General features: G+C 33.8%; 4 protein-coding genes and 1 long non-coding RNA gene across 14 annotated transcripts; 1 reads left to right on the top strand and 4 right to left on the bottom strand.

The window, feature by feature from the left end:
• Nucleotides 1-2,437: 2,437 nt before the first annotated feature.
• Nucleotides 2,438-4,556, bottom strand: LOC114714960 (uncharacterized). Its single transcript, XR_003737499.1, has 4 exons — nt 4,349-4,556; nt 3,715-3,922; nt 3,490-3,593; nt 2,438-2,743 (listed from the first exon to the last, which is right to left on the bottom strand). It is a non-coding gene; the product is annotated as an uncharacterized LOC114714960 (long non-coding RNA).
• Nucleotides 4,557-13,381: 8,825 nt separating this feature from the next.
• On the top strand, nt 13,382-17,658 carry LOC114714939 (uncharacterized). 4 transcript variants are annotated; one of them, XM_028899731.1, is made up of 4 exons: nt 13,382-13,633; nt 15,374-15,723; nt 16,297-16,545; nt 17,180-17,658. In XM_028899731.1, the coding sequence occupies exons 2-4, from the start codon at nt 15,490-15,492 to the stop codon at nt 17,438-17,440; spliced, it is 744 nt and encodes a 247-aa protein (XP_028755564.1). In that variant the 5' UTR covers nt 13,382-13,633; nt 15,374-15,489; the 3' UTR covers nt 17,441-17,658. The 4 variants fall into 4 exon arrangements, with proteins under 4 accessions (XP_028755564.1, XP_028755562.1, XP_028755560.1 ...); XM_028899729.1 differs by having other exon boundaries at nt 13,382-13,693; nt 15,390-15,723; XM_028899727.1 differs by having other exon boundaries at nt 13,385-13,633; nt 15,390-15,723.
• A 2,340-nt stretch (nt 17,659-19,998) lies between these two features.
• Nucleotides 19,999-42,302, bottom strand: LOC114714951 (uncharacterized). 2 transcript variants are annotated; one of them, XM_028899746.1, is made up of 5 exons: nt 42,291-42,302; nt 25,102-25,241; nt 22,603-22,930; nt 21,308-21,511; nt 19,999-20,435 (listed from the first exon to the last, which is right to left on the bottom strand). In XM_028899746.1, exons 3-5 carry the CDS (start codon nt 22,843-22,845, stop codon nt 20,223-20,225), a joined length of 660 nt encoding a protein of 219 aa, XP_028755579.1. In that variant the 5' UTR covers nt 22,846-22,930; nt 25,102-25,241; nt 42,291-42,302; the 3' UTR covers nt 19,999-20,222. The 2 variants fall into 2 exon arrangements, with proteins under 2 accessions (XP_028755579.1, XP_028755578.1); XM_028899745.1 differs by having other exon boundaries at nt 25,131-25,241.
• Nucleotides 30,254-42,859, bottom strand: LOC114714952 (40S ribosomal protein S20-2). Of its 2 annotated transcripts, XM_028899749.1 has the most exons (5): nt 42,853-42,859; nt 42,169-42,171; nt 32,547-32,645; nt 31,940-32,053; nt 30,254-30,609 (listed from the first exon to the last, which is right to left on the bottom strand). In XM_028899749.1, exons 3-5 carry the CDS (start codon nt 32,641-32,643, stop codon nt 30,467-30,469), a joined length of 354 nt encoding a protein of 117 aa, XP_028755582.1. In that variant the 5' UTR covers nt 32,644-32,645; nt 42,169-42,171; nt 42,853-42,859; the 3' UTR covers nt 30,254-30,466. The 2 variants fall into 2 exon arrangements, with proteins under 2 accessions (XP_028755582.1, XP_028755581.1); XM_028899748.1 differs by lacking the exons at nt 42,169-42,171; nt 42,853-42,859 and adding an exon at nt 32,883-32,977 and having other exon boundaries at nt 32,547-32,684.
• Nucleotides 36,482-51,219, bottom strand: LOC114714949 (dynamin-2B). 5 transcript variants are annotated; one of them, XR_003737496.1, is made up of 23 exons: nt 50,779-51,219; nt 49,575-49,625; nt 49,353-49,473; nt 48,881-48,973; nt 48,396-48,457; nt 48,095-48,212; nt 47,666-48,008; nt 45,870-46,017; nt 45,381-45,482; nt 45,173-45,292; nt 43,605-43,688; nt 43,295-43,422; nt 42,403-42,487; nt 42,124-42,268; nt 41,401-41,477; nt 40,620-40,676; nt 39,433-39,577; nt 39,175-39,329; nt 38,968-39,081; nt 38,814-38,881; nt 38,314-38,486; nt 37,198-37,838; nt 36,482-36,709 (listed from the first exon to the last, which is right to left on the bottom strand). XR_003737496.1 is itself a non-coding variant. In XM_028899743.1 (23 exons), exons 1-22 carry the CDS (start codon nt 50,923-50,925, stop codon nt 37,600-37,602), a joined length of 2,775 nt encoding a protein of 924 aa, XP_028755576.1. In that variant the 5' UTR covers nt 50,926-51,219; the 3' UTR covers nt 36,484-36,709; nt 37,555-37,599. The 5 variants fall into 5 exon arrangements, 4 of the variants coding, with proteins under 4 accessions (XP_028755576.1, XP_028755577.1, XP_028755575.1 ...); XM_028899743.1 differs by having other exon boundaries at nt 36,484-36,709; nt 37,555-37,838; XM_028899744.1 differs by lacking the exon at nt 36,482-36,709 and adding an exon at nt 36,965-37,041 and having other exon boundaries at nt 37,555-37,838.
• Between the last annotated feature and the right edge of the window lie 20,870 nt (nt 51,220-72,089).

Raw genomic sequence — 72,089 nt, 5'->3', positions numbered from 1 at the left:
AACTGTACAGATGCAAATTTAAGACTTTCAATTTTCACAATAGTAAGATATGAACATGAAAAATTCACAATTTTTTATAAGTAACTTTGCAAGCCAACATACACATTTTAATAACAAAAGATAGCTAAATAACAATTATACATATAAAAACTTACAACCCTCAATTTTCATAAGAACAAGCTATGAATAAAAAAAATTTAAAAAAATGCTCATAGATAAATTTGCAATTTAAAGTATGCATTTTAACCAAAAAAAAAAAATAGCTCAATAACAATCGGACATATGGAAATTTATAACAATCAATTTTCATAATATATCCCTTGTGAAGTAACACATTCCTTCCACGCTCATATCCACACACTCAAGCACGTGAATTTTTCATGTTTATAACTTAGCTTGTTATTATGAAAATTGAATTACAAATTTTTATATGCAAAACTGTTATTTAGTTACTTTTTGAGGTTAAAATATGTATTTTTGACTTGCAAATTTACCTATGAGCTGCGAGATCTTGTTATAATAAAAATCGAGAATTATAAATTTGTATATCTATAGTGGTTATTTAGCTATTCTTTGTTATGAAACTGTGTATTTTGACTATGAGTACTTGTGAATTTTTCATGTTCACATGTTGTAACGATAAAAATTTAGAGTTATAAATGTCCATATGCACCATTGTTGTGTAACTACTTTTTGTTGTTAAAATGTATATTTCAACTTGCAAACTTACTTATAATCACTTATGAAATTTTTATGTTTATATCTTGTTACTGTAAAAAATGATAGTTGTAAATTTCCACATGTACAGTTGTTATTTAACTATTTTTGTTGTTAAAATGTATATTGTTACTTGTACAACTAAATTATGAGTTTCTCAAAATTTTTAGGTTTAACATGATCATTTTACTTTCACAGTAATTTCATATTAGGCCAAAGAGACTGAAATGAAATTTCAGATTGTTTTGAGATTGGAACTGGTTGGGAATTAAATTCTCACCATGGGACTTAAATGAAATTCTCCCTTGTTTCTTGGAACCTGTTAGTTCTATTATTTGCATATCTACTAATGCCATCTCCAAAGAATTTCTGTTGAATGGTTTTATTTCTTTTTCCAGGTATTCTTTTGCCTTTTCTGGTGACAATTTATTGCCCACCAGCACTACACTGGCCTACTTGTTGGGTAGGGGTTTGAAACTTTTGCCTTTTCTGTGTGTCCGGATGAACCAAGGGCTCTAGTAGAGAAAGAGAAGGTGAGATCTAATCCCCACCTAAGGTAGTTTTTACTTTTTATTTTGGGCTTGGCCCTCATTTGCACCCCAAAAAACTGTGATTAGTAGAGGGCTGACTAATTTTTTTCAGAAAACACTATAATAAGATCCCAAAAAAATACTCCTCCAGTCCTTAATATAAAACACATTTAACTAATTTGATTAAATTAAAGAAGTTAGATAGTTAGTTAATTATAAAAAAAGTGACATTTTTTCTAAAACACCATAATTATATTTCTTAATACCCCATCTTCCTCTTCTACTTGATTATAATTAAGGGAGTATCCATAGGGGTAATTTAGAGAAAATTGATAAATATAACAAATGGGTCTTATATTTAGGACTAAAACCTACTAAAAAATTAGGTCCTATATTAAGGGCCAAAGGAGTAATTATTATCAATAAGTCTCAACAAGTGAACATTTATCATTTATTATATTAGAACTTGCTTTGTTGTCACTAAGTCTTTTTAACAATTATGTTCTTTCTTTAAGATTTTATAACAATTCTCCCACTTTTTTACGCATATATTCAGGTATGATACATGTTTTTGCTTGATAGAATCCTTCCTATTGCCAAATGTCTGGGCTTTCGCATGCATTTGGTGGGGAAGTGGCAGTTCTATCAATGCGGATTTTCAATTATAGCTTAAGTTTGTTATTAAAACAGTAAGGCAAAAAAGTGGGCTTGTTATTAAGGCCTGACCCATGGGCCAGAGCAGGCCAATGAACAGATGGACATGGTCTCTCAGTAACATACACCAAATGAAAAATTTCATGCGGGTGTATCATGAAGACATGAACTGCTATTGTACACTAAATAAATCCGCTTGCTCCAATGGAGTGGAATGGGCTAGACAAAAAGTGCTACGTAAGTTGGATCTATCTTCCAGTGCTCCGATCATGCAAAGCCAGCACAAGTTACCCCAAAATCAAAAGTAGCTTGAATTTATAATTCAAAGTTGACAAAGATTCCAACTCCAGGTAAGTTAGACGAATATTAAGACATTAGAGAGATGGAACGAACACTCGGATTAAAACTGTTTTCCAAGCATAACACACACAGTCCTTAGGTCAAATATTTTCGATTTTTCACCCCTAAGTTTTCCATGAACAGACTTGCTAATTTTGTGCCATCCAGAGTTACATGGAACAAAACAACGATAGAAACAAGGGTGTCATTCCCATGATCCAAACCATCTCATGTTTATATGTGATTGTCTAATGCTCCTCATGATATTATTTTGAAGACAATGTAAAACTCATTTCACTTATCAATTACAAACATGGCAAAGTTGCAGCTCTAGAAGACAATCAAAATCTCTTCATTTTCAAAGTGTCAAACCTGCTAAGCTCTTTGTTTAGAAATCTAAATTCTGAATTCCCAGAATGAGGGAGGTTCCAAAATTAATAAGAGAAGTCCTCCTTGCCATATCACCGGTTGTCAGATGGGGCTGATATAGTTAACAAATTTTCCTGTGATCGGGGAAAAATAAGGTTGTCACGATTCACAAGCTTAACTTCGACTGAGAGCAAAAAGATTATAGCTCAACAGGAAAAGCAACAGTTTACAGTTCGGCTTAACATGTTTTAAATAATTCTTATGAAAATAACCAGTCCATTGTCTTAATTTTTATGAAGATAACTAGTCCATGGCCTGAGCTGGTTGACACTCAAATCTTCTAGAGATATCTCAGCAGATAACTTTCTAGACATTCACCAGTTATCAGCTTATTCCCATAGTTCTACTTCTGTCGTCCAGACAGCGCTACTTCTGCTGGGAAAGAAAATTTGATAGAATCACATAACAGAGGAGTCCCTTATGCTACTTCTGATCCTAAATATAGGATATAGTGTGTAGTGCAAATTACATTAAAAATCAGATCCTATATTTAGAACTGGAGGTAGTACATTCAAAATGAGGATTTCTAAGCTGAATCCTTAATCTCAATTTGTATCCTCTCGATGTTCTCAGTAAGTGAACTAAACACACCCTATACCTAGCTCCCACCTGAAATTATTTAAAGCTGTTGGCTAAGACATGTTATAAAAAGGTATGCAATATCATCAAATAGTTGGCCTTAGCGATGGAGTCTAGTATAGAGCCAATTGTTGCTTTAACATTCGACTGTTTGCATGGACAAAATGCCCATCATGTATGATCTACATGGTTCCATTGCAAAGTACAAACAACTATCGAGAGGGAAGAAAGAGAAACAAACCTTCGCTGGAAGTGTAGGCATCGCAGGGAAGCTTGGAAACAAGGTATGCGGAAGCAATCGCATTGTGTACAGGTTTGATAGAGCTCAATTCTCTTCGCAACAACCTAAGCAAGGATTCAAAATGGACGTCATAAATCATAACTATCATCAACATTATATAAATTTAAACGGTCATGAATTTGAGGCGGTAAACATAAATTGCGAGCATCAGAAGCACTAGAGCACCTTAAAGGAGAAGGCTGACCAACAGGAGCGCGAGGAAGAGTGAAATTTGAGTTTCTGAGAGAACGAGCAAACGAGGGTATTCTTGGAGCCGAATTAGCTGAAGCTCTGCATAAAATGCATACAATCGTTCGTCTTCCGATCATTGAAGCCATTGATGATGCCTCTTTTGCTCACTCCCTTCGAATCGTACCCTAAACCTCCGTAAAATCTACACCCCCAAATTAGATTCCGCACCATCGCATTACCAATATATACTGAATGTTTAAACTAGCTTGCATTTCAAACAAGCACTCGAGTATTGGCGAGGGCTTATTCTATCTGTACCAATGTCAATGCATATGCGGGAGAAACCACTCGAGTGACCTAATCATTGGCTTGCGTTTGCAAGACCAGGACCATGGTTTTAGAACATAAACAGATGGATTCCTGACCCACACATTCATATCGATACAATTAGACTAAGTTCTATAGAGAACAATCTTGTATTTCTATCGAAAGCAGTGGACAACAGTTTTTTTGGCCGGAGAAGGCATTTCATATAAAGAAACTAGAACATACGAAAGCAATGGGCGGCCTCGAACGCGAATCAGGGAAGGGGTCTCGAATAAGGAACGTAGGTCGATTTGGAACTTACCTCAAAGAAGTCGTCGGGCCTGAGCCGCGACGATGGACAGCTGCACGACGGCGGAGTTGAGTGACAGAAAGCACTGAGCAACGACGGCCGGACTGCGAGATGGAGCTGGAGTCCCATCGGGGGCTGGAATAGCATTCCAATTCAAGCTAACCGTCCAGTTGATCTATGGCACAAGACTGATCGAAACGCGGTCGTTTTTTTTTGGCTCTCCATGGTGTTGCATGCCATGCCTGCCCTGCCCGGTGCGGCTACTTGAGCCTAGACCAAAAAAACCCAGCCCAACCCAGAAAAACAACAGCCGCCTGAAAAAGGAAGGGGTACTTTTAGGGAGGGCTGATCACGGACATGCCGCTGCCGTGAGTATAATATGCCTTTTTTGATGACCGGAGAGTATAATATGCCTTGCCTTGTTTGACCTACTAAGATTTTCTTATATTTTAAGTTTTTTAACAATTATTTTTTTAGTATTTTTTGCTTTTTTTTTTCGATTGCCCTCGCTTATCTCACATTCTCACTCTCACTTCACGCTGTGTTTTGGCTTGAGAAAAGGGAAGAGAGGAGAGGTAGCTACAAAAGGAAGGGGAGGAAGGAGAAGGGAGGAAGAGATTTTAAGGATCCCCAATTTGGATTATACCTTATTTTGTTCTAATAAAAAATTGACTATTTTAACCTATAAAATTTAAATAAATTTTCTTATTTTTTTTATTTTATCAAGATATAACTACATATATAATATAATTCACTAATTTTGACTTATAAAATACAGTCACACACTTATAAGATATCAGATAAAAAGTCATGAGCGATAGATTTCAATCAGAGAAAGACTTTGAAGGTGAAAGAAAATATCGACAACCTCTTGAAATTAGAAGAGAAATAAAGTTCAACAATACTCACTAATTTGTAGACAACTATCTCGACCACCTCTTGCTAATATTCAAAAGAATTCTCTTATGTAGAAATGTTTACGACTGATTAGGGGTTAACAAATCAAAAAAGTATATGAAAATTAAAGTATTTTAGTTAGGCTAATTTTAAAACTTAAAATTTTATCTCTCATTTTTCCTCAAAAAACCTCACTTTTGGAGGAAAAGCTAGAAGGAAGCAACCCCTTCCCTCTTTAAAAAATATCTTAACCAAATAAGAGGAGGGAAACAACTCCCTTCACTTTCTAAAAAATTGCACCACCCAAACAATGGGAGGGGAGTCACTTCCCTCCCATCCTCTCTGAAAATCCCGTACAAAACATAGCGTCAGTCGCTCACCCTCAACTCACCGTCGCCGAATCCTCAACCCTCAGCTGCTCGCTCCAGTCTCCACTCCAACCAGCAACAGCGAAGCAGTGACCGCCAACCAGCAATAGCCAGGCAACAACCATCAATTAGCAATTTAGCAGTTCGCAGCGACCATCCTCAGTCTTCATCTTCTTCCATCAATTCAAGCTTTCAGTTCGGCAGTTCATAGCACCGTCAACTCTGAAGCATCGGGTAGTAACCAACGACAAGTTGACAACCACTCTTGTTTTGGCTCTTTTCCATCTCGTTTCAGAAGCATCGGTCGTCGACTAGCGACATGCATCCCCCATCTCCCTCCCTCCATCCCCCGCTACTATCGATTCAGACTTCAGTTGCTCACTCCGTCGCGCGTCTTGTCTCTCCCCTCTCAGGTGTGTGTTTCTTGCTATTTTTCTGTTTTCATTTTCATTTCAGTTGCCCCATTTTTTTGGTCCTCAATTCCTTGTTAGATTTCTTTGATTTGGCTTCAAGTGTTGATAGTTAATTATACTGATGGAAATAATAAATTAGTTTTGAGTATTGAGTTTAAACTTGAATGATAGTGAATAAAAATCTTTGGGGTGATGATAAAATTCTTCTGTTGTGTCAGAGAGGAACTTTTCTTGTGCATAAGTTGAATAAGGCTTAACAGCTTATATACTATTGGCCTCGAATGTAATTGGTACTTTATTTTTCTATTTTGAATCAAAGTCACTAATTGATTTTTCATATATATATATATATATATATATATATATGTATGCATGCATGCATGCATGCAAGCTTTAGACGCCTAACTTTAAATGAGGGATGGATTTCTTATGAATTGTACTGTGTTAGCTGCTGGTTTACTCAAGTTGCTGTGTTTTCTAACTTTTGACTTATGAATCAATGAAATCGATACTAGTTGTTGATTTGGTGTGTTTTTTTTTCTTTAATTATGAAATATAATTTTCAGGTATAGATGAAATTTTTTCCCCATATGATATGAGCATGGCATCACGCCTGTCCTACCCAGCCTGCCTATACCTAGTCCAAAATAGTTAGGATTTCTACAGATAGGGCCAATTAGTTTTACAACTCACTCATATTTCGGGCTGGGGTCTTCCATGTGCGCCCCTACCTCTCCAGATCAATCTCAAGCCATGCCATGCTCTTCGGTCATAGTTTACACAATCCAAATTCACCCGTTTAAGAGATTTTAACACTTTAAGACAAAATAGAATTTAATAGGACTTTAACATTAAGTAAATACTACTACCTATCATATTTAACATAAAAATTAAATAATTAATTTGTGAATATTAAAAAAGGGTTAAAATATATGTTTGATTCTTTAAATTACTTCAAATTTTAATTTAGTTATTTAAATTTATAAAATGCTTTTTTTTGTCCTCCAACAATAATACTGGTAATAAAATGCAGTAAAATACGCTTAAACTTCAATTTTCTTCCTTTTCCTTCTTTCTCTTGACCATCCTTTCCTTCCGATTTATGTTTTTCAATCAAAAGTACTGTATTTTACTTGCATTCAGCATTGATAAAATTTCATAGGATTTCCTTCGATTCATACATCACCTAACCAGAGAGGTCCATTAAAATTTAACCAAATAATAACACAATCTTCACTACTCTAGACTCTCATCGTAGCCCCTCAAAATATTTACTTGCTTATCAATACATCAACGGAGAATGGATCTTTTCTATGTTGATGCATGGGTCTTTTCTATCGCTTGCTCTAAAATGTCTTATCCGCGTGCGCGCGCGCACAACACACACACACACAGAAGCCCCCTTGTGAAAAGGCTAATTGCTCAATAGCAATGCGATTTAAATATGTTATTTCTGCGGATGATGATAATTTTTAGGGGAAAAAACTGCCGTAGAATGACTTGAACCAAAAAGGAAAATGTCAACAAAAAAAAATTATAAAGAAATAATACCCACAAGGTGCTTTCTTTTTCTGAAATACCTTACCTCTATCACTGCCGCCATCTCTAGCGTTGGAATCCCTTGCTTGCTCACTGGTCTACGCCATCCTCGCTTTCGCTCTTCAGCTATACCTTCATCTGCGTTTTCGTTCTTTGTTTTTCTTGATTGTTTACTTTAGGGGCAATTTTGTCTTTCTACCCTCCCCTTATTTGTTTTGAAGGACCTCAGACTTTTCCCAAATTTTCGGAACCACCATAGGCTAATTAATTTTTCAATTAAGGATTTTTCTCAATTTTCCCAAATAAATATATGAATGAAAATATTCTTAATCAATTACAGTTACTTTGAGAATTTAAGTTTCAATTAAGGTGCAAATCTACTAATAAAGGATTTTACTATGCACACTTGATATCATGATTTTGGATATAAAAGTACATGTAAAGTTTTCAAAACGGTGTAAAAATAACCGTCAAGTTAACCATGTGAAAATACATAATAAAGCGGCACATAGACCAATAGGAGCGAGGCTGTATAAGCTATAAAAACATATTAAGCTTCCATAACCTTCTTTCATATACCACACTTGAACTATCACTTAAAAAATAGTAGAAACCATAGGGTGAAAAGCCTTAGTAACTAATTTTTTAACTCATTATACATTCTAACATTTGTTCATGGGTTATCAAGTGGGACAATTATTAATTCTTAAAAAATATAGATATATCAATAGAAGTATAAAACATGTATATTAAAATAATCTCAATAATCTAAAACCTCACTATAAAGCTAACACATAGGCCATTGAGTCTATCCCTCGTTATGAGAGATCAATCACACCTATACCTATAGGTCTATCCCTCATTCTGAGGGACAAATAAGGAGCCACAAGAGTCTATCTCTCATTATAGGGGATGAAGGAAGCTAATCAATATACACCAGTAGTAGCCTTATCACATGGTAAAACAGGATTTAACTCCAAATCTAAACAACATTCGATCAATCACAATATCACCGTAAATATGCCAATATCTTCTTAATATACTCCATAAAGTATAAATCATACATTATATATTTTTTTGTCCCAAACTTCTTGGCCACAATTCTAAAAACTTAAAAAACAATTTTCATAGCTCGAAAGGTGTAATACATTTCTTCAAGTTCTAAATAGCATATTATTACTCTAAAATAGCAAAATACTCATAAACAAAATAGCAAAATACTCACTGTAACATCCTTATTTTTATCTATTTAATTAAATTTATAAATAAATATATTTTAGTATTAAGTTAATAAAAAAAAGGGTTAGATAGGCAAATTATTATTATTATTATTTTAATAATGTTTTTGTGGGTAATTGTGTGTGTGGATGATATTCTAGGAAATTATATCATGGTATAGAAGTCCCACATCGACTAATCCTTAGAGTGAAGGTGTTTGAGGAGCCTATATATAGGAGCTAGTGAGTGGAGCTTGGAGTGAGTAAATAATTTTCGCACATATCTGAGGTAGTCTCAGAAAAGTGCTAGTTTTGATTTTATTAACCGTTGGATCAGACTGAAATTTGGTCAGCTCATTTGGGACATTCAAATCGTTATTTTCAACGGTTGCATCATCATTTTGATCTCCTAGTTACAAGTTATTAAGTACGTTTTTAACTTATATCTTTTAGATTTAGCAGATAGAGTCCTGAATAGTAAATTAGCATTTTAAAGTTTATTCACCGTAAGATTGAGCTATAATTTGGAAGATAGTATCATAATAGATAGGAAATTAAATTCAACGGTTAGATTATAGGTTTCACTTCTGTAGTGAGAATAACTTGGTTCGTACTAAGTCTATTAGTCTAAGTCTTTCGAAGATGGAATATAAGTTATAAATTTATAATTTGTCTATTTACATTATGAATTTGATGATTCTAATAATATAATCTAATAATTAAAGGACATTTAAGCAAGAAAAATTTAGGAATCGAGTCTAAATCATATATATATGTGTTCTCATTCCCAACCTTAGAAAAATGTCTTTTAGGTTAGAGTTCTGAGTAAAATTAAAGCTTTTAGAGATAATATTGTGAGTAGCCTACTCTAATACTACAGAGATAATATTTTAATTTTTTTGTAGATACAAACTCTATTTTGGTATTTTCGAGGTTGGACTCTGGTTGTAGTTAACTGATAGCTAGGAGACCAGGTAACTAAATTTCTATCTGTTGCATGCTCTAGTATGAAGTTGGTGAGAGGCTTTATAACTAATTCTATAAAAGTATATTATGTTTTGTATGAACTGTCTTGTGGGATGCTATTTTAAAAAGGATTGACATAGTTTGTATTGCAAGAAATTGGTGATCATGATTATGATGTGTTATTATGAAATTCTGTTGATTATACATATAAATGTGTTATTTTGAACCCTGTGCATCTATTTTGGGTGGGGAAAAGAGGTAATTGGAGTTATTGAGATTCATATACTTGCCACGTGTTATTAGCCTCCATACGGAGCTCTATGGTTGGCTGCTATTATTGTCCTACTAGTTCTTCGAGGGACTGTGACACCCCACTAGTTCTTCGAGGGGGGACCTATGGTCCACCGAGTGCTTTGTGGTCTTTGGCCAGTCCACATCATTCGTGTGGTGAGCTCGTCAGAGTTGCCAGTCAAATGGAAAGAACTTAGCCCATGGGTCCCGGCAGAAATAAGGAGGATATAAGGATGGATTTGGGTTAAAAAATTGCATATGACATGGGATATTCATTGATGTTTATATCTTTTAAATAAATGACAAGTATGTTATCTCTTTTGAAATGTATCAATTGCATGAGATTAGTAGAAATATTTGTCTTATATGATTATTGTGAGTTTAAATGTTAAATAAATATTTATCAACTATTATTAACTCTGTGTATCCCACCTGACACCTCGCTAGCCCATGCTAGGGTGTGTGATAGGTAGGGATTTAGTTACTGAGACGTTGTCTCATTCCTGTTGCTTTACCATTTTCAGGAAACAATATGTTAGCGGGACCTTCGGGGAAGACTCTTGAGGCTCAATAGCTGTAGCTGACAGTGTAAAGCTTCTGGACCTTATTTTATGCAATCTTTTCGTATCTTGCCACGCATCAGGATTGCATTCATTTGAGACTTATTTACCTTCTCATATTTTTATGTCATTTAATTTAATGAACGCATTATACCTTTTATCTTTGGTTTATTTTGTCTGAACCTTAGACTAGAGTACTGATAGTGGGCCCGAGGCCCTTAGATTGTATGTGATTGAATTATTGTGGATCCACGATGTGACAATGGCAATTTTTGCAAGTTTAGTTGTTGCTAGTATTGACTAAGATAGTCAAGTCTAAACTGCTATTATAAATTATCATTCAAAGGTGTATTGTTTTATAACCATGTTTGCCATGATTACAAATATAGGTTATTTTTTTTCTAACCATGATAGCCTTAATTAAGATCAAATGTTTTTCTATCATGGTTAGCCCCTTAATGATGTGATTGCTCTTAAATAACCATGATAGGGTATGTTTACTAGTTTTAGTCCTTTCTATCGTGGTTAGTTCTGGTTAGTAAGCGGTGAAGATTACACTCACAAATAACATATTAGTACATATAACAAGTAGAAAGTGGTTACCTCTAGCTAAAGCAATAAAAAAAAAAGACTACCACAAGGTTAACCTTGGGCTCAACCAATAATTAATTTACATAATTACTATAACTACATATTAATATAATCTAATTAATTAATTAGGCTTATATATTTTAGTTAAATTTCTAATTTTATTTTATTTTATTTTTTTAATTGTATAAAATTCCTAATTTATAAGTTAAGCTTCAAACTTCAAAAATTTTCTAACAATATATTCTGTAAACTGATTAAAATCTCAATAATATGTTAAACAATCCAAATAAATTATTTAACTTAATTTTAATTGGTATACATATGATATATATCATAAATAAAAAAATTTTCAACTAAAAAAATTTAAATATGAAAATTTTTCTCAATTTTCTAACATTTTCTTTGTATTTTCAGGGGTATTTATAGAGAAAATGAGCTGCTCCTCCTCCCTCCTGATTTGGCCAAATTGGAACAGCTCAATGGGGTTATGTAGCCACCATCAAGTGTGGAAATTGATCAGATTTGAACATGTGGACTTGCACTAGATTTTCCTAACCATTTTCTCTTGATTTTCACTTTTATTTAGTAAAAATGATGGAATTTGGAAAGTGCACGAATTTGGGCTCTTCTTGGGTCCATCGTGGGCCTCACAAATGTTTTGGATTAGCCCACAAACCAAATCACTATTTCAAACTAATTAAAAACTTTATCAGTTACTATTCACTAGTAATATTTCATAATTTTTTCAGACCTCCAAAAATTTATTTCTCTCTATGATAATTCACTTTTTAATATGGGAGTATGATCTGGAAATTTTCAGGATTTTTTACCACCTCTAGGTATTTATTTTGAATTTTTTCCGATTAGGCCTTTATCAATGTCACTGCGGGAAAATAAATTCCCTATAATTAATTCCTGAAATTTCAAGGCCTAAAACCAATTTTATAAATTCTAATAAATATTTAGATGATTTATCCATCAATATCGCACATTTATTGAGGCCTTTAACTAATTAAAATAATTATTTTTCTCTAATTTTTCAATAATTTCCTGAAAAACCTCCATTTACAGGAAATTCCGTAATAATTCATTTTCACCGAAATTCTACCTTTTGGGCTTTAACCGAGTTTCCAAAACCTCTACTCTATAATTTTCCCACTTTTGGGGATTTTCTAGAATTTTTTTCAAATTTTTCTGTTTGGTTTTTCCAAGATCGATCATTACGAAAATGCCAACCTGGACCTTATAGGGGTTTCACATCAAAAGTTGTTTTATCTCCCCGTCTAGTTCCTACATTAACCCTCATCCCAATTTTTAATCCCTTATAACCGAGTGAAGATTTTTGGGATGTGACAAGAACTATATATTTGAAATATGTTTTAGCAATTTAAAAGAAATCAAAATAAATAATTTTAATGAATGTGATGAAAACTTAAAATTATAAAATATTATAATTTAAATTTAAATTAATAATTTTTATAACATATTAGAAGTTTTAAAATATAAGTATTAGAACTATTTGTTGATTTGATAAAATATTTTTTTTGAAAAATATAAATGTTTAGATGATTATTATGTTAAAAAAGGGCATTTTGGTCAAAAAAATTTAAAAGTCAAACTTAACGGTCAACTAACGATTTTAGATGGATGGAAATAGAATCTTAAATATAAGAGAGAGGTTTGCATAACATACATTTTGATTTTAAGGGAAGTTTATACATGTTTTCAAAATAAAAAAGGGATCTCTATAATTGAGATAAAATAAAAAAAGTGGTCGGTGTATTTTACTCTAAAAAATATATTAAAAAGTTAAGCATTATAATATTGATTCGGAACAGAGTTTCTCATTAATTTTAATTAGGAAATCTACTATCAAATCATTACAAGAATATTATCAAATTCAAATAATTGAAATTTTGCAAATATTTTTGAAAAAGATTAATTATTTATAAATTTATACGCCTTTAAATGGGTATTTGGATAGAAACCAAACCATGGTTTCAAAAGTGTTTTTACGGATTACGAAGTAAATATGTGGAAGAGATTATCTCGTTTTACGAAAAAGTGATTTTGAAACTTTGGTTTTGGTTTTGGTTTTGCGAAACACCCCCTAAATAACATCCTATGTCTCTTGGCGGCTTTCGGCTTTCGGCTTTCGGCTTTCGGCTTTCGGCTTCCTTTGTTTTTTTTTTTTGGAAAATAAATGGACGGCTTCTCTTCTCTGGATACTGGCAATACAGGGTGCCATCTGCAGATGATGTGCGTTCTTGGTCCAAAGTCCAAGTCCTTTTCCTCTCGCGGGCTCTCATTTTGACGTTTCGGACCATTGGGTTCATCTTCAACGAACACTGTAGACACCGAAATTCATTTGTTCCTCCTCCGTCATCACATATTCCATTTCCAGCTTCCTTCAGAGTCTCACTGGCGCACCCAATCTCTTCATCCTTATCGCAAGGTACCCAGCCGTTTTGGTCTTGGATTTCTTCTGTTTTTGCACAGCCACAGAGTCGCATAGGTTTTTAATGGTGTTTTTTTTTTTTTAGCTCTCTCTCCCGGTCTCTTCCCTTTCACTAATAGTTGGATTTGGGTTTCAACTTCTTATCAAGAAATCTCTGCTGAAGTTGGAATCCGATTCCTGATGAATGAAAAGGAAAACAAAGATAAGAAAGTACCAATACTCCCCATGACCTGCTCTTCCTTACAGTCTACCTTTGCTTTAATTGTTTGTGTTGGAAATGTGAGGATGTCAGTCACTAAGAGTTTGGGTAGTTAATTTCCGCATGTAACTTACAATTGCTTATGGCTAATATTCTCCCTGTATATAATACTGTTTGACCTTAGACCACATTTAAGTACCATAAGAGTTTGTTACAATGCCAATAAATATTAGATTGCCGAACCATTGTGTATATTATTTAAAAATGAGCAAAAATAGAGCAAGATGCTGTTTTTCAAATTTCCTACTTGTGGTATTATCTATTTTCTCAAATAGAACCATATTGCTATGCTGATTCAGTGAACCCAACTGTATTATTACCATAATCAAAAACTGTGTGGCAGCTACTCATGAAGATATCCCCAAGAATCCTGCATTTAAGAATCAACATCACCGAAGTTAAGGCTTGACGATTCTAAGCATCTTAGTAAGGAGCAAAGAATCCATAAGGAATTCAGTGAGACTTTAATCGAACAGAAGGTCAAAACGAAGCTGAAAGCTATATGCTCAAGAAGTCACAATAGTAGCATAGAGGCCCTTGGGGAGGGGCTGTATCCAAAGCTTTAAATCTACTAATGCAGGGTGCTGCCTCTTCATCTTCCGCTTTCAGGACATACTGTTTCATGGAAATGTCCTATTAGTCATGGCATAAACTATGTAGCATCCCAAAGACGGGTTTGAAAGTTGCGATACCTGGTTTGGTGAGAGGTCAAATACTTTTGCCACCAATGGTGAATGAAATGTTCAGCATGGAAGATAAGCTTCCACATTCAACTATTGTTTCTCCACTTGGATTGGGAAGCTGATCACAGAGCTCCACGTGAGATTGAGGGTTTGAGCTTTTGCTGAAAGGAAGTTTATTTCCTGGGAGACATGAAATTAAGGATGTTTTACTTAACCTCATTGACGTAGTCTAGGATCTGGTCTTCTGGCCCATTTAGTTTCAGCCTATTTTTTATCCATGCCCCTGCCATCTCACAGAAGTACATCCGGTATTGTGTGATTTATGCTTGTTCATTAGGTGTGCATATACTAGGACCTCTGAAGATTTTCAAGGCGAGGGTACATGTGGGATTTTATTAGGATATTATTTGAAGTAATTCAATTCTGATTCATTTGCATCCAGCACCCTTTTTGTTTCCTTTTGTTGTTGCTGAAAGTGCTTTTTTCTGTTGATTATTTTCTAATGTTTCTTTTCTTACTCCATCTGTTATAGGAGATACTGACTAGTTGAAAGCGACCATATTTTGGTTTGAAATTTTGAAGGAAAGTGATTTTTGAGAGATATGACTGTGTTGATGAGAATATGTGTAAAAGTGGATAATATTTTAGAGGAATTCTGTTTTCTTGTTTTTCATGTTGGAGTGTTGAACTACTACTTGGGGGGAAAAAAAAATTCTCCAATATCATTTTTCATTTGCATGTTTACTTTTTATGATCTTTCATATCTTAATTTAACATCATATATTGGTTACAAAGTTTTCACTGTTTCCAGGTAATTATACTTCAGCTGACAGAATTCGAACTTGAAGGCTGGTTACAAGCGCCAATGTGTAATGTGTGAGCTTTGGTGTGCTTGATCAATATACAGAAAGATGAGTAGCATCCACGTTACTGCATGCCAGCCTAGGATCTATATCACAAATATATCTCGTTGTTGCCGTCCTTCCAAAGATGCATTTCCAATTAATACTGGCCCTCTCTCTAGGATTTCACTCAGCCCAGGAAAACCTTCATCTGGCTTGCAATGTGTGCCATTCTCAAAATCAAGGCAACCTCTTCATGTCTGCTTTGCAGGTGAAAAAGGAATGATGGGAAATAATAGTGAGGTAATGCATATCCTCTGAGCTAAACATTTAGGTATTAGATGTTATTATTACTATGTTGCTCGTAGCTAAGTTGTTTAACGAAAGTTCTTCAGACTTCGGTCCATTTTCTGTTAGTTGGAGCTTAGCCTTTTGAGCTGTCTGATTTAGAAACATTACTTTTGGGCTTAGCTTTCATTCTGAAACCTCTACTTCCTATGTGTTTTCCTGTTGTTAATTTAACTAAATCATTTGTCTGCATTCAGCTTGCCTTTTCTGATTTTAAATGTCCTCCAACATAAACTTGGTCTTGATCTTCGTACCCTATTTGACATGTATTATAAATCTGTGGTTTTGCGTCCTTTTTTATGACTGTTTATGCGTAAAGCAAGAAAAGTTTAATTTATTTTGAAATATGAGTTTATTGCCTTTGCTGTAAGTATTCTTTACACGAAGAATTAAATTCTCTCTTATTTTTCTGTTGTCATGAGCCTCTACAAATCACGTCTGGGGGATCGTAGCGAAAAGAATTCAGGGTAGCTTAGGTTCTTGTGGTTTGACTATGTTCACATTTTCCACTTATAATGATGCCATCAGGATTCACCATGGAAAGCTCTTGAGAAAGCAATGGAAAAATTTAAGGGACAGTCTGTAGAGGACGTCTTGCGACAGCAGATTCAAAAGGGAGAATATCTTGATGATGGGGGCAGTGGGGCAAAGCCACCAGGGGGAGGGGGAGGGGGTGGCGACGGAGGAGGTGCTGGTGGATCAGAGGAGGAAAGCTTTGGTGAGATGTTGGACGAGACTCTCCAAGCGGTTTTAGCAACTTTGGGCTTTATATTTATGGTACTATCTCTCCCTTTGAATGGGTTTACATCATTATATGCATACATGAGAGCATCATGGTTTCATTTTACAATTTTTATTTTTATTTTTATTTTATTTTTAACAAAAATGAGAGCGTCATGGTTGGATGAGAATGACTTTATTATTTTATTGTGGACAAAAACTATCATATGAAAAAGGGGTTCAAGCTGAATTAACTAAGGAAACAATAAATCGCTTATAACATTGGATCCTCTCAACTACTTTGTTGTTCAAGTGAGAAAATTTAGAGGTGAATCTCATGTGGTCACACTCTATCTTTGTCCTTCTCACTTGAGCAATCAAGGGAATTCAAATCCTTTGTAACCTTAAATGATTGATTTTTACGTTTGCAAATCCTTACACATAGAACTGATCCCCTGAAGCACTTATCTCCCCATTGCTCAAGTTCAATATAAAAGTTAAAATATTTATGTTATATTCATATTTTTATTTTATTGTTGACAAACTTGTCTCACTCCAATACACCTCACTTGAGCAATTGGGGGAGATAAGCGCGGCAAGGATCCAAATTACACATGAGGCCCAGTGCTGTTAGGCCATATCATATTGCCATGTCCTATTTACTAACTTCAAAATTAATTCATTTTCGCAGTATATCTATATCCTAACTGGTGAAGAACTGGCAAAGCTAGCTAGGGACTACATCAGATATCTGTTTACAGGGAAACAAAGTGTTCGATTAAAGCGTGCAATGTCTCAATGGGGGCAATACTATCTCGCCATAACAGAGAAGCAAGCAGTTGACAAGTATTGTTTGGAGAAGGCCATTCTCAATACTCCCACTTGGTGGAATGATCCTGATGATTATCGTGAAGTGGTTTTAAATTACTTGGAGTCAAATTCGGATGAGTAGATTTTATTATTCTTTTTTTCTTTTGTTTTTCTGTTTTTTTCTTTTTAGCTTTGGATTGGTACCATCTCGTATTTCCCTTGAATTTTTGGTTTTGAGATCGATGAAGCTTAATTTATATGAATACCATGGTGTAATTGACTAGTTGTTGAGGCCATTTGAAGCGTATGTTATCATGCCTGACTTGTTTTCATTATGTATGAAAAAATGAATCAGCCGTTAAACTGGTGGAGAGACCGTAAGTAATTCAAGGGTGAGTAATATAATCATAGTGGAGTCGGATTCAATCCAATTATGATTAAAATTGTATAATTTAATCAAAATATGTAATAGTATTCATATATAATTCTAAAGATAAATATTTAAATTGGAAAAAAATACCAATCTACAAGTAAACAATATTTATTTATAGAGGAAAAAACATACAAAGTCTAACCAATAAGCTATTAGTTAATATGGTAAGCAGCTTTGCCACTTGTTAGAAGAATTAAAAACCTTTTTGTGCTACCAACAGGGGTTGGTCCAAGTGGTAAGCGGCTTGGTACCGTTTAAATGAGGTCTCAAGTTCGACTTGCTTTGTGTTTTTTTTTTTGTTTAAATTTTATAAAAAACAAAACCCTTGTGGAGTGCTGAGTTGGAGGTAATTTTTGCCACATAGGATTGAGCTAAAGATGAGAAGGGTAATACTGTAAAATTTCAAAAGATGTGGGATTGAGTCATAACCGAGTTAAAAATTTAAGAATTAAGTTGGACTAAGTCATGGTTCAAAAATTGAGTTGTAAATAAGTTAAAAGTTGAATGACTCAAAAACTAATTTTTTAAAAAACAAAATTTAAAAAAATGTTGCTTATGTCATTAGTTCAAGTTCATATAAGTGAATTTATATGTACGCATATACATCGGAACAATTAACAATGGCAAAATAGAAAGTGTCCATATTTCATAGGTAAATCCATAAATGTACATAAGTATTTTAACAACTAAGAATAACAAAGTCACAAGTGTCCATATAAAAATTTACAAATCCTGATATACATTATAAAGGTTTATAAAAAAATTTATAATTATTTTTATGTGAATTTACAAGTGCACAAATGCATTTAAACAACTAATAATATCAAAATAACAAATATGATTAGAAACTTTGACCTAATGAATATAAACAATTTGGCTTAAGTTTTTTTTTCCTGTATATACGTATTATCTACAATATCACTTTGAATAAGAAAAACAGCTAAATGATACGTTTGGTCATATAATTTTGTATAAGGTTTTAATCTGGTTTTTTAACTTTAAAAAGTATACTTTTAGTCCTTTAGCCTCAAAATTTTTTAAAAAAAATGATGAAATTAAGATATTAAGTGTTGATAAAATATTCTCAAATGCTAACATATTAAGTTTAATTTTCAAAATATTTGTGATTGTTACCAAAAAAAAAATCATTATTAAAGGCTAATAATTTTAGAGTTAAAGGACCAAATGTATACTTTTTAAAGTTAAGGGACTAAATTAAAACCTTGTACAAGGTTGAAAAACCAAATATATACTTTAACCTAAGAAAAACTATATTTTGGGTTTCGTTCATCACAAGAAGCTTTATATGGTGAATTTTAGTGCATAGGATAACTTATTATAGGTCTTAACACTGTATTGATAAATAAAAAAATAAGTAACGTTAAATAATGATATGAATGTAATATACATTATATATCTTGAAAAATTGGGACGAACTTTTGCTTGTGAACGTCCAATGAGACATGATAAACTTCACTTGACAGAGTCTCACTTTATTCAATTGTTGGATGCTCTAATTATTTGAAGAAATTTATATTCCCAAAATTCTACTACGTGGAATAATTGATTCAGATGGTAATAAATATTGGAATGCCAGTTGCAGATCAAATCATCAAACATCCATATCTATATCACTTTAATATGTATAGCATAAAAGGAGCCGAGCCAATCATATTCTCTAACGGGCTCCTCGCACAAGTACTGTTCATGTGAACAGTACTTCTCTCAAAACAAAATGAGGCATTGCATGTTGGGCTCCATGAACTCTCCTTACATCCTGACTGGAAATTATAGAGAATGATAATGGGAGATTCAAATTTCAAATTTTGAAATTCCTTCCTCTCCTATTTTTTCATCGTCCCTTACGTCCTTCGTTTCCGATCCGCCATTGAGCTGACCGCTGGTCATGAGTTTTTCATTTTTTTCGATTGATCTTGCCTCCAACGTTAGTACTCCTTGTTTTAAAGTAAGGTGAGTACTTACTCTTGGTGAGTATTTACGTAATTTAAATTGTCTACAAATATATCTCATTGCTTACAATTAGTTGGCCAATCCTGAAAGCTAATATTTTGTGATATGTTGAATATCATTACCCGTACATAAATTGTAATCGAAATCGTAGTACATGCAATACGTCATTTTGTTTTGCTAAAATTGCTTTGAAAGTGTTTTTGACTGTTTTGTCTTAATAATGTTACGCGGGGAAGTATATGTTAGTTTTAGTAATAATAATAAATATAACTAAGACTCGTATTCGTACCTCTCACTTCCCACTTAAAAATCACACATCTAAACACACATGGTCACAGAAGTTGTGCAAAAATCTGCAAGTGATATTATTCATAACCGTAAATCTCACGTTCTCAAATGTCCTAAAAAGAGAAACCTTTATATTCATATTGATTTAGCCAAACACTTTTTCTATCTTTTCTTATCAATGGGGGAAACATAGGGAAGATCAAGACAGGATGATACAAAAGTCCAGAAAAATTTATTGATTTGATTTTGGCAGCAAGTAATTCCTTTTGAGCATAGCCTTCTCCAACCAATGCCTATCCACCACCTTATTTGTCAGGCCCTGGCAGAGTCGTTCCCATTTGAACATGGCACGCTTTAATCGTACACTTCGTCTTCCACTATAGAGATAGTTCAGGTAGTCCCTAGCTAGCTTTGTGAGTTCCTCGCCAGTGAGGACATAGATATACTGGAAAAGTAGAACTTGAAGTTAACAAATGAAGCATGGCATTATCACCTACCAACCCAGTGAGCGATGTCTAAGGTGATTCTCTATCCAACAGCAATGCGTAAATAAAATATATTGCAAGCTTAACCTCATGCATTGTGAAGACTTCATCAAGTGTCTAAAGGTATCACATTTCTTAGGGTCTGTTTGTTATGACGAAAATGAACAGGAGAAATTTTGATGAGTTTGATTTTAAAAATTGAAAAAGTAGGGTTAAAAGCTTTTAATTAATTTTTTTTACTCTTTTATCTTACATAATCTCTTTATTAAAATTTTATAACCCCACTTCTCTAATATCTTGAATCAAACTAATTAAAATTTCACCTCCTCTTCCCTTCCCTCCATTTTTCTCATACCAAGCATAAGGTTAATGCAGTGGTATGAGCCAGTTATCCTGCTCTCAACCTCTCACTATACATACACAATACCCTTTCTTTTATTACTCAGCTACTTCCCCCATCAGTGTGTCCATAAATATATTGCAAGCTTAACCTCATGCATTATAAAGACTTCAGCAAAGGTCCTAAGGTATCACCCTTTTTATAGTTATTATTACATGCAGTTAGACTTGGAATTCTTATGGTGAACCCATTTAGTGGGATGAGACTTGTTGTATATGGTCTTACACTTGGCAGTTATCTTGCTCTCACGATGTGTATACAAAATTACCTTTTTTCTTTCTTTCACTTAGCTACTTCCACTTGATTTTTTCATCTATTTATACATTTCCATTTTCTCCATTTTTAACAATAAAAGATAAACTAAGGTCATGAATCTACAAAGATGAGGCAATTCTTTACACATCAGCCAATGCCAAGAGGAGAGAAGAGTACCAGAAACAGAAATCCAATGGTAGCTAAAACAACTTGAAGAGTCTCATTAGACTTCCCGGCAAAGCCTCCCTCCCCTGATCCACCAGAGCCGCCGCCGCCACCCCCTCTTGGAGGCTTTACCCCACTGCTCCCATTGTCATATTTTTGCTTTTCAATCAGCTGCTGTAGTACCTCCTCTATTGACCTTCCCTTCCATGGAGAATCCTAATTAATGGCATTTATCATGCTTAGTAACAGGCACAAATATCCATACCACAATACGTAAAAGATAATTATTAGTGATGATAGTTAAATGCATCTAACCAACACCCATTAAATCTATATTTCCTCAAGATAGAAATAATAAGTGAAAGAAAAATCTGAGCACTTTAGAGAGTTAATAAAATATACGGTCATCGCAGATCCCACTTGTTCTAGATCAGGTCAAGGAACTTTAAATATGCGCTTCAAAGAAACAATAATTAACAGTTAAAACACTTAAACTACTTGTGCCCACACACCTGCACCTGTCCTTTCCAATGCCTCTGTCAAATATGCATAATTCATAAGGAAAAGAAATCTATACACTTCTCTATGAGTTTATCATTTGGCTTTCTACTTAAAATATGACAAAGCATGGTTCTTTAATAAAATCACAAGCGTATGGCTTTTCATTTAAATTATACACTTCTCACATCGTCATGGAAATACCGTACACTTCTCATGTTTCAATTGAAGAACCTGGTAGTAAAGATATAAGGAGATGCATCATAGTCTAGTCCTTATTCATAGTCGTGGCTATAGAGCCAATACAGTTCTTTGCTTTGTACACGCTTCCAGTTTTCAAGGTGGTGTGATAACACTGAAGTGAAAACCAAAAATCTTCAAGTTTCAATATATTTTCAAGTTTTCTTACTTCATCAGCAGAGCTAATAAACATCCAGATATTTATCATAGAAGTTAAAAAGGGTATTGACACGTCTCCAACAATGGTGTAGGTTTGTTTTGCAAGCCAGAGTACTATCTCACACATTTGAAACAAGAAAAAAATTAATTAGATGAAGAACCTGCCAATATGGCCTATGGCAAGAAAACAAAACGAAGAGGAGATTGTAATATTAGAGTCTGAATTCTAAAATATATATTGCCACATCAGATGGCACAAGGGAGGAAAAGCTAAGGACCTGCTGAAATAGCCTATGGCAAGATGTCTGAAGAAGATTTCTCACAGCAAGACCAGCAAAATGTAGCTATGCATAATATAAGCATTTATAGTATAACATTCAATACAAAGTTATAAAGTCAAATCGTATTACCTCATTGTTATTTTCCATCATTCCTCTTCCACCAGCTAGGCAAATTTGAAGAGACTGCCGTGATTTTGGAATAGGCATCCATCGCAATCTAGATGAAGTGTTTGCTCTTAAGGTTGGGGACATGTGAGAGAGGGGGTCAAATTTTAGTGGTGACATACATGAATTAGATGGAAGATGGTGCAAACAAGATATTTTTTTGATGAAGGTCAAATAGCAGGTTGCAACTTGGGTCTCCATTTTCATCAAACAGGTCAGGTACCAAAAAATTCACACGTCACACTCCAGCACTTAAACAGGTTTAAAGTTAAACCTTTAGCTGAAGTATTACCTGCAAGTGGAGAAATCAGTAAGATGAATATAATACTAAGGTTTTACTTTAGTAACTGCACAAATAAGTTGCACACTTAAATAAGTTGTAGTCCAATCTTGAGAAAAATCTTGAGTTATTCCTTTATCATACTGCCTACCTTTGCACATCTTCTTATCATACAAGCCACATTTCTCAAATAATATTTTCCTTAAAGGTTTTGTTATTCAAATGCAGTATCTCAATAGCTCAATAACTCCAGTAAAAAAAAAAAAATCAAGGATCACCATGGAGACAAGCAAATGTAGAAAACAAGAGAGACATATTAGGGAATTAGGGCTGCAAATAACTTGGAACTTGACAAACAAGTTATTCAAATCCACATCTCCATAAAATACCTACCAAATGCACCAACTCCTTTAAACATTCAGAGAACTCAGCAGATTCTCCACCCACCCACACTTTATAGTCCCATCACCAAACCCCCTCAAATGGTTTTAAAAATATTAGAATTCCCCTTCTATATCCTGCTAAGTTCCATTCTTGTTTACAAAGTGCTGCCCAGCATAAATTCCAACTTAGATCCCAAATGAATTACATCACAAAAACAAATGACAGAAGTGTGGGTATACATGGAGGAATATAGAACTTAGATCTGTTGAATGCGCACACAAAATACCATGTCTTTTGGTATTAAGACCACGGGAATGTCTGCGTTCACCCTTGTCTGTAATTCTTCTGTCTGTTATATAGTGTTAATTCTGCTTTTGATCTTCAACAAAAAGATGAAAACAAACTAAGTAGGGGGTCTCAAACTTTTTTGGAAAATACAGATATCAATTTTCCCCTTTTCATTGTTGTTAGTTGTTAATGATATGTAACCAACAAGCATTGTCAAGGTGGTAAGTGGCCACGCCTAAAGAGGATAACATAAGTTCAAATAATGCAAAGTGCTCTTGTTTGTAGAGGAGGTAACCCATTAAATGACCCACTCTCACTCCTTGAACCCAGACTGGCCGGTTGCTTGAATATCTGGCCCATGTTAGAAGGCCAATGTCCTGAGAAGACGCTAGATAGAGCCGGTAATATAGGTTAAACCTACAGGTCTCACTCGCCAACCTACTAAAAATGACAAGTTAGGGTTGGCTAAAAGTCAACCTGTCAGTAAACAAAGCTTTTCAACTTACACTACCTAACCCACAAACCCCCATGGGTTATCCCACCAACCCGCTTTTTTTTTTTTTTTTAATTTTATTAATCATTATATGTATATTATTATATTTTATATTCTATCTAAAAAATTAAAAAATACCTCTATCATTTATTTATCTGGTGTTTTTAATCAAGTATTTGAAGAAAAGATAAAAATTTCATTATATTTTTTTATATTGTATAAGAAAAAAAATTTTAAAAATTTATTAAAAAAATAATAATAATTGCCGGATTAGGGTTGACTGAAAACCAACCCGTCATTACCCAGAACCTTTCTAACCCGCACCGCTATTACACGGTTTGCGTGGGTTGACCTGTATTACCACTTCTAAAGCTGGATATTGGGTGGTAGGGCTTACCATTATACCAAAAAAATAGTCGTTAATGACATGTTGCATGCAATTTTCAGGTGCAATCTGTCACATCCTGTGTGACAAGGTCCACACCACGTAAATAAAATGATTGAAGTGTAAAAATAGATTTCAGCCAACCCCCCAACTGGGTTTTAACCTACATATGATTTGAGGGGAGGAGTCTAAAACCAAGGAACTTTATCAAGTATTCTGACTTTTCAAAATCAACAACCTTTTGACTCCCGAGCGTAACAATTGATCAAACAAATATAGGAACATAATCCCTATTTCTGGCCAGCGACATGTCAAACCAAGGACAAAGTATGTATATTACACTCCATGGAGGCATCTTCCCCCACTCAAATATTTGAAATATGCATAATTCATATCATACCCTTCCAAATACTCTAACGAAGATGCCTTAGTAAGCCAATTGATTCAGGCAAAGAATGACAATGATGACACTTTAGCAATTTATGATCTTCCAATTAATTAGAATGAAAAAAAAAATTAAAACAAAGCAAGAAACTGTGCGACGCCGTCCGACGCAGGGTTGACAAAGAACAGCTGACACCGGGAACAGATTCAATTAAAGATTCAAAGCCAGATTGAACAAATAAATCTCACCGGATTTTGTGAGGAGACAAAGTTCGTACCTTCTTCAATTCCTTCCGGAGAACAGCCACGCAGGGCTGATAACGGTGGGCGGCGTCCAACAGCGAGCTCGACGAAGTGTGGAATGCCGAACAAGAAACGAATTGCCGCCCCTCCCCGACCAGCTGGTGTTTTGTTGGGGTTATAAAACACGGTCTATATTTTACCTTAAATTATATTACTGAATTATTTTTTTCAATTTTTATAAACCTATACAACATTCTTTAGAATCTCTCTTTTTTATTTTCGCCATAACATTTAGGGAAGATAATAGATAAATGATTCCTAAATTTCAAAATTCTCAAATAGTCACCTAAATAAATAAAATTTTAATTTAGGTATAAGTGACTAAATTTGGATTTGTAAATTTACTAAAATGAATATATTATTGTTTAATTTTTTTCTTAAAAAAAATTATCAAACACCTTGCCAGCCAACTAGTCACTGAAACTCCAGTACTAGCAACTATTTTTTTGAGAATTTTTTTAAGTACAGTAATACGATTAACAAATTGTTTAATGCTATTAACAAATTCAGTATAACAGTTAACAACAGGTTTTCTAACAAATTCAAAAAGTGACATTTTTATAATTTCAATAACATAGGTAACAAGTCAAATAATGATATTAATAACTCGAATATTGCCATTGACAAAATTTTCTTATGATGGTTGATGTTTTCAATATTAGCTCCCTATGAAGGTTGCACAACAAAATTTTTTCATTTATTAGGCAATTACTATGATTATGAAAATTGTTAATATCATTACATAACTTATTATTAAAGTTGTTAATGATATTATAAGAGTTGTTAATATCATTATCTAACTTGTTATCCAGGCTACTAAAGTTGTAAAAATATTACTTTGTGAAGTTTTGAAAAAACTTATTGTTAAATGTTATATCAAACTTCTTAACTGAATTTTTTGAAAAATCTGCTATTAACTGTTATATTAAACTTGTTAATAGCATTAAAGAACTTGTTAATCATATTAATTAACTTAAAAAATCCCCAAAAAAGAAAGTTTCTGGCTATCAAAGCTCTAGCGACTGGTCTTTGGCTAGCTGTTGGAGCTCTGATGATTGATGGCCCACCTGAATTTTGGCAACTACCATCCGGAAGCTCTGACGATAGCCAACCAATGAGGGTGTGTGCGTTGTTTTTAAGGGGAAAAAAATTAAAAGACAATATGGTCATTTTAATAAATTTGTAAATTCTAATTTGGTCCCTTATATCTAAACTCAAATTTTGTTTATTTAGGTGATCATTTGGGATTTTATTATTTATTTTTTTTTTATCTTTTCCCACGCTACTCTTTTGGCCATAAAAGAAAAGGGGGAAAAACATGTTGCGATTTTCCACGTTTGTGTACCTTCTTTAAATATTAATAATTTATTTATTAATTTTTTTTAAGAAATTTAAAAACAATATTTCAAACGACTATGTAAAAAATCTAATGAAGCAGAGAAATAATATAATAAAAGTAAATTAATGATATTTATTTTTGAAAAAATAAATATACAAGTCCTTGTAATTTTGATTCATTTTTTATTAGGCATTTATAGTTCTCTCAATTATAAATATTAGTTCATATATACTTATAATTTGTTAATTTGTAAGAAAAAATATTAATAATTGCAAGAAGAGAATTATGACTATAATAATTGTTGACTCGTCTCAATTTAAGAGGCTCTTGGATGTAAAAGTGGCATTGCCTTATGGCTTATGCGTAGTGACCGAGGATTGTGGGCTAACGTATCGGTGGTTTAAACAATGGTTAATTTTCGTTTGTTGAATTTGTAATATATTTCATTATAAAATGTTGATAATAAATAAATTTTATTTTATCATTCTATTTTAATTGTTTTATTATATAATTTGAGGCAACATCAATGTAGTCTAATCAATATTTACATCAGCCCTACTCAATAGATTATGCAGCAGAGGAACTATCAGGACATAATAACATTAAGAAATACAACAGAAATAAAACGAGTAATAAATTGATTCTCTCTTAAAATAATCGAATACTGTAATATAAAATTGTATTTTTTTAAACTAAAAATTATATGGTTATGTTATAATACTCAAGTTTCAATTAAAATTAGTATTGAAATGATAACTGTTCACTGATTTTTTTTTTTTGACAGAAGTATTATATACTGATGAGTGATTTTAGAGGAGTTAAATTTGTTATAGACCCAGGCACCATCATATTCAATGTAGCAAGGTACTTGAATACTAAGGATATATAAGAGAAAATTGCAGTAGATAGAATGCTGAAATAATATGATAATTGTTTTGGAGTCCCAAAAAGACTTGACTGCAATAATAAAAATGTAAAAAGGACCTTGTTGTCCTTGGTAATGAAAAAATGCTAAAAAGAAAGTTGTTAGTATAGGCGCGATAGTTGTCAGTGTAGGCCATGATAGTTGTCAATATTGTTACTTCACTTATCAATTTATCTGATAATATGTGTTTAAAAAAATGTTATTTCAAGTTACACAATGACAAGTAATATTAACGTATCATATGGACTAATTTTTTTGATAATAATGTGGTATAATATTGTTATTAAAAGTCAATTATGACTTATATGCAATTATGAAATCACTTCTAATTGATTAACTCTTCACAGAATAAGTGATAATTGATTTTTAATAATGATATTATATCACAATATCATCACCACAGCATATGTCAATATTACTTGTTATTATATGACCCTAAATCACATTTTTCTAAACTTATATCAATAGATATATTGACAAGTGAAGGAGTAATATTGACAACTATCACAGTTTACATTGACAACTACTGTGACTTATATTGACAACTCTCTTTTTAGCACTTTTTATTATTAAGGGCAACAAGGTTTTTTTTTCACTTTTTTATTATTGCAGTGAAATCCTTTTGGGACTCTAAAGCAATTATCAGATTTTGAGAGACTTTTTTGTAGCATTATGCTAACATCGGATCTCAATACATTTTTCCTAATATATAAATACGGTTCTTATAAATCTCCTCAAAGACGTGCCAGAGGGATGTCCTGACCTCTTTCTGCAAGAGAAGCCGAATGGCTATCTGCACTAGCTTCTTGAACGATTTGGGATGACCACCTAATCCCGTCTTCTTTTCCTTTTTTATTTTCATTTCCTTTCTGTTCCAAGCTTAGCTTGTCAATGACTGTTCGAAAAAAAATATCAATACGGTTCTCAGGGAAAGCTTCAGGCACTGCTTTTTGATGTGTTTGCAAAGCACATGATTCCGTCCATCTCGTTCCATGATTAAAATTTATCCAACAAAAGCTGCATGGAGATTCTTTTCCTTGTTTTTTTTTTTTTGTCATGATCATCTATAAGGATGTTTACGAGGCAAGATTGGAATGGATTTGCCCTCACCCGTCTCGGTGAATAGAAACAGGACAAGATTTTTGTTTCCATGACTGTCCCCATCTAGCTGGAATTGGAACAGGACTCCTTTCTCTCTTTTTTTTGGTCAAATCATTACGATTTTGGGTTATTTGTGTTTTTTATTCTTTATGTTGTATTATTTGTTTTCATTGGGCTTTTGAAAGATTAAAAAACACTTAAAAAAATTACTATGTAGAAAGCCTAAATTATAAGTAAAGAAATCATGCTTTTGATAGGGGAAAAAATCATTGGAAAAAATACGAACACAAATATTAATTTAATAAGCGAATTTAAAAAAAATAGTAAAAAGTTTTTTCTATTCTTTTATTAACTTATGATTAGGAACTAATGATTGGTTATGTCTATAAAGATTTATCCTGTCCCACGTCCCATTAACTATTTTATCTTGTCCCGAAGATGGAACAATCGAGATGGAATAAATTGAACACACTAGTTCTTTGACACAGATGATTCCGGCATGTTGATTTTTATAAAGTATTTTTTTAACCATTTTTTATTGAAAGATAACCCTCTTAGTAAGTGTAACTAATTTGGAGGGCTTATGAAAAAAAATTATAAATTTGAATGATAAAATAAATTGAAATCTTATATTTTAAAACAAGTCAAATAGCTCTATTAGCTCATAAATTTAGGACTAAAGGGAGTAACAGTTTTACTTATAATTTTTCTTTTTGAAAGTAACAATTGAATATTTTTATTTGAAATTCCATATGGTCATTTTGAGCAGTTCTTGAGAGAAAGTGGAGAAGCAAACCAAGTGACTAGCAAAATTACAATGTGAAAAAAGATGATCTACTGATAATTTTTTAATTCAGATATTGACAGCAAATTTATATGATCATTTTTCTAAAATAGCTTGTTATGCAAAACCTTTTGATCCCGTTTGGTACGAAGCATTAAAAATGAGAAATTGAAATCGAGATTGAGAATAAAAAAATCTATTAAAAGAGTATTTAACATAAATAATTACTTGTCACATGAGATTAGACAAATCTATATATATGAGGTTAAAAAATAAGAGTACCATGAGAAGAAGTGATATTCTCTAATCCCACCTTTATTGGTTTATCTAATCCCATAAAACAATTACTCATGCTAATTTTTTTTTAATAATTTTTTTTTAATTCCAGTCCCAATCCCTATCCTTTCTTTTAGTGCTTCATAGGACCTTTATGTTAAATAATCACTTTTCAAAGCACAATAAGTTTGAATTCGCTTTCCCCATGCTATTATTTTGTTGTACAATAAATTTTTTTAAAAATAATTAATACATTGATAGTCAACTAATAATTATAATACTCGTATGAAACAAAGTGGACTGCTGTGCACCAAATCTCAGAGAATTGTATAAATGCCAAATTAAAAAATGCCACGCCCACAAGAAATCAAATTACATGCCAGTGTATGTGATTTTAATGTGATTGCCTTCTTATCACAAAATAGTGATTTTAACTTTGAAGTAACTAACACAATTCCAATTGGATGAATTGCACCATAAATGAGGCAATATTATATGTCATAAATAGCTGAGCAAATATTCAAGATGATCAGAATCTCATCTGGTCCCAAAAAAAACAAGATGATCAAATCTCATTTTCCAAATTATAATAAAAACACAAAAAGGCGAAAAAAAAGTGATTATACAAGCAATAATATGGCGATATATAATTTCAAACCACAGCTTAAACATCTAGCTAACAAAAGGAGGTATTCATCAATAACCATAACCATATAACTAACTGTTATCAACTTTAGCAGCAAAAAGTAAACCAAAAATATTCCAACTTCAAACTAAAACAAGAGGCATTGTGCCAAACACTAGATTCCAAGTGTTGAACTAAAAACATTTTCCTAACCAAGAGGCAAAATAACCAAAAGAAAAAAGGGATCATTTTTGGCCCAAATCAAGCATCTGCAATGGTAACCTCAACTTCCACACCAGGTTCAATAGTAATTGAAGTAATCTGCTTAACCACATCTGGGGAACTGTACAAGTCAATGACTCTCTTGTGCACACGTAATTCAAACCTATCCCACGTGTTGGTACCTGAAGTAATAGGCATCGAGTTATAACCATAATAACTAGAACATCATGCAATTATCATGAAAGGTGGTAGGATGTAATGCGATAAACTGGATTTAAACTTAGCAACGCTACAACCATGTCACTAAAGAATACCAGTAATAGAAGTTAACAAACAATTGTCAAGGCAATCCACAATCCATTATTTTGGAGCGCACAGCAAAACAGACAAAATTCATTCCATTAGTACAAGGCGAAAGGAAAACCGGCAATCCAATATTGTGCTTCATTTGGCCAAATTCCTACATTCTGAAGTTTGAATTATTCAAATTATTAATGGTGTAACTTGAATAAATGTGATTATAGATATTCATGTGACAGTGGCTCAGTATATAGCTCAGAACCAACATCAGCCTTTGATGACCATTTCAATGGAAGTGGTAACGGTAAAAACCATCGAATAGAAGAACAATTTGATTCCACCATGTTACATCTTCGAGAGAGAATTATTCTTCTGGTCTCCCAATGAGAGTATGAGTTTCAGCAATTGGATTCTTAGGGTGAATTATCCAATGGATTTACGAAGGGAATGACAAAACCACAGGCACCGATGATTATTTTGGTTTGTGTTTTCTTGTGTGATAGGATAGCTTGACATCTGTTTTAAGTATTTCTTTTTGCACCAAAAAATTCTTCTCTATCCCCAAAAAAGGAACAGTTTGAAGCATAAAACTACAACAACCAGCAACAACTGAATCTGACTCACAAGACATTTTGAAAGAACAAATGAAAAAGCAGAAACCAGGAAAAGCAGAGCATTGGAGGAATAATAATAGCAGTCCAAGACTGGCAAAAGGAGTCACCAGATAATTTGAATTTTGTTATATTAGAAATATACCTTGCATTCGATTTTAATTCTTATCTGTGTCTAGTAATTACCAAACCATATTTCTTTTTGGGGATGCTCCTCATGTAAGTTGACGTACCCATTGCCTATTGCCTCTCAGAAGAACTCTCCATCTCGTACCTTAGTAAAGACAGTTTTAAGAGACTCCAGAGCAATTCATATTTTTGCTAATATAACCAAGATTTGACTTCAATAGATCTACTAAGGCAAGACTCAAGGACATTGTGTGAGAACAAACCAATAAAAAGTAAAAACCAACTTTAGAAGGGCAGGTATTGCACGATCTCAGAAACTGAAATATGAACATATAACAGCAGCAATTCTGATTTCTCCCTAGAATGAGTAAGATATATATAAGGCAAGAATCATTCATAAAATTCAACAACAACCCAAAGGAAAAAAACATGGGCTCCGCAGGGTCAACGGAAACTTTCAAGCTAAACTTACCTTCACCACATGGGGATTTCCTAGTGGTGATGTGAAGAACTTTAGTGGGCATTCTCACAGGTCCCTTGACCCTGAGCCTCTTGTCCTTGGCCCCTCGAACCAAGTCAGCACAAACTGCCAATGAGCAAAATTCAATCATCAGGCAAATATCAATCAAATTACTAAGAGAATTTAACTCCATTCCAGATTTAAATGCAAACTCAAACTCGAATGTGATTTCTTATGAAGTCTGAGACCCTATTCACGACATATAACTAGTGCGACTTCGTATAGAATTTATTTTACATACATGTATATATAGATTTCTTTTTTTGCCGGAACATGTATGTACATATTTAAGATGAATGTAAAACGCAATTCATTAAAAAAGCCTATACTAAAAACTACAGGGTTAAATTCAAAACCATAGAGTTGAATCTCAAACTGTCACTGGAGCGAAAGTAGACATCTAGAGATTCAGCTACAGACTGGAAGACCTTTTACAATAAAAAATGCTATATTTATCCATAGAGTCCGCAATACGTAGTATAGTATGATAGAATCCAACCTAACATTAAATTAAACAAAAAAGCAGAACATAATACAAGTTATAAAGAACAAAAGAGACCTTTCTCGAGATTTTTCACGTTCTTGGAGGAAAGAGTAATCCTGATCTTATGAATCTGCTCCTGAGGCTCCTCCAAACCCGGTTTAGTGGGCTTCATCGCTGCATACGCCATTTTTGCCTTGTTTAACTGTACGATCCCTGCACACAATTGCATTAGGCTATTTAGCTACAGAAACACAATTAATAGCGCAAAGATCAACACAAAGTATTGTCAATCATAAAATCCTAAACAAAGCCCAGGAATAAGACGTTGTGCCTTCACATTAAAATCACTCAAAAACATAATCTCTCTGGATCATTGCTCAAGTCACGATTTGAGCATGTATCATTACTTACGTAGGGCAAGAATGAAGACGCAAAGCAATGCTCCGGACAAAGCCCTCTGAAACCTGTGTCTTCGACTATATGGGAAATCGCTGGGTGAAGCTCGTATACTGTCAAATGCTCCTAGGGTTAGGTTTATATGTATTTGTTTTATTTTTCTTAATTTCTTTTTTTGTTTTTTGGTTGGCCGAAACATTCTATGAGTTTTGGGTCAGTGGGAATGTGAGATTTCTGTTGAATTAGTTTTTGATGAGCCCAACGTTGTCCTAGGAAAAGAGTTAGATGTCAAAGCCAGTAGTCTGGCCCATTAGGAGCAGAATCTTTTTTGTATTTTCATAAGAAGAGTTCTTTTTCTACCAAAAAAAGAAGAAGGGTTCTTTTTTTATTTATTTGGGAAATTTAATATTTGAATTCATATAATTTCACCTTATTTTTAAAGAAAAATACCAATAAAATACCACTTAAAATTTGAAAACCCAAAAAGATCGTTCAAATAAGCAAAATCTCACATTGATCATAAAGTGCAAAAAAAAAAAAAACTGAGATTTCAAGTTTTGGGTAAAAGACCACTTGAGTAGGGATACTCATGGGATGGGATGGGACCAGGACAACCCTGTCCAGTTACCCTCTCATGTCCTGTTTTGTCTCAGTAGCATCCACCCTTTTTTTTAATTTTTTAAAACTTACTTTAATATGAAAAGTATAAAAATTTGTGATAAAAATTGTATAAGAAAAGGAGATAAAAATTAGCAAAAAATTTGGCATTAATCAAACTATGACAAAGAAATAAATTTTTTTATAATATTAAAAGATAGAAAATAAATAATGGCCTCAAAATATCTGCAAAAAAAATCTTATATCTATAAAAAAAAATTGTAACAGCATAATCAAAATAACAAGTAAAATAAATATATAAAATTTACAATAAAAAAAAAGAAGAAAATATATCTGGACAAGACACTTCATTTCACTTTTGTCTTGCCCCAAAATGACTCGAATCAGGCCGAGTCGAGATAGGACATAGTTGAACATCCTTATCTTTACTCTTGAATAACAGAAAACGTGTTATAAGACATCTGACAGATGCTGGTGAGCGAGAAAGTTGACGAAGATGGAGCAAATGGTTTGAAGTGCCGAAGTTGGAGTAGATGATATGAGTAAAACCAACTATCTATGGCCCATTATGATTTCTTATGACTCTACCACAACCAGCTTCGATGCCAGATAAGGATTCCATTCCATTAACGTTTAGTTTGATCCGGTCCATATGTAGGTTCTCTATTGTGCTTATCATTTACATGAACAAAGTTTGTTTAGTTGTGCATGATGATGTTAGCAGGATCAGAGGGCTTTTGGAAGCCATCATTAAAAATAGAATTATTCCTCCATGTCCGTAGCTTACACATGGAAACTCCCTATATAAGACCCCACTAATTTGAGCTTCCATTTTTACCCCTTTCTCTTTTGGGATTAAGAGCCATCCAATCAAGCAAAGGAGTAATTAAAAAAATTGTGAATAAAAACTAGGATTAAGTAATTGCATCCATAACCATCTAGCATATGAGCAGTCATGGAGGATATGCAGTATGTCTTCTTCAACAGAATTACAGCCCCGTTATTGAAATATTTTAAAATAAAGAGATGTGTTTTTTTAAAAAGTCTTGTCTTTATATAAATTTATTAAATTAATAAATTTGTATGAATATTTGTGTTCTCATACAAATGAATATATTTATATGAGGAGTTGTGTTTTCATATAAAATTAATATATATTTATATGACGGGTTATATAAAAAGTTATAACACCAAAAGACATCAAAATTAATTTCCAAAAGGCATATATAAGAAGGTATAGTAACCACCACTTGGTGAAAGGTCATCTTGTTTTCGTAAGGCAGCCCTACATATTAAAAAATGCAACTCATCATGGAAATTAAAGATATTAAATATTCTTTAGTTATTTAAATTATGTTGGTTCATAAACCAACATATGGTTATAACTTTTTAATTGTAGAGGTATTGCTCCGAGAGATATCTCTTGAAGGCATCACTTCACGGCATATATAAACCCCTCACTATCACTTTATTTGTAGGCATTACAACATGAACATACCCCAGATTAAACTCATTATTTTATCTTGAAATGCACGCAGAGATAGAATCATGTATTGTTCTAGAAAGACCATTGTTGTTTTGACTTCAATTTTGATAGTGTAATCTATATTTAAGAGTCTTTATTATATCTGAAAAGAAATTTACTAGTCAACCCAACTTGCACTCTATAAGATAAGAATAGGTCTAGGTGAATTAAACCTAAATAAAAGTATTGCTTGCCCTTTGAAGACACTTTTTTTCTTTTAATCTCTTCTTCTTGTACTTTTTAGAGAGCCATTCCTGGCAGCAACGGTGATATAAATGAGTTGAATATATTGTGTTTGAGTTGAATATAATGATTTGGAATAGTTTGTTTGTCTATTGGATGTGATTCAAGGTCCAAATTGTGAAAAATTGGCACTTGGTTGTATCTTGGAAGCATTTGAGTTGTTTACGTGTGAAATTTGACTTCTTTTTTTTTTTTTGGATGCTCAACCTTTTCTCATGATTGATCTGTTGGATAATTCAGCAGGTTTCATAGAGACACCTCAATTGGTCAAATCGAAGTTGTGTAACCTAAGTTATGCAAATGAAGTTATCAAAAATTTGGAACCGTGCTGATATGACACATTGGTCGCAGTGAATAAAAGTCTTGAGCACGATGAAAGGCACAGAAATGTAGATTATCCTTTTGTGTAGATTTGGCCACATATAAGGGGCACATAAGCTATAGCCAATTGTGTTGACTTCACTCTTTCGCCTTGTTTTGGGTTCGTTTTCATATGAAGTTGAACTTATTTTACATGGTTTTTGTGTTTTAATGTGCCTAAAATGTTTTAATAAAGTTGATTCCCATGTCTTTTAGGTGCATTTCTCCCATCCTAACCCCTGTCCCTTCATTGCATATTGTTTTTTTTTTTTTTTTGAATTTATGTTTGCATTGTAATGTGCCTTATTCCGTTACCACCCAGATTTGCCTGAAATTTTGCATCATTAAAAACCACCATTTTCTATTTTTCTATATATTTTGAGAATTTTCATTTTTTTAAAAAAATTTTAGTTTAATTTTTCTTTTTTATTCTTTAGCTTCTTTTTGCATTTGTGTTTGTCCTGTGATGCGTGATTTCAACTTTTTATTGAGAAATTCTATGATTATATGATTTGGACATTGAAACTAAACAAACAACTGACGGCAAGTCATAGTTTATTTCAAGGTTAAAATACAAGTTTATTCTAAAAGTTTTTACTCAAATACTAAGCACTTCGAAGTTTTTATTTTAAGACACAAATCTATCTCAAAAGTTTAAAATCATAACAATTATATCTTCTAATCAATATGAACTTAATTTTTTCTTGCTAATCAAAACTAGGCAATTAAAACCTCGCAATCTATAACTTTTCTTATTAAGGATTTTAATTCAATTGTTCAATATTTAGAGGTATTCTTTCACCTATGCAAAGGCATTTTCATCCACAGAACTATTTTATTTTGACAGTCAAGAATCTTAAAACTTGTGTATAATTTTAAATATCAGAAACACCTAAGTCTCATCATTATATCCCCACCAATAACCGTATAACTAATATTCAGTGTTTATATTTACAAAATTAGCCGGAATCGATCGAATATCAAACGAAACATGAATGAACTGACTCACTCTCACGCCAAGTGCCCGCTCGGCATAACTCAGTTAGAATTGGGAGTCTTAATTTTGTTTGCCTCCTTTCATTATATTACCATACAACTGTAAAAGAAAAAACAAACGAGAAGAAATCAATCAAAGAATATAATAGCACGAAAAAAGAAAATAAATTTTGCATAATCAATATCATATCTAATATCAAATCCATAACACACTGCATAGAGAAATATATCTAGTTTCATTAAAACTATTCTAGTTATATTTTCAAATAAATTAATTATATTGGTTAAACCATTGCCAATTAACTACTTAATCACAAAACTACTCTCTTTTGATATAATGGTCAGTCCAATTGTGAAAGCTAACAGTCAATGATTGTTCATCTGTTTCTGAAACTTCCAAGATCAAAGTACCAAGCAGAGGCAAACACCTAACTGCATAAATAACCCACTTGGGATGATGTGTAAAAGATGACTAAAATGAATTTAAATCTTCCAAGCATATTTCATGTCACAAGAATGACTGAAAATCGACCCCAAGGAAAAAAAAAAAAAGATTTTAAGTAATGAAAAGAATATTGAATTGAAAACCTATGAATTCAAGCTCATCTTGGTCTTGTCTACATGATACTGGGACAAGCCCGAAAAGCCGTGTATTGTATATACTATGGTCTTCTATGTACACAAACATCTCGCATCACTAAGTATACCCTGCCAAAAACAAAGAATCAATAAGACTAAAATCCTCCCTCCCCCTATGTATAATCTCAAGCAAGAGTTGCCAGCCACCCTCACTAAATGCCATTAAGTCATGAATGGTTATCTCTTCAAGATGAAGTGAAGAGAAAAAAAGAGAAAAAGAGGCAAGATTCACTTCTATAAGACTCACAATGATAGAGGTCGATCCCACCTCTATCTCTCTCTCTCTTCACTTTAGCAAAATCTCACTTCAAAAGATTAAGATGGATAGCCAGCAAGCCAGCCAACCAACAGCTAGAATCTGTAACCTGAAGAAGCAGGTGGGGCTGGGGGTAATCGGTTAGGAGTACGACGACTACCAGAGTTTGAGCCATAGTTCATATCACCATTTTGTAGTATGTCACCGTTAGGTCGATAGTGACCATTTGATCTAGATCTCAATGAACTGGTACGACTACTGGGGCCATTAGCACCCGCATCAAAGGCAGTTCTCCAATCATCACCTGGACCGTTACTTCTTGGACTGCTACTATCTGCCAAAAGGAGATATAGAAATGAAGAGGAAGGCCAAATAGGACAAGGATAGAGAAACAATCTACACCTCTCACCCCCAAAAAAAAAAAAAAGGCGGCTTAAAATTTTTAACCCAATGTGTGTCATCAAGAGATAAGAAAGCTATAATGCCAATGCATTTCAGTTTTATATATATTGATGATGATGATATATTGATTAGGAGAAAGAAAGGGAATGGTGAGGATCAGATATGGTCAGAGAGCCCATGATACTATATATGTCAGCATTCCAAAAGTTTAAGCTGTCAAAGTCAACAGTTAGTTTTATTAATACAACTTCTGGTACAATCTCTTAAAGTTCTTCAAAATTGGTTTTTAACAGTCACGCAACCATTGATACTAAAAAATTCAAAAGACCAAGTGCCCTGACATTTTAGATTAATATTATTCGCCCACCAACAATGCGAGTAAATAAGAAATACGCTTTGATTCTTACCTTCAATACCACCGTTTGACCAGCTAGAGGCAGCAGCTGGACTATTGTCATGAATACTCAGTTGACGAGTCAGTTTTGAGAGAAGTGAGGATTGCTTTTGGTAACGTTCCCTCCTTCGCTTCACATTCTGATCTTCTTGTATCAGCTGCTCAATCCTAGCTGTGCTTTGAGAACTGTCCATAATGAAGAAATAAAACAGTTACCATAAGTCCATAACCAAGTCAAAGAGAAAAAAGACAAAAATGCATTCACAAATCGCTAATATAGTTCCTTCAACAATTTACATGATTACCCTGAAAGACCTGAGTATCTCCTAAACTAATTCAGCTCAAATCAATGAATAAACCCCATGCCCCCCACAAATGGGAACTTCACTCTTCAAGGCATAGGCACAACCCAATAGATAAATCCCAAGGAACAAGTAAATCAAGAAAGAAGCTCTGCATCTAACACCAAAGAGAATCTTACGAGGCATGACAACAGGAAAGGAAATTCCAAACCTGACAGAACTATATAATTGATTCAGCATGTCTTCCTTAGCTTTTTCAACTTGGCAAAGGACAACCGCCTGCTCAAACAACAAATCAGAAAATGTATAAAACATTGAAAAAACCTGCAAGAAGAAAATCAGAAAATTTTGTGGCAAAGGTTTACCTTTGGTACATTAGCAGCTAAACTGTTCAAAACAGCTTCAACATAACCACGGACTTCTTGGGACATCCATCGTAGTTCTTCTTCGGGATCTGCTGGCCTCTGTGCCATTGTATCCTGAAATGGGGAAAAACAATGAGCCTATTTCTTTTAAAAACAGCAAATCCATATCATATGTGTGAGAGCAAAAGCTACAAGGCAGTAACTGACCAAGGAACCATCAGAGAGACCCTGTCTCGTCATAGGGCCACCATTAGATGAAACAGCTATTTGCCCTCCTCTTGCTTGTATAATATTACTTATCTTATTAATCCATTCAACCTTATCAGCTGCATTCTCAGCCTTCAAAAGAACAGCGCTGTGCGCTGCATAAAGAAACCAATCAAATTCAAAATGCTATGAAATATATCCAAGAAACAAACGGGAGGAGCATGTTCAAAAGATGGCTAAAATAACAGTAGAATATACCTTTCAAAACAGTTTTATATGGAATTCTACTCGTGATCTTGAAAACAAGTTTAGGTTTCCCAGAATCAGGTCCATTGGACTTCTTATCCTTTGAGCTTTTTGGTGGAGGATCCTCTTCATCTGAAACCTCTTCAATGTTGCATTCCTGTATGATAATAAAATTGTTATCTAGACTTTTCACTTATACCGCCAACAAAAGGTTGCAAAACAAACGTCCAAACTACCAGTGGTATATTAAAAAAAAAAAAAAAATTCTACTTCTTTAAATTACATTTGTATATCCGGTAAACTCTCACAATCAGAACTTTCACGCTCTAGTGCTGTTTTCAACAGCAGAAGGGAGTTAGATAACTAAGGTCAAGTTTGGTATGCATAAAAGGTGTTTCAAGAAATGGAGGGAAATCCTTAGCTTGAATGTTTGGAGCATATTATTTATCCTTTTGTTTGTGGAAAAGGTGTATATAGTTTAAAATTCTAAAGAATTGATGCTTTCCTCAAATAGGGAAAATATGCCTTCTCCAATTGACCCCTTGAGCTATAAAATAGAGCATTTTACCAGAGAAAAAAAAATGTATTGCCAATTTTGCACCAAGTAAGAAAAAATTCACAGGCAGAAAAAAGAAAAAGAAACAATTCACCAATCTTAAATAGAGAACCTACTGTCATCCAAAATCATAACACATAACTATTCCGATCAATTGAACATGAAATCACCAATACTCAAATACAAGCTTAGTTCTGGAAAAACAAAAACCACCGACCTTCCAGAGCCAGGAAGTCTGCAAATACAAAATTTTGTAAAAGAAAATAAGGGCAATAACCACCAATGAAAAACTACAGATTTTGGCTGATAGTACCTAAACTGTAGAGAAATATATTAAGCATGTACATTCATTCTCCACATAACAAGAGTCATCGTTATTTTATTGATGGAGATGAGGAACAAGACTTTTGCTAGAAAACTTCCAAATAATATAGACAAACACAAACAATAAGGGAAAAGTTGCCTGTAATAACTTAATTGAACTCAACCAAGCACTTATCTAAGCATTCCAGCTGGAAATTAATCATTAATTGGATTATAATTGGATTGAAGATTTCTGTCACAATAACTTCAATGCATATGCTGAAAATACAACTGTTGGGAAGAAAACATTCATGCACAAAAGAATTAATAGTCCTCATACCTCTAATGTAATAACACCACGAAAAAGTCTTTCTTCTTGCTTTTTTGTGTAACCAAGCTGTGAAACAAAAGCTGAATCAATGCTACTTGTAGCAGATTATGTAGTAAGCGAAGTTAATTATGCCTTTTCGTTCACCGAAAAAACAAAAACTAATTATATCCCTTCAAGCACAAGTAATGAAGCACAACAAAGATAAAGAAGAACTGTCAAAAACTCATTAAATGATAATAATCATTGCATCAATTGCTGAAAGCGGTGCACATATATATATATATATATATATATATATCAAAGTGGCTTGAATCAAAATCAAAATTGCAAATAAAAATCACTCAAAAAAAAATTCACTCACTCAAATATTGTGAATAAAAACTCGAGCTACTCCAGGGAGGGCAAAAAAAATTAAATAAGGGATGGTATATGGAACAGACTAAAGACCAGAGATAAAAAGCAGAAATTTGGAAAGCACACTTCGTTAAAGAAGTCATCTAACATCTATGTGTATAATTGTCAGTGTAGGAAAAAGTGATTGTTTGCAGCAAGACTCATGTGGCATGGCAAACAATGAAAAACAATCAACCACAGAAAGAGTCATCACAAGAAGGTGAAACAAAAGTCTCACATTTTGATTCACTCTAACCAATAATAAAATAAGTAACATGCTTGTCACCGGAAAATAAACAAACAATTTGCTTCTAGGAAGACAATGATATTGGATCTATAATAAAAGCCCAGGAGATGCAAACATAAATTTGACATATCTGGGGAAAAGCTCACAAACCTTTCCTGTCTTCCCATTTAGAACAAACCATCGTCTGGTCCAACCATTGGTTTTTGTGCTTTTCTTCAACAAAAATCCTGCAATTAATACAGAAGACTGGCTTTCAGCGATCAACTCAAATCTCTTCTGTTGAAGTACGTCTTTGGGAAATTCTAGTTTCCAAATGATATGTTAGAGCATGCTCCTATGCCTTTCTAGGTTAGAGGTTAGATGGCCAAGAAATTGAATTTATCATTGGTAAGTGGTGACATGGACCACTTCAACAGAAAACCACGATTTAAGGGAAGAACCATATATAGTAGTATCAGAATTTTGATAAGAGGAATTACGAATGTAGGGAAGTCATGGACAATAAAGAAAGAGATACTTGTAATCCACCCAGTAAACAAAATGAATACCATTGTGATTACAGTTAATATAAAACTGATAATCAATGGGCTAAAAATATGCATTTGTTATAATTCTATCCTGTCACAAGATATTTGATGGGTACTGGATATGCTAAATGCCAGTGAGTATTGAACTGTAAGAACAACTCTGTGAACAAACAAGGACAAAACAACTATAAAGATACCTACTAAGGGTAAAACTTGAGAGTTGTATGGCATATTATATTATTAACTTTCCAATAAATTACCCTCTAAATAGGGGAAAAAAACGGGTTCATTTAAATTTTTCTGCAATAAAAAGGTAGCAGCTAGAGCGTGGAATCATCTGACAGACCTGCTGTTATTTCTCCTTCAGGACCCGCAGTTTTTAAACCAGAACCTTCTTTCCCTTCTTTCTCTGACTGACCTGATTTGTCCTTTTCCTTTTCCTTTTCGTCTTTCATTGATTTCATGCTTCCACCCGTTTGAGGGCTAGTTGCCTAAGTTAATTATAAGCAGTACCAACAAAACACATTACAAAAAAAACAAACAAATCACAACTTGGGGTTATAAAATTATAAACTACTATTAATCTCTGCAAACCCACAATGACCCACATTAAGTGACCACCTACCCGGTTAAGTATAGATTGCTCTGCATCTTGCCCTTTTCTTGAAGATCGATTTTTCAGTTCATCTTCTCGACGTTGCCTTTCCATTCTAAAGTACATATTATAGAATAGCTTAATCAAATTGCGAAATAACTTAAAATAAACTGTAAGGGCGAGCTAAATTGAACCTTAAGAATTTTGTTAGCAAGAGTTCATATTGTTAAGCTAAATATGTCCAAAAAGTTGGTATAAATAAATACAAAATCATGTGAGAAAGACTATTAGACTATTAGAAATAGGATAATAAACACTAGTCCCAAAGGTTAGGGGTCTATAATACTTTAGCCAAAAGAAATATATCTCTTTCCAACAAGAGTAATGAAAATCCCGACAGCTTTAATTAAAAGCATAGAAAGACCTTTAATCCCATAGGATTTCTCCATTGCATATGCCAAACAATTTTCCTTAGTTTACTGCCTCCTCATTAAAAGTTCTCCCCAAACAAAATGACTTTTTTTTTTTTTTTTTTTAAACAAGCCTCCACATAACTTGAGCTTCTGGATAAAGTAATTGCTGGCATGATATAAAAGCCTCTTCCTCCAAGTAGTAATTAATTCTTTCCACCTCATGCAATTGCCAACAGAACTTGAATGCGACTCATTAGCATGTCTGCTTAAATATCCTTAAATGAAACCACTAGGAACTGTTTTGATAGTTAGCAGGAAATCTTACAGTCAAACACCATATTTCATAATGCAAGAAAATAAAATATTCCAAAATGAAGATACAATCTCCAAAACTTAGACCACACATAGTTTAGGACAATAACAACATAACACATTGACTCGTGAGAAAACTTCAGAAGATGTCATAGGAACTAGAATAGCAATTTCCCCCAAAATGATTTCAGAATTACCTTCTTTGTACCAAACGAATAAAGTGCTGAGGTGGCACAAAGGCTCGCTCCATATCAACTAGGGCAACAACCATTTTCTTTGCTTCATTCTTAAACCCTTCCAACGCCGTTGTTGCAATGGCCACAACCTTTAAGAATTTATAGAGGTTATTTATGATAAGGAGGAGAAGGCTTCCTCCCTTGTTATTGATAATGAACAACAATGGAAAACTAAAAGTTTGACCCCCATTGACATAAAAATACAAGTATCAAGCAGCAATTAAAAAAAATTAAGATTTAAGAAGCGAAATGTAGTAAAAAAGTGCAGTACCTCTCTCTTGAAAGCCGGGTACCTTGCAAGACCCGGCGTAGCATTGGCAGCAGCTGAGACTATGTCTATTAGGACCCGATGTACCTGGACCGCACGGCCAAAAGGATCTCTATTAGTAGTCAAGAAAATACATGGGTCATTAGACGTGAAAGTAACAATTATTCAACAAAGTAAGAGTAAACACTTCATACATAGTGCTGTGAGAAGCAGTCAAACAAAAACAGAAAAAAAAAAACAAAAAACAAAAACAGAAACAGAAACAGAAACAAACAAACAAACAATAAGGTGGCATTTGGTTTACAGAATCTCTTTGGCTTCCTGCCAATATGACCTTTCATGTTTGGTGCAGCTTTCACAAAAAAAAAAATCCCTAGCAGCTCAACATTGCAAATGCAGGGTACATATGCAGGATTTTAACGGGATTTTTTTTTTTTTTTTTTGCAATTTTAAAAATATCATTTTGCCTGTCCTTTCCCGAATAAACTTACAAGTAGGTCAACCCGCCACAGGACACAGGTCATGGGTTAAACAAGCTGCCTCATTTAGCAAGGAAAAAAATAGCCTATTTTTGTTGGACAGACTAGAGTAGTTCAAGAACTAATAAAAAATTATAAAATCCAAAAATCATAATGATAATAATAAAAAAAATGAATCCAAATTATAAAAACAACATTACATAACTAAAGAAATATTTTTAAAAGTATATAATATAAAAAGTTATAATCTAATATTAATAAATTAAAAAAATAAATAATGAATAGGAAATGTAACAAATAATATATAAATGGATAGAGAAATAATATTAACAGGAATTATTAAATGATTGAGTTGGTATAATATAAATAAACTATAAGCTAACGAATACAAAATAAACAAAAATGTTAGAATACAATAAATTAAAAATTATAAACATAATTACAAATATATTATAATTATAATTAACAAAATAATAGAAATGATTATAAAATATAACTGTGCAAGAGTGCTGTAACTATAAATTAGTGAAAGCAACAATACTTTGAAAAAATATTTTTAAAATATTTCAAAAAATTTAAATAGATATGTCAAGAATATTTGTGATGAACTAAATGTGAAGATTGCAGTTAACGATGAGGAGAGAAGAAAATCTGCATATAATCACTGAACTGCGACAACCAGTTCTCCGTGGGCTTATATAGTTATATTAAAAAATGACCAATATGCTACTATAGGCCCAACCCACTAGAGATTAACACCGAAGAATGTTACATGCCAAGGAACGTGGAATTGCATTCAAGAATTATGATCGATTCCACAAACCAAACACCCCCCCCCCCCACCGCATGGTATGGGAGACAAGAAAGTATTATCAACGCACACCCATTATCACTTTTTAACTATCACGTGCAACGGGACAAGGAAGGCAGGGAAGAACACAGCGCAATTAGATAGCAGATTCAACAATAAGCATAACTTAGGAACAGAATGAAAGCTTTCATTAGCAACACCACAACACTGAAGCAGGACAGAATGAAACTGACTAAGGAAATCGTAAAATAATTCAAATTGAGAATTTCAAAGATAAATACCTCATCAACGCAAAGACGTGATGGTTCTTTTGCAAGCTCTAGAACACCTTTAATGAGAGATCTCAAACCCTTTTCAGGGGAAATAAGATATGGTTGATAACCATCAGCCTCTAAAACAATCTGATCATTAAAGAGAGGGTCAGTAGAAGCACAATCAAGAGACCAGCTTACAGGGGGTGCATAAGTCAAGCAACAATCCGAAACTTACCCTCTTTACATTGCTGATGTCAAAGTGCCTATCAATAGGCAATTGCTTGATTCTATTAGGGAAATTTCCATCAAAACTGGCAACTATTTTCCAACCAGCACCCTGAGAGATTCATGTATCATAAATAAATAAAATTGGCACCAAGCAATCAACAGAAAAAATAATTATGTTCAAGATCAAAAATTGGGAAAAAAAATTGCCATCTAATGCAGTTAACATGTAAAAACAGGTTAATCTCAAACAATAACAATGATGAACAGCACAAGCCAAGTCCAACTAATGTTAATAGATCAATGCATTAAGGTGATAATTGTACCTCAATTGCTTATCAATGACAAATAGATATAATATCTTTAATAATAAGCAATACTAGATAAGCTGAGATATACAATGCTTCAAAAAATCACTTAATACGGGATAATGTAACATTCTGGACGACAAACAATACTGGCATGGGCTGAAGTAAAATAACACATTTAACAAACATACCTCACCAGTGGTGATGTGTTGGAGGAACCTATCTTCATACTCACGGCAAAGTTCCAAGGCTATAGCTCGTGTACCCTCTGCAGTTGTAACCATTTGCTCCCCAAGCCTCATTAGTTCATCCTGAACTATCTGAGATTTCCCTTGTAACCTTGAAAATGTGACAGTAGAAAGTAAGAAAATACAATTGATGATGCACATAATCAGTTCTAAAAACAACAGACAAATGCAACTTTGTCAAACAAAAAGCAATCATTCAGTCAATTGATGATGCATATAACCACTTCTTTCCAACAATCACAAATGAATAATTGATGATGCACCTCCCTTATTTCAACTTAACCGTATTTATTGTGCCTTAGAGAGACTCCTTACACTAAGAATGAGATCAATAAATTTTAAAACAAGAAACAAAGATAAATAAATTTTTCAATGACGAATTAGCAGATTTTTCAAGAAGAACGCAAACCAATATGATATTCAGGTTACAGGGTAAAATTGACATCTTTAAAAAAATTGCATATTAAACAAGCTTGTTCTATAGGTAGGGGGAAAAAAATTAAACAAGACAAACAGATCTTCAACTGTAAATACCAGTACAAATGACTAGTCAATTTGCCTTAAACAGTTTTTTCATATTGCAAAGGTATAAGCATGAACACTATAGTCATGGAGGAAATTACATGAAGGCCAAGGAGATGATGGATATATAATTACTAGGGAAAAACTTTCTCCCCTTCATAAGAAATAATCTAATTACATCGCCAGTCCACGTATTATTAAAAAAAAAAAAAATGACAAGAACCTCTATTGAAACAAAATAACAAGTCAGAACTAAACCAGCTTTTGCAAAAATACCCTCAAGAATAAGTTATTTTAACTAAACATGTCAAAATACACTCCTCTAAAATGTTATTCAATATTTACTTACTTCGTCCCAAAAACCATATATTTGATTTATTATGAAATTTTTACTATATTAACAAAAAATTATATACAAATTAATTATAACTTAAATACACTTGTCATTGTATAAACTTAACACACTAAAATTTACTAAATAAAAAAGATTATTTCACAAGGACCAAATAAACATTTAATATTGGTTAATAGTTAATTCCAGATATTGGCATTAAAGAGGCAAAAAACAGTTTGGCCACAAAACGGACAACATTATAGTCAAGTTTGTCTGTTACATCCAACAATACCCCTAAATACGATATCACTTTTCAATTGAGAAATTGCAAAATAATTTAATAATAAAATAATTAATTATTAAAAGAAAGAACCTACTAACAAAATCATTTCTTAAAGAAATCTAACCAGCAACCCAGAAACAACACAGAAAATATTTATTTTCAGCTAACAAGTGCCTCTCACACACAGACATAATTTGGAAGCGGAAAAAAAAAAAAACGCTGTTACAAATGTAATATAATTAAAACACACACACACAGACACACAGAGACACACACACACATTAAATAAACGCTGTTTTCCACACATAAAAACAATATTGACAATAAAAGTCTAAATAAATTCATTTGCAAATTTAAAATGTTACATCTGAAAAAGAAAAAAAAATCCTATCATTGAGAAGATTTTGTTAGGAATGAGTCTAGGGGTAGCACATCCTTGGTCTAAAAGTAGGTCTATAAATTTCCGCAACAAAGATAAAAGCCATGTGCATCGTCATCGATTTCCAGCTAGATATAAAATTAACACCATCACGAACAAAATGAAAATAAGGACCCTCAAGTAATAAGAAAAATGTCAAACTCCACAACACAAAGAATTACCCAGAAAGAAGGTTAGGCAGCCTGAGTTTCATCCGATTTCGGATTTGCTGTGCTAGAGCATCAACCAAAGCTATCCGTCCAAGCTTAATTTGAGGAGCTCCAGTCAAAATGGATCTGAGACTTTCACTCTCTGCTCTCCATGCAGTTTCCAGAGAATTTTCAGAACCATTAGATCCAGTTTGTGCTGTAGCTATTGAAACAGATTGACCAATTAAAGCAACCCATGGAATATCTGATGCTCTTGCAGGGCCCTGATTCGAAAGAAGTGCTTGAACTGCTGCCAAAGACTTTTGATCTGATGCAACTTGATCTATTTTACTAATAACACCAATGGTTCGGGTACCTATTTAAATTTTTTCAGCTTATCTACATAGGAAATGGAAAAATATACAAAAAGAAGGGAGAACAAAACAAAAGCAAATGATCTACCTTCTCCATCATATTCCTTTGCAGTTCTTAAGGCTCGAGATGAAGCAATTTCAGGTGCCTGAACTGCAGGTACCACGACTAGCACAATGGCATCATTGTGCTCCACATATTCACCAACCTATGAAAGGATCATATAAAAGAACATTTGACTCCTATCATATTCAATTACGACCAAAAGAAATCAACACAGAAACTAGAAACCAGAAACATGGAGGAAAAATTACAGTTGACCATGATATTGTATATTAATAGTATACCTTACAATAAATGAAAGGTTTGGAAGAGACAGGTCACCACTTACCATAGATTCATTCATGATGCGTTGATCCAGCCCAGGAAGATCAACCAACTTAAGAGGTGGTGCTGATAACATAATATGGTGAGGGAATGTTAGGATATGTAACTAGGAAAAAGGAGCATAACATGTGCAAAACAGATCATATACAGGTCGAAATAAATGAGAAGCAAGTTTCATGAATTATCTGATATCAAAATCTGAGTTGCATGTGGCATAAAGCAACTTGAAAACTTTTCATAAGAGGGTAACAGCGAAGAATAATTGCCCTTCGCACTCTAATTTACAGCACTACGGCATGGCTTTCTGCTATTATCATCTAATTAGGAAGCCAGATACTAATTTTAAGGTTATAATAAAAATGGAGCATGGGGGAGCATAGTCAGATATTTTTCCCAAAGTTGTTTAGTTGCTAAACAGATTGTATAAGTCTAACTTAGATATACAAATTGAAGGCAGCAACAGCAATCAAACAATAGTCATCAACAAACCTGTACTTGTGCGAAGCTTTAAATATATTTCATCTCGACCCTCGCCTAAGGAACCCTTAGTCAACCTATCCTGTAATGAATGTCGCAAGGCACCTGCAGCAATGAGATAAAGCGTCTAAGTATCCTTGGAAAGAAACGAAAAGGCATGTATCATAATACTAACCAGCAAGAGAGGGAAAAGGGGGGGTGTGCCAATGTTGGGTTCATAATAATATTAGTGCAATGACAATCATAAACAAAAATGAGTGCAAGTGCTCTGTTTTATCCATGTCTCTATGATTGAAAAATACCACATTGTTAACACGAAGCCCTCCTACACGTCTACTGCATGCAAGCACTTATGAACATTCAAAGATGATTATGATTTTAAAATAAAATAAAAAAAATCGAACCAGTTATGGTTTCACACAATGAGCAATATAAGCTGCACAGACAGCAATCAAGGAGGCCAATTAAGAAAATAGAAACTAACTTGCAGAAACTTGCTGGGACTTATTCTCAATCTGCAAGATAATTGATTTGCTGCTTAAAGAACCATCTCGCTGCAGATCAATGCTTATAGGAGCCCGGGTAACTCCATTTTCACCAGTAGGCTGGAGACAAAGGAGACCTCAAGAATAAGCATAGACTATATAAAGGTGATATGTAATAGATGTTAACTAAAATAGATGGAACCCTATAAAACCCATCTTACCAAAACAGGATGTCCAATCAAACTGTTCAATACAGCAGATTTACCAGCACCCTAAAAAGTTGAGCAAAAAAGGAACAAAATAAAAAGATATCAATTTGCCAAAACAGATAAAAGATTTACTAGGTAGCAAACAATTAGTATGCAATATAAACATATAGCATTAACCCAAAAAATATGTTAAATGACCAATCCTTTCAGGTAAAAGAATCGCGCATGTGTCCTACACAATTGACTTGCATGCATTGTAACTCATTGAAAATGAAATAGGGAAGAGAAATTTGTTTGTCACAGGGAAAAAAAATAATAAAGCCAAAAAATTCCTGGGATTCTGAGAGTGTTGTTACTGGCATTCACATTTACTAAGAAGACTAAATTACTAAATTAAATTATATGTTTGATATTCCCACTTAATCTGTTTGCCTGTACTTACTAGAAAAATTATCCTACCTAAAACTGTTTACAGGTTAAGCAAGAAATTCATGAAGAGATTAAGGTTCCTTCAAGCTCTCATTTTGCTGATTTTTGGAAATCAATTTGAATTTCTAGGTCCAAGTTCATTGTCCTCCACTAATTCAGAAATCAGCCATGAAGGAACAACGGAAGATCAGATCTCAAAGAGTTCAATTCTCATTCTCAACCAACGATCAATAGGAGCTTGGAGTTTTTTTTTTTTTTTTTTTGGGGTGATAGAGCTTGAAGTTTCCTGATATGAGCAACCAATTCAAAAGTCATATAAACTAAAAATGAAAGTTATAGTTTCTTTCACATATAGATCTTCAATTTTATGTGCTGAAATAACATAACCTATCTAAACTATCAAATGCTCTCATCTGAACACATACCGTAAGTTAAAATGGGATGCTATGCCTGACGGTAAACTAGCACAACCAACTCCTACAACTCATTATCAATTACCTATATCTATTGTAAATCTAATTTTTAAGCAAACTCATCTAATCCACAGATAACTCTGTAATCACAGCGTATCATAATTGTCTCCCTCCATATTTGGCCAAAATAAAAATATAATAATTGTCACCCTCTATATGCATAGCACCACAAACCCGAAGCTTACTAAATATCTCAAGAAAACCCAGATTGAAAAACCATAAGCTCTGACTAATAGAAGCAACCAAGACCCAACCCAGATAGAAAATTTAGTCCACATAAGGTAGTCAGAAATCATAGACACCCAACAACTTACGACATTTCCAAGTGTTACGACGTTAAGAAAAGTTGACGGCCTTCTTGAAGATGCAGAGCTGGGCTCATCAACATCTTCGTCAGCAAGTAAAGCCGCCGCCTTGCGCATGGAATCAGCCAACTGAGATAACTCCTCGATCGCCTCCATCTGTCGCAGAGATCAAGGATCCAAACCCAACAGAATACAATCCAAAGGCTATATCAAATCTTCTAGATGACAAATATATTGTAACCGATCAAAATCGAATATCAAGCAAGAGCTTCACAGCGATCCGTGAGAATCAAACAGATCTCCCCTCTCCCCTTTGCAGATTGAACTGGAATGGAAGAAGCCAGGAGAGAAAAGGGAGAGAAGGAAAGACAATGGTTGATCTTTCCTCGACTTGAAAGAGTAGGAGAAAGTGCAAAAGGTTAAACTTTCTCTTCCCACTTTCTCTCTCTTTCAAAGCGTTTTTGAATTGAAATGGTTGTCTGAGTCGTCTAACGCTCCAACTGGTCTCGCTTCCGTCATTTGTTTTGAATAATAAAAAAGAATTTGTTAAAATTGAACGCGCATATAAATTTACGGATGGGTAATAAAGTAATATTAAGCCTTCATTTCTTTAATTTAATTTAATTTTCTGATTATGTATAGTTTGTTTTTCTCTTACATTTAAGTCCGTTTTTCTTTCTATATTTATCAAATTTCACATAATTTTTCCTGTTTCTTTAAAATTTTCTTACGTACTTCAGCAAATTAAATTTTAAAAATTAGAATACTGTATCTAGTTGTGAATAAAATCGATGGCAATCAGTAGTATATAACTTGATTAGATAACAACTAATATTATATAATTTCATGCATTATACATGTTACATTTAGCTACATATCAAAACAAATGTATTATAAATAATACAGAAATTGAAATAAAAATTTTGATAAAAAAAAATCAAATGATATTAATGAGAAAAACTAGATGAGCAGTAAAAAGAAAAATTAGCAACAAAAAAACAGAAAAAGGCAAAGGATTAACAGCTACAACATCTAAACTAGAAAATAGTTTACAGAAAACAAGGATATCTTCAATGATAATTCCAATCATTTCTTTTACTGAGTTATCAGTCTATCCCAATTGTTTGATAGAAACCAAAATCTGTAGCGATTGATTAATAAAAGAGAAGAATGGAGAATTAACAATTAACAATCCAACTAAGAAGACCGCAAACATTTATAATTGAAAGAATGACCCCTCTAGAATCTACGGGTCCATAGAAAGTACTGAAGAGTTTGACCATATATTGTCGCTTTGTTTCTAATTTTGACTTTATGTGTGATGATAGCCCGACCATTAGGATCAGTAACAGAATTATATCCCCGAACCGAGATAGTCGGAGCCTAAGGAGAGCTGTCCATATTATGAGAAAAAGCCATACCTGAGAACCAAGTAGCATGTTTGATCTCTTGGGCAACGGCAAAAAGATTCAATACATATTTCTCATGAAGGGCAATGTTTCTCTGCCCTCAAATAATGTTAATAAGAATGATAATAGGAAAATTTGGGGGAAAAAAGACAATGAAAATTACAAAATCCCAGATCAGGAATTCCTACAAAAATTGATTGTCATTTGCAAATCAATTCTTATCAAAACCAGTTAAAATATTGCCATGATTCCTGATCTAGAATTTTGCATTTTCGATGATCTTTATTTGCAATTTTCCCATGATAATGGACTTGTTTGAAATGACTTATAAGTAGTTTTTTAAATGTGATTTACGGAATACGTGGTAAGTATGTGAGAAAAGTTTTATTTCAACTTACATGAAAGTGCTTATAAGCACTTTTGCAACATTGATCCAACGCAAGCCCAATACCCTTAACAAGAGATAGATGATTGTCCTGATGTAAAGTAGAAAGGTTATCCTTTAACCACAGAAGAAAGTGCTAAATGTTAATGTTATCGAAAATATTCAAACCAAATTGCTCTAGTGAAAGGGTGTAGAAAGAATGAATGATCTATAGCCTCCTCTTGATGACAGTCAAATAAGTGTAGCCCAATTTCGTTGAGGTGATGTTGCTCAAAATAAAAACGTTGAAAACTAATTTATAAATAGTCAATGATATTCATATTCTTCTTTGACTGTACATTCAAACAAAATAGGACGAGAGTAAAGAAAAGGGAAAATTACACACAGGTCCTACAGAAGAGAATTAATTTAGATAAAGTCCCTGAAAATCCCCAAATTCCTCCTAAGTCCCCAGAGACCTCTAGGTAAATAATTTCAATTGTGATATTACCTGCTTGCCCTCACTCATTGAAAAAGGAAAGAAGAGAGAGAGAGAGACGCTGATTGGCTTCAGTTAGTGCGCTTGTTTGTTATGCATGCACGAGGAAGAGAAACTTCTAAAAGAAAGAAGGGAGGTATGCGTTGGTGCTCCATTGTAGGCAAGCTATATTATTTCTTCATCTTCTTGGTAGGTCTCATCATTAATAATATTTCTCTTCTTTTGTACACAATCAGTCTCAAGTTTAATGTTAGTCTGAAAAGGTGATTGGATGTGAATATGTGGGTATTAAAGATGTGATTCAACTCACTTGAAGTATTAAGGGAGGCTCATTTTAGTCATATGTGGTTTTAATCATCTTAGGTGTGGTTTTACTATGTGTGGCTAGGGTTAAAAAGCAATGCTCTGTTTTTTGGTGAATGATGCTCTGTTTTTCGATCATTAATGCTGTGTTGCTGACAAAAATGAGTGAAAAATAATAGATATTTACTATTGTAACCCCATGTAATGCGATGGTTAAATCTGTTGTTAATAGGTACATTGACGGTTGTTAATATAACTGTATGACTTGTTATTAACAACCAATCTCAAGTTTAATGTTGGTCTGAAAAGTTGATTGGGTGTGGATATGTAGGTATTAAGGATGTGATTCAACTCACTTGGAGTATCAAGGGAGGCTCATTTTAGTCATATGTGGTTTTAATCATCTTAGGTATGGTTTTACTATGTGTGGCTAGGGTTAGAAAGCAATGCTCTGTTTTTTTGGTCATTGATGCTGTGTTGCTGATGAAAATGAATGGAAAATAACAGATATTTATTACTGTAACCCCTGTAATGCGATGGTTAAATGTGTTGTTAATAGGTACATCGAAGGTTGTTAATATAACTGTATGACTTGTTATTAACAAGTGATTGTGGCAGGTTGATATCAAGGATGGCAACTTCAAGTGGGAAGCAATTGTTTTGTTACCTCCATATAGGAGGACAATTTATTAATGGTCTAGAAGGTGAAACGCAGTATGTTGGAGGTAGTGTGAGAACAAGAATGATAAAGGAAAGGACATCATATAGAGAATTTAGAACAATGATAGCATCAATTGTGGGAAAATAAAGTAATGGAATGGTTATGAAATTCACAGTAACCTTTGATGAGTGTACATTTGTAGACCTTGTAGATAATGAAGGAGTAGAACATTTGATTAACTTCAATGGTGATAGTGGTCATGTATATATAGGAGAAAATGGAGATCAAAATTCACAACTAACAAGTGATGTTCCAATAAAAGAACAACATGTGTAAGTTGTGTTATTTAAATTTTGAAATAATATTAGCTATTATCAATTGTTGTGCATAAGTTGTTATTATAGTGATCGAAAGTTGTCATTAACGACCCTTTGACCTGTTCTGTTATGTAGGATAGAAGACTTATTCAGAGGTTCAGATGCATTGTCCATGTCTCCACCTAATATGGTTAGTGAAGACCCACTATCATTGCCATGTGGTTTAGAAATGATGCCAACTCCAATTCCAGAAATGAATTCAACAAAGTGGAAGGGTTTGATTATTGGAGAAGGATAAATTTTTCCTAATGCAGTGGCCCTTAGGCAAGCACTATATACGTACAGTATTGTTGTGAAGTTTTTATACAAATTTGTGAAGAACAATCAACAAAAGATCATTATGAAGTGTATGGCGGAGGGATACCCGTGGTATATGGGTGCATACTCAATAGGACAAAGACAAGATTCTGAGTTCTTAATAATTAGAACCTTAAGAAGTGAGCATGTGCATTATGCACAGGACAACTTGGTTGTATCTCACTCTGGAAGGTCAAACTTAACATCATCAATCATGATAGATTCTTTGCGGTGTAATATAGATAAGAATGCTAATGAAATTAGAAGAGATTTGTATAAAGAATACGGGGTGTGACTGAATTATAGTCAAGCATACAGGGGTAGAGAAAGAGCATTGAGGGAAGTACATGGTCGTGCACAGGATTCATACTTAGTGATTCTCTGGATTTGTGAAAGGCTTATTAAAACTGATCTAAACACAATTGCTCGATGGGAAGGGTTGGATAGTAACAAATTTGAGAGGGTGTTCATTGCTTATGGATGCTCAATTAATGGATTTTTAGAAGGGTGTCAACATATACTTTATATAGACAGATGTCATCTAAGTGCTCCTTACAGGGGGACATTGATTTCAGCTAATGCATATGATGTGGATAATGAACTGTTTCCATTAGCATATGCTATAGTCAGTAGGGAGACATATGATGATTGGGCTTAGTTTCTCTAGAATGTCAAAGACATCACAAGATCAATGGAGACAATGATAGTTTTAGATCGGAATAATGTCATTATAGGTGCTGTGCTGATAGTATTTGGTGGCGAGAGACATGCTTTTTGCTACAAGCATGTGAAAGAAAATTTTAGTGCACATTATTTAAAAATTAACCGAGGCAGGGGATGAGTTTCAGGTACTTCAAAAGGACGTCACATTGAAAATGCTGGATGGAATCGCCTACACAAGGATTGAGGATGAATATGTTGCTGCAATGTGGAAACTTAGATCATTTTGTCCACAATTAGTTGATTGGGTTGATACTCAAGGAGATGTAGATCGGTGGGCTTTAAGCAAATTTCTGTTTAAACGATGGATAACATCACCACTAATGTTACGGAGTCGTTTAATGCCTGGATTTTGAAGGAGAGGAAGCACAATGTGTCAGTTTTCATACATGAGCATATGGAGAAATTAGCCAAGAAGATGGTTGCAAGCAAAATGGTAATAGGAAATTAGACAAATGGCATTGGGCCAAATATTGAGTCCAAGTTGCAAGAAAAAGTAGCAAGAGCGGAGAATATGCATATTGTATATTATGGAGATAACTGAGTTCAAGTTCATACTACATCTCCTACTAGAATAATTTGTGTCACTATTGATCTCACAACACACAAATGCACTTGTTTAGCATGGCAAATGAGCGGAGTACCTTATGTTCATGCATGTGTAGCGATAAAGCTACTTCACGATAGTGTTTATGAATTTGTAGATGATTACTATAAGCTGTCAGCCCAAGAGAAGATATATGCAAGTAGTATGAGGCCAATTGTGACACATGATTGTCCCTGTCCTGAAGCTCTCACCGTTACGCAGATGATGACAGGAACATTTTTATAGCCACTAATCACTAAAAGACCCTTAGGGAGGCCAAAGAAAATAAGGATTGAATCTCAATTTCAAAGCAAAAAACTTTACCACTATGGAAGATGCCATGAGCCAAGCCACACTGTGAAGACTTGCCAGAACCCCAATCTAAGTTGAGCTTTGTTGATGGCTTGTTGATATTTCGTTTTGTGAATGCTTGTGACAGTATTTTTTTGTAAATGTCATAACCTCCACCTCAAGTTGTACGTCATTATCCACACATGTAACCCGTATGCTTTTTTGAATGGGTTATAAATTTGGTGTAGTTACATTGTACATATATATATCAAGTGGTAAATGACACCTGGTTGTAATATGATATAACATCATTTCTATATTTTTGATATAATGGTCAATAGGTTGTAATGAACTTGTTATCAGACATCATGGAGGTTGTCATTGGCAGTCTCATTTATGTTACTAATATAAAGTAACAATTTCTCCTACTTCCAGTGTTCAGTGATTTCTTAAGACATTCGAGTTGTGTTAAAGTTATAACATGATATGATTTGGTTAGAATTTGATGTTATGTGGAGGTTGTGGTATCCCCAGCATTAGTTGTCAGGGGTAATGCGAATGTTGTTAACCAATTCTGTTCAGGTTGTCAACAACCCCTGTTGAGGTTGTAAATGAATTATTGCAACAAAAGTCTGCTGTAATCATATTTGGTTCAGTTAAAGCGGTTAATGACTTTAAAATGCTCCCAATTTTTGTTATTAAGGTCGTTATATGTGCTGATAATATAATTCAGTTAGGAGCTGTGTTATCCCCCGAGTGAGTTGTCAGGGACACTGCCAATGTTGTTAACCACTCCTGTTACGGTTGTGAACAACCCCTATTGAGGTTGTAAATAGATGTGGCAAAGAGGACTCTGATATATGCCTATCATGTCACCATGGTTACCATTTGTTTATCCAGTCTTATTCAGTCTGCATTTCTGGACATGATGAAAACACATGAATGCCTTTACAAAAACTTGATAACTAGTAAAGGATATCAATACATAATAGCATATCTTAACATCCAGTTGTCATTACATGATCAAAGAAAAGAACAAAATGTGAACTTGACGTTCAGATGTCACTATGCTGTCAAATAAATAAAAGTAAATATAATATATGCTCATCATTTATTTCTTCCTCCTGCCTTGCGGGTTTCCTCGAAGCAAAGACAACACTTCATCACTATGCAAGTTGTTTCAATAAGTCACGAGCCACCACAAGCATCCAACCTTCAAGTCATGGATTTCTTCAGGGGAGTACTTAGGCATTGTGTAGCCGTCGTCACCATACTCAGTGCCGTCCCATGTTTGTAACCAGCTCAACACATGAACCCCACAAGAGTCCCTACAAAGGAAAAACAAGTACTTTAGTCAATGAACATTAGCTCCCAAAAGTTGAGACACAAGTACTTGCTGTGCAGAACAATAACTCACTTGTCAGATTGCACATGAACTTTTGTCCATGTGACTTCCTTGTCAATCTTGTCCTCCTCCACAAACAATGATGGCTTTAGCACACAAAGCACTTGGCAGAAACAATCTCTCTGCAAAAAAGAGACAAACAGAAGAAACAAGTTTGACAGTTGTGAATGACAAGTTATTAGGAAGCATTAACAACTTTCACAGTAGCAAATGACAAGTAATCAGCAGGTATTAACAACCAGAACAGTTAAGCAGACAAGCAACCATAATGCATTAACAAGTTATAGAATGAATGAAAACTTGTGCATACAATCCCTCTTGCTATGAATTGCTTAGGATCTATCTGTCCTTTCCTTTTCCCTTGCTTTCTTTTTGGTTTCTTCCCTGTTTTGATTGCTTCTTCTTCCTCTCTTTGTAATCTCAACATGGTCAAATTGTCCACCAAGGAGTCAAGGGCATAGAAACGCATGGTTCTTACATCCATCACATAACAGAACCAATAGTAATTGAAAAGGGTAGGGCCAAATATGAAGTCACAGTCTCCAATGTTATATCCTATGTGTTTCGGCAAGATTTTATGTTCATGTTTTTCCAGGCTCCACCTAAGAGGATTAGCAGCAATTGTTTGTATTAACTGGGGAGAAAAAATGTGCCTACTGACACGACTGTAGTTCTCTTTTTCATCTCCTACCAAGGTTCTTGCCACCATAGACATGAACTATATCATAGATACAAACAATTAGTCATGATCATAATGACATTGCTAGTTCTCTATCTATATAAACAACTGTCTTACCCTGTCGTTCATCCATTTACTGTCTTGTAGGCAGCAAAGCTCAGCACGTGTTAAGAGTACCCATACATCTCTACAATGTACCTACAGCAAAAGGAACGATGAGCACAAGAGTTGTATGTGTAAAATTGTTGTCAGTCAGTTGTCTCAATTACAATCAGTCCCAACACTTACTTGGCACCTTCATCTTGATCACATCTTCTTGTGCACATCTGGAATAATTCTTCTTTCTCGTCAGGTTTTCTCTTGCCACGGGCTTTTTTCACCTCCTCTAACTAGGGAGATTTGATTGCACGGCTTCTCACCCGTGTTGATCTTCTTACATCCATTTGCCCTTATGCTTCCTGGTCCATTTCATCCTTTTCCTCCATATCATCACCTACACCCTTATCCTCTTTTACTACTGCATCACTAGACTTGTCTTCAGTTTTTTCTTCTCCATCATCCTTTGATCCAGAGTCACTCCCTTCTCCTTTCTCCTCAGGTTGAGATTGACTCTCTTCTTCATGTGAAGCACTTTTGCCCTCTTCTTTATCATCTCTTTCTGGTTCACTCTGTTGTTCCTCTTGTGACAGAATCAAATCTTTTGGGCTTCCTTTACCTTCTTGATCGGTTTCTTCATCTTCAGTTGCCTTCTCTTTATCATCTTCGCTACTTGCTGCTTCCACCACATCTTCCTTCTCAATGTCATTCGTTAACCTCAACTGCAGGGAAACCAACTCTTCTCTAATTGTCGACACCAACCCTTCAACTATGGTTATCAACCTTTCATACGTTCTCTTTATTTCTTGCAAAATAATAGTAATGAAAGTTATCATTACTCCAAATTGTACACAACATCGAAATAAGCTTGATATGATTTACTTACAGGGTGGGTTAGCTTTATTTCTGTGTTGGATACACTAGATGAAGCCCCATTGATACTCGTAACGCCATGTAGTATGCCTCTGTCACTATTCTTTTCTGATTTCACTCTTGCCTTCATTTTTTCCTCATCCCAATAACTAATGGCATTCTCATTTTTTGCGGCCTTTTCTTTTCCGAGAGGAAAGTATTGTAGGCAATAAATCTGCATATGAAATAAATGATAACTTAGATATACAACAATAACAACATGCAGAGAGGCCACTGACAACATAAACAGCGGCCAATCACAACCTACATAGCGTCCAATAACAACATACACAGTGGCTAATCACAACCTACACATAAGCCTATCATAACTTACATTTACGCCATTCACAACATGTATAGTAGCCAATGACAACACATGCTCAACCGAATGACAACATGAACAGAAGGCAATTACAACCTATACATAACCAATTGACAAACCAACACAGGCCAATGACCTGAGTAGCAGCCACTAACAACCCATGCTAAACCAAATGACAATATGCACACCATACAATCACAACCTACACATCAACCAATCACAACCTACATTTGTGTCATTAACAACATGCTCAGCAGCCAATGACAACCCACGCTAAACTGAATGACAACATGAACAGAAGGCAATTACAATCTATACATAACCAAGTGACAAACCAACACAAGCCAATGACAACCTGCACACAGGACAATAACAACCTTCACACCAGCCAATCACAACATATACATAAGCAGTTGATAGCGTACATTTCTCCAATTAACAACATAGAGTAGTAAATAACAACATATAGAGAAACCAATTACAACATACACAGCACATTGACAATACAACTAACATCAAAGTAAATGAATCATACCCACACTTACCATTAAGAAGTACAAGCAACCTCCCACATTTTTCATCCTATCAGCTTTTCCTTTCTTCTTTCCTTTCTTGAACTCTGCAATTGAGTTGCAGAATTCTTTGAAAACTAAGCTGCTCCAATCATAGTGTACTAAACTATCATTTGTCACCACCATGAACTTCAACACTTTATCACTCACCCATACACTAGAGCCAGGACACAAGAAGACTCCTAGTGCATACATAACAAAAAGGAATTCAAACTTTTCTTCCTCTTTTCCTTCAATCAACCATCTTCATATTGTTTTGTATGGCACTTTCCCGTAGTCACTCCTTAATTTCTTGAATGTTTCATCTTCATTCTCCACATTTATTTTAATATCTTCCCCCTTAAATGGGAGACTCATCAATTGATTTACATCTTCGGGCCCTATTTCATGCGTCTTCCCTCGAATTGAAAATTGTTTACTTACCGGGTCAAACACACGGATTAATTTACCACAAAAATCTCTATAGATTTGTGAGCAGCATATGTCAACCAATTTATCAAAATCAATTCTTTTCAGTCTTTCCATCTTATCTTTACTTTTCTTTAAGTGCTTGCAAACTTCCATAAATTGTCCTGGAGCACACCGTGTGTGAAAGGGAACAATATAATTCTTTCCTTTTGGTGGGACTCTTATTTCTTTAGCCCTTTCACTATATTGTTCTTTCTCCTCTTCTGTTAACTTCCCCCAAGCCTTTTTCACAGAGTTAGTGCCCTCTTCAAAAGACTTAAACTTCTTGTTCTGCTCATAAAATTCTTCAGTAAATAGTATGTATCCGGAGAAATTTCTAGCCCTTTGTCCCTCTTTGCTCTTACTCTTTTTAGTCATTTTGTTCAACTGCAAAAAGGAAAAAAAATACTATCATCACATCATAAGTTTCCAACTGCTTGTCACTTTCTTAGCCAATAACGATGTTCATATTAGATAGACAAGTTCAGACTTGATTTTCTTTCATATTTTTATTTCATATTTTCTTTTCTACTGAAATCTAATAATATTTTCTGCAAAATAAAATAGGATATGAGTAGATTTTATGGCAAAATTTCTTTTTATCTTATTATTGATTAGGTAGAGAAAAATCTATAAAAGATAATTAAATAGACATAAGATATTCATAAATTTAACCGAATATATTCTAAAATCTAACCTATTTAATTATAAAATATTTACTTATCAATATTCTTCATATTTAACTGCAGAAACTTTAGTTTTCTATTATTGTAATTTTTCCTAAAGGATTTGAACCCCCTAAAAATAAATCATACACACCCTCCTCCCTTCCATAATCAACATATATTTTAAAATAGTAAGTGTCTTCAACGCCACCAAATTATTCACTAATCAACAAAATCAAAATATATCCCTTTGGATGATAGAAAGAAATGAACGGCAGTAAACAATGCTACATATGGATCACAAATCAATCCACCAGAATGAATTTCCCTTCATTGGTTAGTGTAGTACAGAGCCAATGGGTGCTATATCCAACAAGCAATTTCCTTTCTCAACTTATCGCCAAATTATTCGGACATTCCACCATGGAGCCCACCATAAAAAGCCAAACAAAACCTTTATTATTTTATTGCCAAACAAATCAATTACATAAAGTTCTCCCTTTTTATTCAGCAATATTAACAATAACTGATTACTGCATTTAAAAAGCTCTAGCAAATCAAATTTTTGAAAATTTTAAGCAGTGTTCTTCAAACTAATCTCTAATATAACTTAGTACCAGCCAGCCCCAACTTTTGCCCCTAACTTTGATTCGCATGTCAGATCATTGTAATATCAACACACTTCACATTTCTAATATCAAAGTGAAAATACAAGTCAGGATTATCACTGGTTCCATATATAAGCACACGAAAGAACAAGATAAGCAAGAAGCTTGAAATTGTTAAATATTCTAACACACTTCAGGTCATTGAGCAGCTATTTACGAATAATCAACAATTCAAATGTTCAAACATTCAAAACCAAACATCTTTCAAAATATAAGCAAGAAGCTTGAAATTGTTAAATATTCTAACAGAGAGAGACTTCGACAGTACCACCGGACCGTAAAGACTTGTCTAGAGATTGAGGGCGTTAGTAGAGAGACCAGTGGACCGTACCCGAGATTGAAGGTGTCGACGGTGTCAGAGCAGACAGACGACAGTGCGGAGCAGAGAGGAATGAGAGTGCGGAGCATAGTCGGAGACCGTGCTGGAGATTGAAGGCGTTAAAGGCGTCTGAGCAGAGAGTGACAGAGGGTGGACTAGAGACCGATGGACTGTGCACGAGATTAGAGGCGTCGAACCAAAGATCGACGGAATGCGGACCAGAGACCGACGGACCGTGCATGAGATTGGAGGCGTCGGACCAGAGATCGACGGAGTGCGGACTAGAGACCGACGGATCGTGCAGGAGATTGGAGGCGTTGGACCAGAGAGTGACGGATTGCGGGGCAGCGAGCAATGGAGTGTCGAGCAGACACTGACAGACCTCGCTGGAGATTAAAGGTGTCAGAGCACATAAGGATGGAATGCGAACGAGACGGCGGCAGAGTGTGAGAGGGCGGTGGATTTCATGAAGATGACAACCGAAAGATGAAGTTTTTCTCTCAATCGTGCTTCGGTTTCTTTCTTTAATCAAAAGGGCAAGAAAGTAATTGCACTTTTCAAATTTTTTGCTATAAAGTCCCTTAGGACCTCATATACATTTTATGATTTTATGGGACCTTTCAGTAGTGAAATCTCTTCTGTGGGACTCTACAGTAATTTTCCCTAAAGAAAACTCCATTGTTTTTTGTGCCCAAAGTGAAAAAAAAACTCATATTTGAAATTTAAAATAAGTATGTCTTTTACAAAAACAAAGAACAAATCAAAGAACAGAGGTGAAGTTACTTATTTATATCAAGTTAAATTCTCTAATTACTCTTTTTATTTTACTATTATTAATTATTAAAATGCTTATATATACTTGAAAATTCACTAATAAACACGTTTAAATCTTTGTATTAATTCTTATCATGCAAATTTGTATATGTAAATTTTCACATGAACATTTATTATTTTTCTATTGTTAGTTGTTAAATTTTTTATGTGTATTTATAAATTCACCTATAAAATATGGATGCTTGTTATTTTGTTATTATTAATTACTAAAATGCATATGTACAGTTATAAACTCACATATAAACTTGACCTAACATATATATATGAATAATTTTACCAAAGTTTTGTCCTAAGTCAAATTATTATAGATAAAAAAATTCACCTCCAAATTAATTTTTTCCTGAAAAGTTTACCATACAAAAAAGAAATAATTTACCCATTTATTTGGTGGTTTCCTCATATTTCCTTGGGACGAAAACAAAAGCCCAACGATTTACAATTACACAACATCCCTCATGATTACGCCACCGAACCGGCCGAAATAAACCCGCCTTCTCTTTTGAATTTATGCTTCACAGTTGACACCGACTTCGGTACTGCAGGTCGTTTTGGTAATTGTCTTTTTCCTTGTCTGCTTTATCTTAAAAAAATGAGGCTCACATCAAAATACTATTATAATTAATACTTATTGATCCTTAATATATAACCTAATTATTGAGTTAGTTTTGATCTTAAATATAAGATCCATTTCTCATATTTATTAATTTTCTCTAAATTACCCATATGAATACTCCCTCAACCATAATCAAGTAGAAGAGGAAGAAGGGGTATTAAAAAAAGATGATTATGGTATTTTAGGAAAAACGTGTCACATTTCTTATAATTAATTAATTTACCTAACTTTCTTAATCTAATCAAATTTGTTAAATAGGTCTTAGATTAAGGATCGGAGGAGTATAAAACATAACTCACTAATTTAAATAGATCAAAGATGTTAGTTAAATTAGTTAATATGATTTTTAAAAAAATATTTTAAGTATCTTCATTAATTCTCTTACTCATTCACCTACTTGATTATTGTTGAAGGAATATCAATAAAGTTAATTTGAAAAAAATTAATTAACATATGAAATAAGTCTTACATATAGGACCATCATCATCAATTCTCCAATTAAGTCATACATTAAAGACTGAAGGAGTATTTTTTATATTACTATTACATATCAAATATTATTAGGGACACATTGTGTTAAATTAAAATAATTTTCTTAATAAGATCCTTGTTTTCTTCTGTGTCCATAAGATTTAATACCCTTAACCTTGTTGACAAGAATCACATAACTTCATTCCACTGGACTCAAATTATTGTTGATTTTCTTATAGAAATGTTGTAATAGAATGATAATTTCCAAAAAAGAAACGCAGAATGGTGATGATAATAGACGGAAAAAGAATAAAAATAAATTTTGATGGAATAAAATGAATATTTTTTTAAAAAAAATTCTAGTTTCAGGACTCTGACGATAAATCATAATTTGGAGTGCTAAAGAAAAGAAATAACAATAACAGTGGCTTGTTTAGTTTCTTATTTTTAAAATAGTTTCCAGCTTTGAAAAAAAAAATTGAAAATACCTTTTTGATTACGTGTTCCCAAATGGTAAAAAAATAAATTTTTTGAAAAAAATACTACGTCTTTTTAATTTTTTTTTTCATTCTACGAAATCAGAGAAAGAAACGGAGAACATTGTATTTTCACTAGTTGCAATCATGCTAATAACGCAAACTATTCTTTCATTATTCACTTCATTCTAGTTATGTTTTTCAAAATAATAGTTGAAACAGATTTTTTTAAAAAAATTTTTTCCAAATTCTAAAAATTACATTGTAGGAGTATTGTAAGAATATGAAAATAAAAAATAGAATCAGACAAACCCAATGTTTTCTCCACAGTGTGGGTAGTAAATTTTTATGGGGCATATTATATGGAGGTCGTAATAGGATGCATCAAATTAATCGGAAGAACATGTATGCTTTCCATGCCAAGAGATTTGGACTCCCAATATCTACGTACTTCGTTCGATTTTTGTGGGGTTTGGAGTATCATATTTGAGGTACTATATGTCAGTATGTCATTATTATCAACATCACATTTATTCGACAGTAAGATGGCACCCAACACTAAAAATTTTTTTTTTAGTGGTGCAATTATATTTGTCATTTTAAATTTTGTGCAATCTACCCTTTTTATTTGTTTAAAATTATTCTTTTCCTCTTACTCATCTTAATAATTAAAACTAACAACCTTGTATCCCAAAAAAAAGGTAAAAATTACTAATTTTGGTTCCTTTTATCAAATTATTAACAACTTTTATATAAAGTAATCAAATTAGATCACATCAGAAAACTAAAAAATAGATGAGTTTATACCAAATTTAATAAATCATATGTGAATTGCACTATTAAAAATATTATGATGTTGAGTGCACTTAGAAAATAAGATCAGAATATACCTTTATCTTTTATTAAATACAAATTTATGTACTGCTATCTTTTTAGTCACGTCAAAATTATAATTTTGCACTTCTCTCATATTATTCTCATTAGTTTATTTTGGGATCTACTAAATATTATGCTTTTATGTCATCACCTCTAAATTTACCTTTATGGCTAGACAACGATTCATTCTTGTTTGATGTAGGTAGGGATTTGCAATGGATATCAAGAAACACTGCATCTAAAGTTGGGCACTTAAGTGAAAATTTGGTGAGACTAGTTAATTTTGTTTTATTCACAACCTATGAGAGATGCCCATAAGGATTTTTGTATGTCATTAATGGGCTGAACTTATATATTCTTTTCCCCCTCCAAAGTTTCATACTATGTGAGTTTTTTTTTTTATTTACCTTAATGTTTGTTTCTTTTTATGGTGATTGTTATTAATATCAAGATTTTGATGATGACAAAGGTGCTTTTGAAATACTCAAAGTGTTAGGTTGATTGTTGATTCTCAATGAGGTTTTCTGAAATTAGATTTCTTTATAAGGTTATCGCTAATCTTTTTTTTTTTTGTTGAACAAGGAGGAATAAATCCTAGCTATATAGGTACTCTACAATAACTACCCAATCCTAACACATCTTCCTGTAGGATATCCAGTAATTCTTTAGGCAGTCCTTTTCAAAGTTTCATTTTCATTTGTTGTTTCTTGCTTAGGATAGCAAGCCTATTTGCACATCTATTAGCCTCTCTATAGACATGCTTGATTTCTATTTCCCAGTCCTTACTCAAGGCCTTCTTGATTTCCTTCAATATAATAGTGTTTCCCTTAATGTGTTTACCCTGTTTTTGTGGTCAATCACCTACTTAGCATCACACTCTACAATAACTTTCTTGAATCCCATAGACAAGCATAAATTTAGCCCTTCAAGCAATCCTCTTGCTTTCGCATTAAGAGAGCTCTACTATCCTAATTTTAGCAAGTATTTGCCTAACTATTCTCTAGTATCACCTCTGATGACATTTCCACAATCGGCCTCTCCATTAAGGCTACACAAAGACCGGGTTGGACCGGGTTAGCCCCTAAACCGAAGCTCGGTCTGAATTGACCTCGGGTTCTATTTTTAAGCCCGAGACCCAGTCTAACCCGAGCTGACCGGACCACTAGACAGGACCGGGTTGGTCACCTTGGGCTGGACCGAGTTCCCTAGACAGCATCGCACAAACTTCTCAATGAAATTCCTCTTGCACATAGCTAAGAAAGTAGAAGACATAGAAATCGAGGATGAAGAAGACAACAAATCTGGTACTGAAGTTCTACAGCCTTGAACCTCATCAACAATCAACAATCTTCATAGTTTATAGCAAGATATTAACAAAATTATTTGACAGCAACAAGGGAGTGAGATGTTAATAATTAATTTTTTTATACACTAAGAATTGTAGCATATAGGCAATAGCTAGGTGAAGGAAAGAAAGAGAAATAATATTGATGAAGAAGCAATAAAGCAAATAATAATGTGTATTAAGCTGGAAAAGAAAAACGAGAGCTTGAGAGGTAAGACAAAAATCCTACTATGAGCTAACTTCTCAACCTGAGGTGTGGTCTTTCCCTTTTATACACGCACTAAAAAAAGAAACTGCTAGGGCCTTCATCTTTGACTCTTCAATTTGAGTAGATCTGATATGGGATTTTCATCTCCAACTTCAACATATTTGGAAGATGCCACCGATGAATGCTCAAACATCAACATATCAGATCTGAAATAATGGGGCAAATCTGGAATATTTTAAGCCATGGAAAACATAGAAGGAAGGATGTGCCATGACCATATTGCTTGGCATGTTCCAGAAAGTGCTCAAGTTAACAACGTTCATGGGGAAGAGTGACGCAGTAGGAGAAGATCATGCCTCCAAAGCAAACATGATAGAGTGGTTGGATAGAGTCGGTCTCTATATACTTTGCCCAATAATTGTTCAATCCTCTCTGAACAACATACACATGTGAGGGATGGAGGAGACATGGAAGGTGGAGGAGGTGAGTAAGAGACTGGGAGGAATGAGGTGCCGGAGATAGAAGTGGGGAATGAGAAAAGGAGGAAATTTAGGGCTTGGTAAAATAAAAATAAAAATTAAAAAAATAAAAACACTGAGTCATATCAGACCATCTGGTCTGAAGGGTTAGCCCGAAACCTGGTCTGACCCGATGTCCAACTCGGTCTTGTCTGTTTTATTTTTTTTGTTCAGGTTAACTTTTTTAGGGCTAAACTAGACTAGGTCTTATCGGGCTAGACTGGGTTAACTGGACCACCGGGTTTTTTGTTCAGCCCTACTCTCCAGAACTCCACAATATTCCATTTGTGTTCAGTTTGCACCACCCTAACGGTGGTTTCTATCAAGCAATCATTCTAACCTCATTACATGTGATTCCTTGTATATCATTATTCTCATTTTGTCTATAAGCATGAATCTGGGATCTTACTACTTCTTCAAGGTTCCTTGGCATTTCGAAGTCTTTGTCATGTATTAAGGAATTTCTCCATCTTCATATGAGCTAGCAACACATGGTAAAAACTCAAGCCATTCTAGTTCATTTGGCCTTGTTGAATATTACTCCAAACCAAGCCTTTCATAGTTTCTTAAAGAAGCTTGCTCTTAGCCTTTTTGGAATTAATCTTCTTTATATTTTGGATGTGAAGGGGCAGTCATGAAGTTCATGCATTGATCCTCATTCGCTTGTTGACATATATCACATGTTGCCTATCCTTCATTCCATCTTGTTGTAATGCTCTTAGTGCTCAGTCTATCAAGATTAGTTAACCACATAAAAGTTCCAATCCTTTCTAGAACGTTAAGCTTCCAAATTTTTGCTCCATGGCGATCTCTTAACTCGCCTCGGTCCCCCTTGTAAAGCTTTATATGTTTTTGCTATGGAAAAACTCCTATTTTTAGAATTTTCCATCTCATTTTGTCTCTCCCTCCATTCTCCCCTGGTGGTAGCATACTTCTTATATTTTCCATGACCTATTGCTGTACCAATTTCTTGACTTAAGTCAAATCCCACTCCCTTGTTTCATTTACTAGATCACCTACTCTTAGGTTCCAGTTCACCAAGCTATCTTTGGATGTGAATGTGCTTAAACTAGGAGTGTTTCTTATCCAATTATCCATCCAAGCACTAGTGTGCCTCCCATTTTGTACTTTAATCTCCATACTCTCTTTGAAGACATCCCATAGCTTTATTATTTGCTTCCACAACCTTAAACCCCTACTTTAGCCACTAGACCATGCTCGGCTTCCCCTCTTCTATTGTATTTTTCAATTAGTACTTGAGCCCATAGGTAGGTGGTTTAGTTGGTCAGCCTCCATAATAATTTTAGTAGGAAGGCATCATTCACTAACCTTATTAATTTGATTCCAACTCTTCCCACATTCTTGGAGCTACATAATGTCTCCTAATTTACTGTGTGTCTATGTTTGATCATCACTTGTTCTCCCTAGACAAATCTTTTTTGCTCTTTCTCAATTGCTTCCACTAGACCTTAAGGTATCCTATCATCTTGGAATTGATGTAGAGCTATAGTACTAGTGGTGGATTTAACAAGTGTTATCCTTCCTGCCAAAGATAAATTGGAACCTTTCCATATGTTTTGTTAGATTTAAGATTTTGATGATAATAAATCAAGTATGTTCTGGTTTAATATGTTGATCGATCATCGGATCGATCAAAAGGTAATTGATCAGGTGTCAGATAAATTGTCTCTGTGTAATTGAAGGTTAGTACTAAGTTTGATCAATTAATTGATAGATAATTCAAAATTTATGTGTTGATCAATCATTGTTAACAATGTTTGGTATAGAGGTTTGTAGAAAATTATCAATCACTTGAGTGATGATTAGATGATCAAACAATTGACAGATAAAGGGACATTATTCCGGTAAGCATTTATCGATCACATGATCAATAAATAAGTTATTAATGAGAAGATAGATAAATGGTAAAGCTCTTTCACTCAAGCTATATTCTGTTTCATTCACCATTTATTGATCACTTTATCGATTAGAGACTTTTCGATAACTTGATCGAACATTGCTTGATAACTTAATGGATTATTGATATGTTTCTGTTCAAGGTTGTTGTCTGGTTTCTTAATTGATCACTGGATCGATTAGTGACTTATCGATCAAATGATCGATCATCACGATCTTATTGCACCTATGTTTTGAGTTATGTTTTTTGATAACCTGATTGATCATTTAATTATCGATGAAATGATCAATCATCCAAACTTTTGAATATTCAATTTTCATATAACATGGTTGATCAAGCTTTATCCTGGATTTTTAACTAAGTTTTTTCAAACAACGTTTTATCAATCACTTGATCGATCAATATTTAATCGATCATCTACTCAAACATGATACAATTTGTGTTTTCATCTTAAATTATTTTTCTTGACTTTTTATCGATCAGTTTTCCTATCATTTATTTATCGATAAAGTATTCAATTAATGGTCTTTAGAAAACCATTACACTCTTACTTAGCTTTATCGATAATTTGATCGATCAAGCAATTTTCAATCAATTATTTGATCAATATACAAATTCATTTCATAACAAGCTTTTCACAATGATGTCAAAATCTCTCATATTTCTATCTTTAAGCTTTTCTCAGCCTTCCTGTTTATCTTAATTCTCTATTATAGGGGATTTAAAGCCATAAGTGATCTTAGAATTTTTCCTGCTTAATCTTTCAAAAGGCCACTCCTTTTCATTTATCGATCACTTGATAGATCATTAATTAATCCATAACTTGGTCGATAAATATAGTTATGTGTTTCAAATTCTTTCACTTTGTTTAATAGATAACATGATCGATCAACCAGTTATTGATCATGACTTCGATCAAGGATGTTCAGTTTATGTTTAAAGTGCCTGATGATTGATTGATTCCATTTCCAACAGCCATACGAATGTTTATTATTATCACTTGATCAGTTATCTTCATGAGTTTCATTCTGAAGGAAAAACTTATTAGTTTCAAGTATTGTTACAAAATACGAAGCTTAACGGATATTTCATAGCCCTTAACCTATTGTGTCAGAAGCATTAATGGCGAATACCGTTGCAACTGAGAAGACACGCAACCTAAATTCTAATGACTAGAAGCTCTTCAATCTAACAGTTAATTAAACTTCTCCAACTATAAAAGGTGTGAAAAGTATTGAATGATGTATTGAATACGTGAGCTACTCTCTGCTGAAATATTTATTGTTGCATTCAATACTTTGTTCTTTACTGAGCTTCATTGTTTCATATTCATTTACTCTGTGAAAGAGACTGATACACCTTCTTTACTCACTTTCTGAGAGTAACTCAAGAGTGTAGACTCTTGATAGGGATTGTAACCTTACGAGTAGTAAAGGGGTGTGATTGAGAAAATCAATTGCTGTACTGAGGCGCCAAGAGCTCGTTTAATCTTGGATCATAGTAGAAATCTTAGAGATATTTTGAGGACTAGATGTAGATCAAGTGGTTAAAACTGAACCAGTATAAATCCTGTGTCTTTACTCTGTAGTGAAATCCTTCTAACTTAAAGCTCTCTGCTTTTTATTAATTTCACTGTTTTAATAGGGTTAAATTTTTTATAACTCACCCAATTCACCCTCTCTTGAGTGAGACTGCCACTAACACGTTTAGCTTATTTGTCACCCGTTCCATAATCTTAGCATATTTCTCCCTTCTTCATCTTGGATAGGATAAATCAGCACCTAGATATCTATCTATCTCTTTGACCTTCTTAAAATGACTCCTTTGACATATAGCTTTGAGTCTGCTCCCTTACATTTAGAGAAAATTAGATGCAAGTCCTTTCCTTGTTGACTTTGTACCCAGAGATCTCTCTAAAAACTTGTAAACATCTAACAATATTGTGAATTTGATCTAAGTCCACCACTGTAAAGAGGACTAGATCATTGGCAAATATCATATGTGAAATTTTTGGTCCCTTATGATGAGCTCTCAAACCTTTCTAGTGTTTCGCTCTCACTTTGTCTAAGATCAAGTGTTTGAGTTTTTCCATGCCAAGCATAAAAAGATAAGGAGAAATGAGGTCTCCTTGTCTAAGCCCTCTAGTGGGGTAAACTCATCAAGCTTCTCTCCATGCCATAATATGTTTGTAGATATAGTATCTATACATCTCATTATGTAGTTTACCATTTCTTGTGAGCATTGAAGTCTTTTTAGGACTCTATGCATGAACTGCCAACTCATTCTGTCATAGGCCTTTTCTAAATCTAGTTTGATTGCCATGAATCCTCTTCTACCTCTTTTCTTTCTCACGGTATGTATCGACTCATTAACAATGATAATGTTGTCCTATATGCTTCTTTCCAAAACAAAGTTAGCTTGATAAGGTAAGATGATTTTTGTCATGAGACATTTCAATCTGCTCACTAT

This window comes from Neltuma alba, unplaced genomic scaffold (genome assembly GCF_004799145.2).
Source record: "Neltuma alba isolate B1F8T4 unplaced genomic scaffold, ASM479914v2 tig00011557_pilon, whole genome shotgun sequence".
In the NCBI taxonomy this organism is placed as follows: Eukaryota; Viridiplantae; Streptophyta; class Magnoliopsida; order Fabales; family Fabaceae; genus Neltuma; species Neltuma alba.
Note: the sequence above shows the minus strand (reverse complement) of the source record. Positions and strands in the feature narration are given on the sequence as shown.

Coding starts and splice junctions, on each gene's coding strand:
- LOC114714939 (XM_028899731.1), top strand. CDS start 15,490: ATGAGTAGCATCCACGTTACTGCATGCCAGCCTAGGATCTATATCACA. Junction 15,724..16,296: donor TGATGGGAAATAATAGTGAG/GTAATGCATATC, acceptor TGATGCCATCAG/GATTCACCATGGAAAGCTCT. Junction 16,546..17,179: donor CTTTGGGCTTTATATTTATG/GTACTATCTCTC, acceptor TCATTTTCGCAG/TATATCTATATCCTAACTGG.
- LOC114714951 (XM_028899746.1), bottom strand. CDS start 22,845: ATGAAAATGGAGACCCAAGTTGCAACCTGCTATTTGACCTTCATCAAA. Junction 21,512..22,602: donor TGATGGAAAATAACAATGAG/GTAATACGATTT, acceptor GCCATTAATTAG/GATTCTCCATGGAAGGGAAG. Junction 20,436..21,307: donor CCATTGGATTTCTGTTTCTG/GTACTCTTCTCT, acceptor CTACTTTTCCAG/TATATCTATGTCCTCACTGG.
- LOC114714949 (XM_028899743.1), bottom strand. CDS start 50,925: ATGGAGGCGATCGAGGAGTTATCTCAGTTGGCTGATTCCATGCGCAAG. Junction 46,018..47,665: donor CTGCCTAACCTTCTTTCTGG/GTAATTCTTTGT, acceptor CACATTTTCAAG/GTTACAAGGGAAATCTCAGA. Junction 43,689..45,172: donor CACGTCTTTGCGTTGATGAG/GTATTTATCTTT, acceptor CGTGCGGTCCAG/GTACATCGGGTCCTAATAGA.
- LOC114714952 (XM_028899748.1), bottom strand. CDS start 32,658: ATGGCGTATGCAGCGATGAAGCCCACTAAACCGGGTTTGGAGGAGCCT. Junction 32,054..32,546: donor CGTGAAAAATCTCGAGAAAG/GTCTCTTTTGTT, acceptor GCTCATTGGCAG/TTTGTGCTGACTTGGTTCGA. Junction 30,610..31,939: donor GAAATCCCCATGTGGTGAAG/GTAAGTTTAGCT, acceptor CTATTACTTCAG/GTACCAACACGTGGGATAGG.